This window comes from Leptodactylus fuscus, chromosome 2 (assembly GCF_031893055.1).
Source record: "Leptodactylus fuscus isolate aLepFus1 chromosome 2, aLepFus1.hap2, whole genome shotgun sequence".
Taxonomy (NCBI): Eukaryota; Metazoa; Chordata; class Amphibia; order Anura; family Leptodactylidae; genus Leptodactylus; species Leptodactylus fuscus.
Genome location: NC_134266.1, coordinates 84,627,382 through 84,699,470, shown reverse-complemented (window position 1 = coordinate 84,699,470; position 72,089 = coordinate 84,627,382). Strand labels below are relative to the sequence as shown.

The following is a 72,089-nucleotide window of genomic DNA, read 5'->3' as shown; positions in this document are numbered from 1 at the left end:
AACATAGTTCATGGTCATTAGCTGTGGAATCTATCTGAGGGAGTGTGGGGCTATATACATAGACATCTCTCTTTATTTATGGATAGGAGATAGTAAAAGAGCCAATACTCTGAACTCCCCCCTTCTGTCTGTGTATCTGGTTTCATGGCCAATTTTTTAATAAGGGCACGTTTTGAAGCAACGCTGGTAGGAACACCTGATGTAATAATATCAGTAATGTGTTTTCCATACAAATACTATTTGTTGCAATAGTGACCCTCAGAATATTTTGTTCTGTTTAGCTTTTTGTGAGTGGTTGATCAACTATAGGTCTTTTTAACCAGTTCTGAATAAAGAATATATTTTAAGGAGTCCAGTATAGGAATACTCACCTATTTTCTTTTTTTTGTATTTGGATTTTGGCATGCAACACTATTTATTCTTTTGTTGGTTTTTAGCTACGCATTATAGGGCATGAAACAGGGATTTTCTCATGACCGCGCCAGAGGGCTTTGTTAGACCTACGGATGTCCCTTGAAATTCCCAGCCTAGGCAATCACTATATCTTTCTGTACCCTTGATGTTGCATGCTGGGAAGTGATTCATTTCATTAGTTAACTATACATTATATTATATTGTATGTCTCAAGTATAACAAACGTATTGGGAGAGTGACAGATGATAGATGTATAGCACAGGCGGGCAGATAGATGCAATAAGAACTCAAGAGATAACATTTTATTCATGGATTGTATTTTGCTCATTACCAGAACATATTGCATGCATAATCTCTTATTGAAATTTTAAGGTGAGCTCCTTAGGGGCACAAAACAATTAAAGTAGAAAATAACATATAATATCATGTGCCCTAAGGAATTTACTGGAATCAACAAGAATTAAGGTAGCCTCAAGAATGCAAAACAGTAGCGACAGCTATGCAGTTATAGTATATTGCATCGATTGCTTTGTTAGATCGAAGTGTTTGACAGGCTCTTGAGATTTCATATGTGATCCCTCATAGATTATCCTCAGTTACTGTATAAGAAGAATTTTACATCCCAACAATGCAATGTATATAATTTATACCGGCTATTCTATAAATCTATGAGACAACATGGTTATGGGTACGTTTCCCAGTGCAATTGCTCTATATTTCTCACTAACACCAGCGACAGCATATTTTAAATCATGTAATATTGTTGAAAATATTAAAAGTCGGAATGATAAAATTATGAATACCATTGGGCAAAAACCTATTATTTTCCCATAAATTATGCAACAGTAAACACAAAACAGAATTTTGTACACGATGCTTGAAATACACAGTTGGTTCATTTTTACTATTTCAAATGCAATTTTTCTGTTAATAGTTAAAACCCTTTTATGGTAAATAAACCCCAGTGTATTGTACATGGTAAGAGACATACATAGGCTTCAAGAAAGTCACACATGCGTCACCTTTCTACCATTTGATAAGTATTTGGGCCAAACCCAATTACTCTTCTTGTCATTCTGCATGTGCTTTTTTCTTGACTGTGTGAAATCTATAATGGTTTATATCAATTTTATACAAGTCAGCCAAAATAAGATGGGTTCCTGGCAGTATCTGTATCCTGACCTCCAAGGATGAGTGATATGTGACCACTACAGCCAATTACTGACTGCAGCAAACACCACTGAGGTCACAAGCACAGCTGCAGCGTTGACTTCTCTGTGCTGAAACAACACATTTCAGGGGCATTGTATGTTTTATGATTGTTGTATAGTTGCATCAAAAAGGCCATCCCTGTAGGGGAAATGATAAGGATCAGACGTACATGTTCAGATGCGGCTTTTGGATAAGGAATTAGATAACACTTACCACAGACTGAAACATAGAGGTTACCCAGCCTGGTCTTTGGATAGAGCTAAAACCGTGGTTCTTCTAAGCTCTGGTTGCTGAATTACGTGTTTGTGGTGCTAGTACATTTTTTTATGTAAACTATGGGCCCCATATAGGTACATTTTTCTATCAACATGTCTTTGGAATATGGAAGGAAACTCACACAAACACAGGGAGAACATACAAACTCCTGGCAGATGTTAGCCTTGGCAGGATTTGAACCCAGGACTCCAGATCTGCAAGGCTGCAGTGCTAACCACTGAGCCACCATGTTACTGTAGAATACATTACTACACTAGGAGCCATATAAAATGAGTGTGGTTCTGAACCCAAGCGCTTTGCTTTTAATAAATACAAAGACAAATGACCCACCTACTCTAAGACCTTGAGAACAAGCATAGACTTTGTCCATTATTGTACAGCGCTGCAGAATATGTTGGCGCTATATAAATAAAATTTATTATAATTATTTATAACAGAGATTGCAGTTTATAAGGTTCGGTATTCATTTACTGAAAACAAACATTGCAGTAATAACATAGATTATGGATCCATCTATGGAATGTAATAAAGAAAAATCCATCATGAGAAAAAATAGCAGTGACCTCAGTTTTCCTTTAATTCTCCACTACTTACCTATAAGCTCACCCTCATTCTTTAAATAGCATTGCATTACATGATGCGCCAAGCCCCACTTATAGCTGTGACATATTATCTCTGTTAATTACTTATTGGTCTACTACTTTCAAATGAGAAATGTCACGGGATCTTCTTAAGCTTCATTGGCAGCTTAAGAAGATCCCGTCGCGCAATTTTTCACTCTGGTTGACAAACCTAAATATTGTCAGTAGTTCCACACTTGCATTTGTCTTTATAATCTTACAGAAACAAATATATATAATGATTAAATTCTGTAAAAGGACCCGACTAAAGATAGAATGAGATTTAGAGGAGTTGTTCAGGATGATTTGAAGAAAAGGCACCCTTTTCTTTTTCTTCAGAAACTGCACCACTTTTGTATTCATGGGGAGTGTCTGGTATTGCAGTTTGTCCCACACAAACATGGTATAAGGATCATTGACAGCGCTGCCGATTTATCGCATTAAAGACTAGAGTAATGCATGGCAAACGATAAACTGGACTCTTCATTATAGCGCCAAGGATAGAAGGAACTTATGGTTTTTTCCAACCTTTTTTCATGACTCTTCAACCACTTTGATTCACCGTTATTTACTACTAGCCTCTGCCCGTGACTTTATCGGCGTGTTGTTGGCATCGATGATCCGCTTATATTCAGCAAATTGCTGACTTTGATGGTTCGCTTGCTCCAGCGTTTTAGCAGCTCTCAAGCTGGCCTGCCGCTGAACTTGTTCCTTGTACCGTGTCTGTGATTTTTCCGGCATCGCAGCAGATCTCTGGGACGCCATATAATGAGTGTGTTGTTGGCATCAATGATCCCCCTCTTGAGGAGAACTCTGTTGACTTATGGTTACCTTAATAGCTCTCATTGTCTTAGAATTTTGCAACAAATTAGATTTTCTTTTTCTGGGCATGCTTAAAATTGGCAAACTGCCAATTTGGATTAAAGGTGTATTCCCATCCAGTGTGTCAGCACACTGCCTAGAGCAGATCAGTTAATATGCAAATGCATGTACACAATGGGCTCATGGTTAGCTGTGTGTTTACAAAAAGAGATAACAGACCTGGCTTTATCAGCCTGCTGCAAGAGCAGTTTAATACAGTATCTGAACATAAATTCATAACAGTCGTGAAAGCCATGTCACTTACTGGGATAAAAAGTAGTCTATGGGTTAATCAAGGTTACAAACTATCTATGTGCCAAATTTCATCCAAATCCGTTCATCCGTTTTTGTGTGATCAAGGAACCAACATCCAAACTTTCACACTTATAATATTAGTAGGATTAATAAATGTAGTTCATCTGTAGAGATGAGTCCTTTACAACAGAATCTAGCGGGGGGGGGTGGACCTTGTGGGACATACGTGCAGCACTTTTACTAAAATACATGCTGGAGGGGGAAGACCTGGGGCTTCCTCCTCTATAAGACATCTTCTTTCAACTGTACTTGAGTTCTCAGAATACAGATATACTTCAGCACAGAAGTGACAGCTCCACCATTCAGGCTTCTCCTAGTGATGTCTGCTGCTCAGTAGATACCTGCTGTATCAAGCTGTAGATACATGGATGAAAACTGCAAAGTGATCTGGGGAACATGGTTGAGTACATATTTCTTTTTTATTTATAAGACACACAAGTTAGGGGGGACGCCATTTTACTGTGTGCAGAGGCCACCAGGGACACAATTATACTGTGTGTAGAGGTTGCTGAGCGCCATTATACTATGTGTAGGATCTACTTGGGATACAATTATACTGTGTGTAGAGGTTGCTTGGCGCCATTATACTGTGTGTAGGATCTACTTGGGATACAATTATACTGTGTGTAGGTACTACTGGGGATAATTATATTTTGCACAGGGACCGCTGGACACAATGATATTTTATGAAGGGGCTACTGGGGACAATTATACCATATGGAGAGGCCACTGGCCACTATTATACCATGTGGAGATGCCACTAAGGGCTGCTATACTACATGGATGGACCACTAAGGATCACTGTTGTCTGTAGGGGCCACTGGGCAGCATTATGCAATGCACAGGGGCTACTGCAAAGCATTTGTGGAGTACTGAGTCTCAAAAGGTTGGGAAACACTGATATAATATACAGGTTCTTTGGGGTTAACAACCTCTGGGAATTAGGGAGTGTTAACTTAAATATTGAAAGCCAAATGTTATTGTTTGTATAATAAAAAGTTATACCATTTTTCAAGATATTTTCTACATAAATTCCAGTTGTCTAGATCTCTATTTGCTGTCATTCACTCTGCTTACTCCTAATCAATAAAAATTGGTCCATGGTCATGTGATATATAGTTCTTGGTCATGTGATATACAGTTCTTGGTCATGTAATAGACACACTGGTGTACAGGTTGTTACCAGGCAGATGTCTGAGTATAGTGACTATTACTAGCTGTATACCTATGTGTATATCATATGAACATGGACTGATTTATTTTTAAGCAGAATGAAACATAGCAAGTACCATGAGGATTTGGCACTGAAAATGTATTGAAAAATAGTGAAACATTTTATTATACCAACAATAACATTTGTCTCTAAATATCGGTCTGAAACTGGACAACCCCTTCAATACAGCTGTCTCAGACATTATTGATTTAACCCTCCTATTGACTGCCCCAAGCTGGATTCTTTCAGATGGCAAAGGCCATTGCGGTTTATGATGCCCAGGGCTCGTCTATCAGATTAATTGCAGGGAGAGCTGCTAATTAGTAGTGCGTGTCTCCCAGGAGCTTCTTCTATCCAGAGTGGGGGGTCCAGGCTCCGATTGGTCCCACTTCATTTTGAGTAAGGGAATTAACCTTTCTTCTCCCAATATCCATTGAGAATATATATTTTTCAGTGTGGTATCTGATCTTACCTCTTGCAAGTTGCTGTGCAGGAGAAGTAAGGGTTAATCCTCTGTAGCATCTCAATTCCTCACCATGTCCCTCATGATATGCAATAACTGTGTACATTTCTTTGCCTGTCTTTAACCCTTTACTCCCTCTCTGAGCAGTATACATGATCATAGGGATCCCTTAAAACCTTAGAAAGATCCTTAACCCCTCAAATGCTCAATGGTCAATGCTGACAACTTGCCCCACACGATACAAGGTCTCATACAGCGCCACTGACTAACCAACACAAATATTTATGACTGTTGCAACACATAGAGGAAAACATTTTTATTGGTTCTAAGAACTAAAATGAGGTATGTCATTATAGGGTTAAAATGCACTTAAGCCACCTGGGTTATGTGCTAAGTATATTTACCTGATGGCGGTATTGTGCAATTACAGCCTTATCATGTTCACTTCTATGGAATAAGGTTGTAATAACATCATATTGGATGGTATAAAAAAGACTGTGTTCCATGTGCTGGACCCTCACTTATCTTTTATTATATTTTTGAGGATATATGATCAATAAATTAAAACTGGACAACCCCTTTAATTAGGGGACACTATTAGTAAGGGCACACAGGAAGTATTATTACTAAAGGGGCACAATTAAGGGGCACTGTTAATTTAAGGGGGCACTCAGGAGATATAATTGATTGGGGAAGCTTACAGGAGCATAATTAATTTAAAGATACACACCAGCGTGTTATTCATTTCTATGGGATTTTATAATATAGTTGGGGGAGCAGCAAGTTGAGAACTTTGTGTTAGTAAGAACAATGTGGATCAGGTGCCTGGAAAAATAAGGAGGCATAGATGTCTCTGTCATACTTTACAGTGACAAGTAATTTGAACGATTATAGTTAGAGACATCATCTGTAACTAACTATATTTTCCATGTGCTATGTTAACTACAGTTGTCTGCAGTGTCCTGTCTAGACCCAATATCTACCACTATATGTTTACTGTATAATGATAATATCAGTATACCTGGGTAGGGGGCAGTGGTATAATAACCAGAGCCAGAGGGGTAAAAAGCCCCTAGACAGATAGAGATGACTGGAGCCCTGCAGCATCATGACAGTGATCAGGGAAAGCCTGATCCTCCAACCACTATTTCCTTAGGGCTAGTTCACACAGGGAGCGGGTTGGCGGATTTTGGCCCTGAATGTGATGTGGGAAGCCACGTCACAATAGGGCCAAAATGCGCCTGCCACAACGGTCGCGGCTTCCCGCTCTGGAGTAAGCCCAAATGAATGGGTCTAGACCGGGGGTGCTGCCGCGAGGCGGATGCCAGGGCTGAATCAGCCGCAAAATGCGCCTGAAGAAAGGGCAGATCGCTGCTGACTGCTGTCCCAATGCTAGCACTGAATTGCTCTGCTGGCCCAATAACGGAATAGTACCCAAACAAATAAAAAACATATTATCTATTTATCTATATATTATCTATCTCCTATCTATCTATCTATCTATCTATCTATCTATCTATCTATCTATCTATCTATGTATTTATCTATCTCCTATCTATCTATCTCCTATATATGTATTTATCTATCTCCTATCTATCTATCTATCTATCTATCTATCTATCTATCTATCTATGTATTTATCTATCTATCTATCTATCTCCTATCTATGTATTTATCTATCTCCTATCTATCTATCTATCTATCTATCTATCTATCTATCTATCTATCTCCTATCTATGTATTTATCTATCTCCTATCTATCTATCTATCTATCTATCTATCTATGTATTTATCTATCTCCTATCTATCTACAGTCCTATGAAAAAGTTTTGGCACCCCTATTAATCTTAATCATTTTTAGTTCTAAATATTTTGGTGTTTGCAACAGCCATTTCAATTTGATATACCTAATAACTGATGGACACAGTAATATTTCAGGATTGAAATGAGGTTTTTTGTACTAACAGAAAATGTGCAATATGCATTAAACCAAAATTTGACTGGTGCAAAAGTTTGGGCACCTCAACAGAAAAGTGACATTAATATTTAGTATATCCTCCTTTTGCAGAGATAACATCCTCTAGTCGCTTCCTGTAGCTTTTAATCAGTTCCTGGATCCTGGATGAAGGGATTTTGGACCATTCCTCTTTACAAAACAATTCAAGTTCAGTTAAGTTTGATGGTCGCCGAGCATGGACAGCCCGCTCTCAAATCATCCCACAGATGTTCAATGATATTCAGGTCTGAGGACTGGGATGGCCCTTCCAGAACATTGTAATTGTTCCTCTGCATGAATGCCTGAGTCGATTTGGAGCGGTGTTTTGGATCATTGTCTTGCTGAAATATCCATCCCCGGCGTAATTTCAACTTCGTCACTGATTCTTGAACATTATTCTCAAGAATCTGCTGATACTGAGTGGAATTCATGCGACCCTCAACTTTAACAAGATTCCCGGTGCCGGCAGTGGCCACACAGCCCCAAAGCATGATGGAACCCCCACCAAATTTTACAGTGGGTAGCAAGTGTTTTTCTTGGGATGCTGTTTTTTTTTTGGACGCCATGCATAACACCTTTTTGTATGACCAAACAACTCAATCTTTGTTTCAGTAGTCCACAGGACCTTCTTCCAAAATGAAGCTGGCTTGTCCAAATGTGCTTTTGCATCCCTCAGGCAACTCTATTTGTGGCGTACGTGCAGAAACGGCTTCTTTCTCATCACTCTCCCATACAGCTTCTCCTAGTGCAAAGTGCGCTGTATTATTGACCGATGTACAGTGACACCATCTGCAGCAAGATGATGCTGCAGCTCTTTGGAGGTGGTCTGTGGATTGTCCTTGACTGTTCTCACCATTCTTCTTCTCTGCCTTTCTGATATTTTTCTTGGCCTGCCACTTTTGCGCTTAACAAGAACTGTCTCTGTGGTCTTCCATTTCCTTACTATGTTCCTCACAGTGGAAACTGACAGGTTAAAACTCTGAGACAACCTTTTGTATCCTTCCCCTGAACAACTATGTTGAACAATCTTTGTTTTCAGATCATTTGAGAGCGGGTTGTCCATGCTCAGCGACCATCAAACTTAACTGAACTTGAATTGTTTTGTAAAGAGGAATGGTCCAAAATACCTTCATCCAGGATCCAGGAACTGATGAAAAGCTACAGGAAGCGACTAGAGGCTGTTATCTTTGCAAAAGGAGGATGTACTAAATATTAATGTCACTTTTCTGTTGAGGTGCCCATACTTTTGCACCGGACAAATTTTGGTTTAATGCATATTGCACATTTTCTGTTAGTACAATAAACCTCATTTCAATCCTGAAATATTACTGTGTCCATCTGTTATTAGATATATCAAACTGAAATGGCTGCTGCAAACACCAAAATATTTAGAACTAAAAATGATTAAGATTAATAGGGATGCCCAAACTTTTTCATAGGACTGTATCTATCTATCTATCTATCTATCTATCTATCTATCTATCTATCTATCTATCGATCTATTATCTTATCTATAATCAGGGCTGTTTTAACACATTGGTGGGCACACTTGAAAAGCTTCAAAAGTGGATCCCACAAGACCCAAAAATGGATGACTGTAACAAATGTTTTTTTCTGTTAAAGTGTATAAAAATTGTTCTGGTATCACAACGGAATAGTACCTTTGTTTGTTTTTCATTACATTGAATACACATTATATAAACTAATTTTATTTTTATTTGTCTTTTTTTTTTAGAAGAAGAAATTGCATAGAATTGTAAAGTGTTTTCTATTTTTATGAAACGATTTTACTTTAGATTTTACATAGGGTTATAACACCAGGACACAAATCCAGAGAAAAGTACCTGGGATATGTGGTCTGGCCTCCAGATTCAATGGTTACAGACAGGTCAGACGAGTGTTGCCATGACAACTGTATGACATTTTGCTCTTTGTTTGCATGTGTGCTTTTTTTTGCTATTAGATATCTAAGGGTAACTGACCGAATGGATTAACTTGTCTGCTCTCAGAGAAGCCTGGCATCTTACAATAGGTTCATTCTGAGGTAGTATATTAAGCACAAAAGACTAAACTGCATTTTTATAGCATCATACACGTTTTAGAAATGTATATGTAAACAGGGCCGGGCCATTTTAACACATTAGTGGGCCTCATTAGTGGACCCCCCCCTCCCCCACATAATGAACAGGGGCCCCCCAGGTCTTAGCCTGGGGGACGCATGGTGTCATGGCCCACATTCATTTAAGGGTCAATTTAACCCTTTACCGACATCCGCCGTAATAGTACAGCGCATGCCGGTTGTGTAACTATGCTTTACGCCGTAGACAGGGGTGAACCTGCCCCTTTCGCCGCCCGAGGCGAACTACAGAACCCCCCCCCCCCCCGCCGGGAGGAGGGGTGGAGCAGAGGGGGCGTGGCAAAGTGCAGGGGGCGGGGCTTAGCACCGTTCGTCGGCAGAGAGCAGGCACGGAGACGACCTGCTCTCTGCCTGAGCGTGAGGGGAGGCCGCTGGAGCAGCGCTGCTCCAGTGGCCTCCCCAAACCACCGCTCGGTGCTAAGCCAGTCCAGGACAGCTTGTCCTGGACTGGCTTAAGTAGCCAAAAATTCCGCCCTCCCTGAGGCCCTGGCATAGCTCGCTTCAGGTCGCCTCATGGGAGGTGCGGCGCTGGCTGTAGACAACCGGCGCTAATGTCTCTGATCGGTCCGGGGACCGATCGGATGCATTAACTCCTCCGGCGCCGCGGCCGCAGGCTCCACTTTCCCGACGGCCCATGGGCGCCACCATTTTCTTTGTGATCGCCAGCACTTGTGAAGGCTCCCCAGCTTGTCATTACATTACTTCTATTACAGGCTATGCTACATAGCCTGAAATAGAAGTGCCGGTATTTTGCAATGCAAAAAAGTTACGGCTGTCAGAATACGGCGACTTTTAGAAAATAAAATTTTTTAAGGGGTTAAAATGTAAATAAAACCATATAAATTTGGTATCCCCGCAATCGTATCTAAACACAGAATACAGAGGACATGTCATTTTGGCAGCACAGTGAACGCCGTAAAACCGAAGCCCGTAAGAAAGTCGCAGAAATGCATTTTTCCTTCAAATCCCCCATTCTGAATTTTTTTCCAGCTTCCCAGTACATTATACAGAAAATTAATGGTGGCATCATGAAGAAAAAATTTGTCCTGCAAAGATTAACACCCCATATGGGGAGTCAAAAACAAAAAACGAAAATCAAAAAATGCCATCGACGGGAAGGGGTTAATTTTTAATTAACATTTTTGAGGTAGTTTGTGGATTTTGGTTGTGTTTTCTGCCCCCTTCCCTCCCCCTCCCCCTTGTTTCCTCAGGTAACTGTTGGTACTTACCGAAGTCTCCCCTTTGAAGCTGGTCACTGTTGGTTTCTCCTGATGTTCCAGAAGATTCTATTTACAGGCAGAATTCTCCCAGGGCAACAGATGATTGGATGAAGACAGCTAAATGGCGGGGAATTCAAATATATAAGGAGGAGGGTCAGACGCCATGGTCAAATAGTTTTTTGAAGAGCTATTGGAACCTGAGCTCCCTCCCTCCCACCCTCCCATAAAGAAGAAAAAGACTTTTATTGTCGCAATGTTTATATTAGAGGGAAATGCTCACACAGCTAATGCTGGGTGGATTAGATTATTTGCAGTTTATGTTTTCGGTTATGGTCATTTGATTGATTATTTTATTATTGATTGATTGATTAATTGATTCAGTTATTTATTCTTTAATTGGTTTATTGATTCATTTATTAATTAATTGGTGTAACCCTTAAAGGGGTTGTCCCATCACAAGGATCCTATCTATACTGCTTGTTAATGTGGATGTAAGACTTTTCCTAAATACACTGCTTCAGCAAAACTACTTTGTTTGTCCACTATCTTACTTTATTCAATTCTTTGTGGCCACAGCCTTGACTTATCTGCTCAAAAGTCAAGTGATGTATCTACCTGCTCTCAGGGGGGAGGGAGGAGGGGCTAAGTGCAGGGAGCGAGCCTGTGTATCTAGCTATTCCTGTGTCTACACCACGTGACCTAGCTTCCTGCTCTCAGATAGGGGAGAGGAGCTGCTTTCATTTCTTCTGTTCTCCCAGTTATCAGGCTAGCTAATTCAATTGTGTTCATTATGGCAGAGACAGGCAGTCTCTGTATGTAACACAGAATGGAGTTGCTGCTGCCTGTACTTCATAGTCCAATATGGGTGGGCGGAGCTACGCACAAATTTGGGGGCGGAGCTAAACGGCAGGTTGCATGTGAAACCCCGCCCACCAAATGAAGAAAGAAGATTTTACAGCAGTAAAGACTGGTGAGTATGCGACGTGGGAATACCCCTTTAATAATAAACATCGGGGCCTATTTTATCCACATAAAGTCGTTGTTGTGTATTTATTTAGTTATTAAATTAGTAACAACGGTGCCCCCTCAGTGACCATTTAATCTATATATTACATTAAAAAAGTTATAGTCACCTAACCATGTTACCTCAGCATTTCCTGCAGGGTCTAACAATAGTCATGTCTCTTGCTCAGTGCTTATCGCTCCACCTAGCACCGAAGACTAAGGCCTGGTTCACATCTGTGTTCAGTATTCCATTCAGGGATTCTGCTTGGGGACCCCCAAATGGAATACCAAATGCATTGACAAGTGGTGAGCTTATGAAAGCACACGGACCCCATAGATTATAATGGGGTCCGTGTGTTTTCCGTGCAGTGTCCGCACAAGTTGTGCCAGGAGGAAAATAGTTCATGAATTACTTTTCTCTCCACATGTTCCAGGCGGACACCGCGCAGAAAAGACATGGACCCCATTATACTCCATGGGGTCCGTGTGCTTTCATAAGCTCACCTCTTGTCAATGCGTTCGGTATTCCGTTCGAGGGGTCCCTAAGTGGACTTCCCGAATGGAATACCGAATGCAGATGTGAACCAGGCCTAAATTGTGGAACACAGAGATGATTGTAAACATCCTAATTCTAAACATTTAATCCAAGAAATATGGAATCCGATGGCTCTTTATGTTATTTCCTTTCCTGAATTACCGTATATACTCGAGTATAAGCCGACCCGAATATAAGCCGACCCCCCTAATTTTACCACAAAAAACTGGGAGAACTTATTGACTCGAGTATAAGCCTAGGGGGAAATGCAGCAGCTACTGGAAAATTTCAAAAATTAAAATGGCCGAGTTCTTGGGTGCAGTAAGTGCTGGGAAAGGGGAGGGGGTGTTTTGGTTGTCTGTCTGCCCCTTCCCTGAGCTTGAGGACTGGGTTTTTTACCCCCACTTGGAATTCAGCCTGGCTGAATATAGGGGATCTGCAGTGCTCCTATTAACCCCTTCCCGACGGAATAGAAGCACTGCAGATCCCCTATATTCAGTAGACCGGGCACTGTCAGACACAGGGATACCTAATGTGTATGTGTGTCACAGTCATTTTCTACTTTGAGGGCAGGTTCACACCAGCGCCCAATCTCAGTTATGCAGGTTTCCGTTTCCTGCCCGAGAAACATTCATGGGTTTGAAAAGTGTCCGCCGGTGAGCGTCTTCTGCTCTCCGCAGCTAAACCGTTTTTGTTTTTTTTCAGTGGGACATGCAGGACTTTGTGTCCAGTAAAAAACAAAAAACAAAACGGTTTCGCCATGGGCAGCAGAAGACGGCTCACCCACAGACACTGAATGTCGGTTTCTGTCTTCTGCTGACAGAAAACAGAAACCTGCATAACTGAGATCAGGTGCTGGTGTGAACCCGCTGTGAACTTTTATTTATTTTATTTTTTATTATATATTTTTAAAACTTTTTTTTAGCCCCCCTGGGGGACTTGAACCTGCAGTCATTTGATTGCAAGTTCCATAGACGGCAATACAAGTGTATTGCCGTCTATGGGAGATTCTCTACATTACTATTACGACTGGTCATAGACCAGCCGTAATAGTAATATAGCGATGACAGGCCTGGGCCAGGCCAGGCCTTCATTAGGCTCCCGGCTGTCGTCGGAACAGGTCGGCTACTGCGAGCTCGCTGCGCAGGAGCCGGCCTGCAACTTTAAAGGTATGGGGCCGGTGGGGACCGGCCCCGGGGGCTAATTTTGAACTAGGAGAGGGGAGGGCATCTCCGAAAGGCACCTCCGCTGTAACGCTTACAGGAGAGATGCCAAGGCTTATGCCTACAATCAGAGATCGCAGGCATAAGCTTCAGCATCTCTGCTGTAAGGGTGCATGCACACTACGTAACGCCGGGCGTGTATGAGAGCCGTACACACCGGCATTACAGCAGGGCTGCGGAACACTTCCCATTCACTTCAATGGGAGCGCTCGTAAACGCCGCTGTTACGAGCGCTCCCATTGAAGTGAATGGGAAGTGTTCGGCAGTCTGCCGTAATGCCGGCGTGTACGGCTCTCATACACGCCCGGCGTTACTCAGTGTGCATGCACCCTAAGCATTACAGCGGAGGTGCTGGTTTCTATGGCGACCGCTCTGCAGAGCGGCGCCATTACGTTTACAGCCCGGCATCCGGACCCGGCATCCAGACACCGCGGCGGGTGCCGGGGCCCACAGCATCGCCACGCTCCTGCCAGGAGCGCGGCGATGCTGTACATTAAAATCTGCAGAAGTACTTACGGTACTTCTGCTATCCTGGCCTGCTAGCAGAAAATTACCGTAATGACCTGAATATAAGCCGAGGAGCACTTTTTCAGCACAAAAACTGTGCTGAAAAACTTGGCTTATACTCGAGTATATACGGTACATCAATTCTGTGTAATTGTATTTATAGCCAATTGTTTATGTGTCATATATTATTGTATCTATCAGTGTTTCTTGACATTTCATAAATATTTATTACCAGAGATGAGCGAGTAGGTATTCGAACGAATACTACAATATTCAAAATATTCGTACTCGATCGAATACTACTAGCTATTCGCAGTAAATATTCGATTCAGAACCACTGTTGATTGGCCGAATGCTATACAATGTATAGCACTTGGCAAATCAACGCTGGTTCTGCAGCAGGCTCGTCCTTGCTAGTCAGGAGAGCTGGCAGCTTGCTGTTACAAGGGAGCTGACTTTTTCTCATAGGGATGAATTGACCAGCTTTGATTAGCCAGTGTACAGCATTTGGCCAATCAACGCTGGTTCTGCCGGAGGCTCGTCTGTGAGGAGGCGGAGTCTAAGATCGGACCACAGAAGTCTCCATTGTGGTCCGATTTTAGACTCCGCCTCCTCACAGACGAGCCTCCGGCAGAACCAGCGTTGATTGGCCGAATGCTGTACACTGGCCAATCAACGCTGGTCAATTCATTCCTATGAGAAAAAGTAAGCTCCCTCGTAACCACAAGCTGCCAGCTCTCCTGACTAGCAAGGACGAGCCTGCTGCAGAACCAGAGTTGATTTGCCGCAGGCTCGTCTTTGCTAGTCAGGAGAGCTGGCAGCTTGCTGTTACGAGGGAGCTTACTTTTTATCAGCACAACTGCAAGCGCTGTGCAGTTAAAGCACACGGACCCCATAGTCTATAATGGGTCCGTGCACTTTAACTGCACAGCGCTCCTCCTAAACACTCTCCTCCTGCTACTCGTGGACTTGGTGACTCTCCTTTAGTCGAATAGTGGTTTCCCCTGAAACGAACATTTTTTTCCCATAGACTATAAATGGGATTCAATATTCGATCGAGTAGTTGAATATTGAGGCTCTACTCGAAACGAATATTGAATCTCGAATATTTCACTGTTCGCTCTCTCTATTTATTACTTATAAGATTCTTTAGAAGTGTAACATGGTAAAAATATGAAAAACAAAGTATTATCCCCCCTACAAATCATCTAATTGTTGATGTTCACCTCCATTCTGTGAAACTATCTGGTCATGTATAAAACTTTCTAACTTCTTCACAATCTTGCAATTTCTATAATGGGAAAATTGCAGGATTATGTTAGTTAAAGGCTTACCCTTTGAACAGTAGACATCAATACCAGGGAAATCTTCGGCACTATGTTTTTCTGCTCTGGATAGTGTCAAACAAGGCAGATTTCAGCTATAAACCATAGTCTCTCTAATAACCATGCAAGGAAGCCCTAAATCCTGCAGCCTACAAGATCATTGTGTGACTGGAATGCCACATGATGTTCTTTGTAGATGGAAGAAGAAAAGAAGAAAATCATCAAATGATGACACATTGGCTGTGTTACATTTTACAAGTCCTGACCAAGGAATTTTATATTAAAAAAGAAATAGAACTTCAAGGACATATTTCCTTGTTCTGGATATCATCCAATTATGGAAGGGTCAACCAGGATTTAACCCTCAGGACCCAGCACTCCAGAGGACGTATCAATCTTTTGGGACAACAAATAGCCATGTGAAGGGACAATTTCCCAGTATGTGCCATAATATACAAATCAAGATACTTTGGCATTATTATTATTATTATTATTATTATTATTATTATTTGAACACATGTTAAATTATATCTATACTTATTCATGTCATGGGATCTTTACACTTAAAGGAGTTTTCCCATCTGACTGTTTCAACAGTCTGCCTGCTGTCTCTTCTTTTCTCTTCCTGTATTCCCCCCCTCCCCATCCTCACCATTGCTGAACAGGACACTGAATTATCACAATACTTATGCAGATCAGATAATATGCAGATTCTTGTAGAGATCGGACTTAGTGTTATCTGTGTGTTTACAGAGAGTGATAACAGACTGCAGTTAGCTGAACTGATTGTCCTGTAGACAGAGCTGTAGATAACAGTGAAAGCACTGAGTGACATTACTTGTCCTACATGCCTGTGGTTATGATAACACTGGGAGGAATAAGTTCACATAGCAGCCAAACAAAGTAGCATTTCAAAAGCAATATATTTAGGAAAAGTCTGCAATTTACTTAAACTACCAGTATAGATAGGATCCTTGAGATGGGGCAACCGCATTAAGCCACAGATTGTGACTATCCCTTTATTGCACACACTCATCATCTGGTAGCATTCCCATATATTCTGAAAAACTCAACAATCAGTACAATCCCAATAAATTCTGTCATTTGACATCATGTAATAGATTTGACCGCTCAGGCGTGTGGTTTAGAACATGTGTAGAACACTGTGCTAAAATTAGATCTTGCACTAGAGACTTATACTGTTTTTTATCACTTGCTGGAAACAGAGAGCCAATAGATTAAGTTCTAATGCTACAAGAATCCTGATATTCTATGTGTAATCCCCCTACCATCAAGAATGTTAAGCTAAATTTCTTCTTTGGGCACAGTAACACTCCTTGTTATTATTTCACAAGCAATTTGGAGTGAGCTGGGCTTATTGTATATCATTGGTAGAAATTTTTCCCTCAGGGAAATTTACGGGAACACAAACCCAGGCTGTCGACATTCAAACTATTTCCAAGAAAAATTGAACAGCAGGGATTTGTGTTAAATGCAATATAGTCTTACAGCATTCTGGACAGAAAAGATATACAACAGCGCCATCTAGAGCGTTTCATTCAAAATGCCAGTTTGTTTAATATAGATTTAAAGGGACGGTTTTCTTCTTTTCAATAGTTTTTTTTTTTTTAAAGGATAACAAACACAACAGAATATCTGTACTTGATGTTAACTGTAATACGTCTTATTGAATATTATAAGCAAAGAGGTTGAATGCAGCTCTGGTCTTTGAAAATACTAACAGAAAGTCTACAAAAACATTTATATAAAATGTTAGCAGGAGATCCTTTAAAGGGGATTTGCCATGGAAGACATTTATGATATATCTACAGGATATGCCATAAATGTCTGACAGATGCAAGTCCCACCTCTGGGATCTGCACTTCTCTCTAAAATAAGCAAATTCCCTCCAGCCATCATGCATCTCTACTTGCCTTGCTGCGACCTCGGTAAGAAGACTTTTAGCTATGGTAATGCTTTATGGAAACAGTGTAAGCTCTGAGCTATGCTGTTTCTGTAATTCCCATAGAAGAGAATGTGAGTTATGGAAACAACAAAGCTCGCTGTTTTATGCTGTTTCTGTAAATTCCATTCACCTATATAGGAGTTATGGAAGGAGCAAAGTTCATAGCTACACTGTTTCCATAAAGCCTGGCAATAGTTTCACAGCAAGGTCACGGTCAGTTGTGAGGGGGAGGGCTCATTTTAGAGATAAGTGTAGGTCTCAGAAGTAGGACCAACATCTATCAAACATAATAATAATTATAATTATTATTATTATTACCATACTGACTTTGTCCACTTGCCTTTTTCCAATTATACATCATGTTTTTTGCCGTAAGCAATGCTTCTGCACCAAGAAAATGTGGCTCATCACTCCAAGCCAACTTCCTCTATTGCTCCATAGTCCAGCAGTGATTCTCATATGCTCTTGTAGTAGCTTTCAGTGATGGTAAACAGTTGTCAGCAAGGGTATTCTGGGACTGTGCAGCCCCTTACAATACACAGTAAGCTGTAATACACTGTCTTGGCACTTTTCTGTTATGGCCAGCAGTAGATGCACTAGCCTTTGCTCCCCATATGCATTACATTCTTGTCAATTGTCCCTCTAAGGACCACTTTTGTACTAACCACTGCATACCGAGAACATCGCAAAAGACCTGGTGATTTGAAGACACTCTGATCCAGTTGTCTGATCATCACAAGTTGATTTTAGCAAAGTTGCAGAGACCCTTACATTCACCTATTTTTCTGCTACTAATACATGAATTCCAAGAATTAATGTATTACTTTGTAAATTAGCACCTTGGCAGGTGTCATTGCCATTAGATAATATTCTTCACTTTACTGTCTCACCCCACTTCCTCCAGACTTGATCGTAGGGGCTGAGAATTAGATGTCAAAGGAAGCCCCCTTCCTCTCATAGGTCAGTCAGAGATGTCCTGCAGGTGCTAGATCAGACACAGATCCCTTGCCATGACTGTGTCGTTCATGTACTTGTACATGTACAGGACATTACTCTTTTCTCTAGGAATTGCCCCTAACTCTGGACAAAGTGAAATAAGTCACTTAAGCAATGGGGAACAGAGCTGGTTGGCAGTTAGGGGAGATTATCTATAGCGGAGATTGAAGTCCCAGCAGAAGAAAAAACATCCCTAAAGCCTTTCAGCCAATCTGTATAAGAAAAAAAAACACTGATTTTCATGAAAATAGAGTTGCAATGCAGAATAAGAAAGGCATTTTTGGAAAATGTAGAAGCACTACAAGGTATTGTGATTCATTTGATACCAATTTTCCTACTGACAGATTCCCTTTAAGCAGAAGATTTGTTTGACCTGTGGCTCCATTCAGAGTCTTATTAGTAAATTGGGGGAAATCTGAAATAACCGAGATACCACTTTAACCTGGGAATTACAAATTCTTCACAAAATATTGCTTTTGTTTATGGCAGCCTGTCAGTGGCCAGCAGACCAGACCAGACACACATGGCAGACAGTAGGCTGTTGGTGCAATCATGGGGGATCAGAAACTTCTGCAATTCATTCCATGAACTGTGAGATATATCCGATTCCTGTGGCAAAAAAAATCATAAATCCTTATCATATGGAGTTTCACAATGCAGAAAACTGCCAGATGTTCAAATTCTGGACTGTGGAAACTAGAAAAAATATGTTCAAAAAATCTGGCACATAGGACTTCTTTTTTGTACATTACAAAATCTGTCAACTGTTTCATAGGGGGTCATCAGCAGATGGATTATATTTTGTATTGTCTGATGACTGGATAGATAGATAGATAGATAGATAGATAGATAGATAGATAGATAGATAGATAGATAGATAGATAGATAGATAGATTTATAAACATATTGCGACATTGAAAAAGAGTTAAAGCTCTGGCATATAAACATCAAAGACAGTTTAGCCCTTTAACCCTTTAGGTTTGAAATTAATTCAGTCTGTCTACTCAATATCTCTCTCACTCTGTAGGAACTTTCAGACTCATTTGTTACCCCTGGGGATCTCAGACACATGATCGATAAACCATGCCTTGTAATTCATATGAAGCGTGGCCACTTTTCACAAAGAGTCACACACCACAGGTGACATTTTCAACCATTTTACCTGTAGAAATTGCTTGCTCTAAAGGTTTATTGTGCTTTTGTGTACGGAATATTGTAGATTTCTCCTCTAAAATGTAATTAGTTGTAAGGTTACAATAATGATAGAAAAACTTTGGCCACAAGTTGCAACTTTTTTAATTAAAATTTTATACCTCAAAAAGTCTGCTAACACATTACTTTTTCTTCCTTTTTGCTTCTCTGGAGTATTTCCAGGCACCTTCCTCTATCAGAAGGCTGCAATATATGTCACTGTATAGATATACGTCATCATATGTCACTCATTTATTACCATTGATAAAAAAAAACAACATTTTGTGTACTGTATCTAACTTTTCTGTACCGAGGAAGGGGGATACAATAAAAATTATTGACATGCATACTAGTCCAGTGCATGCCAAAATGACACTTTAGCATAATTTTTGTGCATGGGACCTTAGGACTACATCTGGTATATGCTCTAGGAACTTTCCTGGGACTAGCATCTATTATAAGGACACAATCTTAAAGGGGTACCTTAAAGGGGTCATCCAGGGATTTTATTTTTTACTGAGGTCGGTGAAAAAAAAAAAATAGTTATCTGCTCCTGATGCTCCTCCTAGCACAGTTTAGTCCTGCTGCTTCATTGTTTTCTTTCAGCGCAAAGTCCCTGCCAGAAATGACTGCTGAGGCCAAAAAACTGAGAACGCCTTTGGAAGAAAAGCTACTCCCAAGACAACTTCCTCAGGTTTATAAAGGCTGCACTCATATATTCAAGAACGCACTCACCTCTTCAAAGCAGGTCTATTTCACCACACTCATGTCTTCCCTATCCCACAGCCCAAACAGCTATTCACTACCTTCATCTCCCTTCTCCATCCTCCTGTGCCCCCTCCCATGTTATTTATATCAGCAGCTGACGAATTTGCCTCTTATTTTAAAAGTAAAATTGAAAACTGAGACATAACAGGAATAACATACAAAAAGTTTATTTAGCTATAAATATTAATCATGAATATAAAATAAACTTATCTGTATGAAAACATTGCTTTTCATTGTTTGCTGCTCTATTAGACATGTTTTTTTGGAAGGCATTTTTGACTTCTTACTTTTTGACGTGATGGTTTCTTGTTTTTCTTCTTATATTGCTCTCACCATCTACAAGCAGCCAAGTTGTTATTTTCCATTGTCTCTTTTAACAGACCTAACTTATCTGAAAAGGCGAAATCCAACCTCCTTCTTTTTTTCATGCTGACACTTGTGTCCCTTCAATGAACTTTTGCATGTTGTAATGGGAGACAATAGAGCATTGTATATGCAATGTTCTTCTAGGCCCAAGTGAACTTAGTAAGTAGCAAACACTGAGATCAAGGTGATCTATGACTTATTTTCCAGAATAGGACACCTCCTTATAACTTACACCATACTTCTAACTAATTTATGAGAGAACTGTCACCTCAAGCCTAGGTGGTAAATGCTGTAGGCTTAGAAGCAAATCTCTGTCATCTGCATCACACTCACCTTTCTGTCTTATTCCACATAGATCTAGTTTTATCAAATCGATGAACATTTATCAAAGGTTTTATTTGGATATTCACAGCAATGTGTTGTGCATGTTCTTCATAGACAGCACATTGATTGATTTCAATTATCACATGAAGATGTCAGCTTTTTTCTATGGACGGAAAAAAAAACAAAGACAAACAATTTTTGTCCATTTTGCCCATTTTTGTTGGTTCTCGTTGAATCACAGACAGCACATGGGCTGTCCATTTTTCACAAATCAAAGACCATATAAACTATAGCAAATTGATTTAAAATGGTTAACAGAAGTGAAAAAATACATCTGTCATAGACAAAACAAAGTCAATAGGATCATGTACTATTCATTCGGAACACACACCCAAACATTCATGGATAAGAGACATTTGAATACGCCCGTAGGCTGGAGCCCCACATTGCTGAAAAGCTGCTTTTTCAGATTTTGCTGCTTTTTTTTGAGCCAAACATGTGAGTGGCTACAAAAGGAATGGGAAATATATAGGAAATTCTTATACTTCTCACTAGAGATGAGCGAACAGTAAAATGTTCGAGATTCGATATTCGTTTCGAGTAGCCACTCAATGTTCGACTACTCGAATCGAATATCGAACCCTATTATAGTCTATGGGGGGAAAATGCTCGTTTCAGGGGTAGGCAACATTCGATCGAGTGAGGGTCGGGCTGGATCCTCCGAGAAGTCTTCTCCGTGCAGCATCCCCGCGGCATCTTCCGGCTCTGAATTCACTCTGCCAGGCATTGGGCTTGGGCAGAGCCGACTGCGCATGCCCGCACTACAACCGGGCATGCACAGTCAGCTCTGCCCAGGCCTGATGCCTGGCAGAGTGAATGAAGAGCCGGAAGACGCCGCAGGGAAGCTGCACGGAGAAGACTTCTAAAGGTAGGAGAAGAACCAGCGTTGATTGGCCGACTGTATAGCATTCGGCCAATCAATGCTGGTTCTGCATCGAACTTTTCCATTCAAATAGCGAGTGGTACGTGATCGAGTACGAGTATTTCGAATACCGTAGTATTCGATCGAATACCTACTCAATCGAATACTACTCACTCATCTCTACTTCTCACTAATTCTCAATCGACTCCTGGCTTTGGCTCAAAAAAAACACAACACAAAAAGCTGTATTTCTGCAACGTGGAGCCTCAGCTTAACACTTCTATTTCTGGATGGCAGTTAGTTATTGATAAAATAGTGGCTAGCATTGGATAGCACTGAATATACTACTCTGTACTGGCTTCTTATGGTCGATCACAGATATTTCAGAAATTCTCTCTAGTTTATAAAATAACTTCTCTACAATTTCAGGAATTCACATATAAAATACAGCACATTCTGGGAATCCGAAGGTTTGGTGCCTCAGCTGTAGATACATGAATATGACTTACATAAATGTGAATATGTTACAGATTGTTGCAATAGTTGATAGCCATCTCAAAACACTGAGAAGTATGCCAAAAACTGGGGTGTTTATATAGGACATGAGACTCAAAAGCAAAATTAAAAATAAGGCTGCTTTCAGCTATGCTACCATCGCCTGGTTCCAAATGCTATCTTTGCGGCATGAGTACATTTTATAGCTTTCTGTTGCTTAATATTGCAACACCAGTTTATATTCCTGCACAGGTTTTCCGTGTTTTTAAATAAGAGGACACAACCATAGTGGAACTTATCGGCTTACTTATTCCATGGGCCTGAAAGTAGCATCATATAAATACTTGGCATTTGGGGGTTATTGAACTGGATAGGGATATAGCTGTGCTCCTATTACTCCCATCACTGTTATTTCTGGTGCTCGATGGCAGCCATATCAGCTGATCTGTGCAGGGCCTGGGTGTCTTACCCTCACAGATCAGATGCGGTATTTTGGGCTGGAAAACCCCTTTAAGCTGGTGTGTAGCTAAAGTTAAATGCATTCATTTAATACATACCCCGAAAGCTACATACAATACATTCACTTTCAAGATAGAATTTCAAGTGTATCCATTTCCACAACCAAAATATTAATTTTATGGAGAAAAATCTCCTGGCAAATATCAGTCAGAATTTGATGCTGTTTTCCAAGTGACTGGTCATGATATCCTGCAGCAAGCGCAGTTTACACAACCACACAACAGACCTTCCTGCTGGCGTAAACTTTCAACTCAACATTTGTTTCTCATTTGAGCAATGTTAAATCTCAGAAAAGTGAAGTGTCATGTTAAAGGGGTATAACACTGAAAAATATATGTATATGGGTATTTACCTATCCAGCTATCTATCTCTATATAAGCAGATTGCTACATTGATTCAAACATTCTTAAAAAATGTGAGGATCTTTTTATTTTTCACAATTATATTATAAATGCTACGAATGTATTGCTACAAAGTACTTCATGGTACTCCAGTGATGATTGAGCTTAGAAAATATTAAGATGTATAAATTTGTAATTTTTTTACATTAGTCAACCCTATGATATGTTGCTTCTATCTAGCATTCATGTTTGTGGCTACAACATTGACTCAGAGACTGCCTATGTCCTATAAAGATACTTAGATACTAATAAAATCCAAGCTCCAGACCAGACACCTACATAAATGAAGACGTTTTACAAATCAAGAAACGATTTGCAAACCACAGATCCATTGAACATATAATATTAAGATTCTAAAACAAACCCTTTCATGTGATAACCTACATTTCCCAAACAACCCACCAAGTATATGCAGGAAAACCATATGAAATAAAAATAAATCCTACATATTCCCCCCCAAATCACTATTTTATATACTTTATTTGATTGCAGGCAGGCACTTTGTGACTACTAGACATGGGTCAGAAGGGGTATTATGTCTCATTAACATGTTGCCTCAAAGAGGCAAATCCAAATTAATCCAAATAGTTAAGGTGGGTGGATAACATCACAGTCCCCTCACTTCCTAAGGGCTCGTTCACAGGTGAACAAAGGGGCGGATTTTGACAGCGGATTTCGCTTCAAAATCCGCCCCTTTACAATGGTGGTCTATGCAGACGGCCGGGCTTCTTTTTCCGCTAGCGGCGGGCTGCTGCTAGCGGAGAAAAGAAGCAACATGTCCTATCTTCAGGCGGAAACCGCGGCGCACTGGACCGTGGCTTCCACCTAGCGGCAGCACCCTCCTATGTCGGCTCATTCATTTGAGCCAGCTACGGAGAGGAAAGCCGCGACCGCGATGGTCGCGGCAGGTGGGTTTTGACCAGAGAGAGACGCAGCGTAGGAGTCAAATAATATTGATGCAAAATAAACAATTGAATCAACTTATTATTAGCTGAGGGAGAAACGTAGAGAGGAGATTTCAAAATATCCTGAAATGTCTCATCCGTCAGCTCTGGGATATTGGTGCTCCAGCGCATCGGGGCCGGGGTCTCAGCCAAAGACACTTTAGCATGGAGCAGATATTCGTAAAGGGCAGAAATCAGACCCTGCGGGCCCTGAGAACGTAGCACACCAATCAACGGATATTGAGAAATGGCACTCGGCTGGATAGGAAACAGAGAGCAGAGAGCGTGACGAATCTGGAGAAAACGAAAGAACTGGTGACGGGGAATCTCACGTGAGGTAGAAAGGGAATCAAAAGTAACAAAGACCCCCTGTACATATAAGTCCGAAAGGAAGAGTACACCATACCGGGACCAAGACCGGGCATCGGGCATGTTGGCCATCTTTAATAACGCACGGATGTCACATGACATTTCATGCCCTCCCTCCATCTGCCCCCAGTTTCATGTCCTCCCTCCATCTGCCCCCAGTTTCATGCACCCCTCATCTCTACCGCCATTTTCATGTCCTCCCCTCCTTCTCTGCCCCTAGGTTACTGTTGCTCCTCAATTGCTCCACACCACACATACATACACACTCACACACAGACACACACACACTCTCCATTCTGCATCTCACATCCCCCTCCCCTTCAGTACAATACAATACAATACAATACACAGAGCGCCCCCCTGACTACTATTAGACAGTCATTAGTAACAGCAATTGCAGGCAAGTCTGAATACAAACAATGTGTAGAGTACTGATCCATCTACTGACACTGACCTCCCCCTAATACACAGATATCAGGACACTGTCCTCTCCCCTCCTCCACAACACACATACATACACGCTGACACACAGACACACACCCACACTCTCCATCTCACATTAATCCCTCCCCCTCAGTACCTAGCAGCACATCTCTCCTTCTCTTCTTCGCTTGCAGGACTGTACGGGCTAAAAAGACACGCCCACCTAGTCATGTGATGGCTGACGTCACACAAGGTCCTTCATCCAGGGGTGAGCCTGCTCCTTTTGCCGCCCGAGGCTAACTGCAGAAAGCCGCCCCCCCCCCCCCCCGCCGGGAGGAGGGGGCGGATCGGGGGCGTGGTCGAGTGAAGGGGCGGAGAGTAGGCCCGGAGACTGCCTGTTCTCTGCCTGAGCGTGAGGGGAGGCTGCTGGAGCAGCGCTGCTCCAGTGGCCTCCCCAAACTGCCGCTCGGTGATAAGCCAGTCCAGGACAGCTTGTCCTGGACTGGCTTAGGTTAGCAAAAATGCCGCCCTCCCTGAGGCCCTGGCATAGTGCCGCCTGAAGCGCTCGCTTCAGGTCGCCTCATGGGAGGTGCGGCACTGCCTTCATCCACAGGTCCTGCAAGCTTTCCCCCGATCTTATCGCAGTCACAACAGTTTGTCTGTAATAAGATTGGGGGTAGCTGTCACCGGGCCCCTAATGTCCCGGCCCTGTGACAGCTGCCTCTGCTGCTATAGTGGTAGTTATGCCACTGCATATATACTCATACGTATCACATTAATCCTATAAACTCATATGTATCACATTAATCCTATATACTCATATGTGTCACATTAAACAGTAAATTATTTTTCCCCATAATATAATAGCGAATATGTGAAACACAGTTAACTCCCCCATAGGAAATTATTCTTCCTTTGCAGCTGTCAAAAAGAAGAAAATTACAAACAATGGTGTGGACATCTGATGAACAGGCTTACTATTCTCACATGGGTTTGAGAAGTTAAATAACACCATATGTATGGAGATCTTTGAAGATTAAAGAAGTCTTTCTAATCACTGACTAATAAGGCTGTATTTATACTCACACTTCTGGAAAATTTTTAGTGTAGACTATACACACATATAGAAAAAATGCAAACTATATATCCTATTAATATTATAAATGTGAAAGTTTGTGAGTTTGTGGGTTTGTGTGTTTGGATGTTTGCATGTTCGGATGTTTGTTCCTCAATCACGGAAAAACCGCTCCACCGATTTGGCTGAAATTTTCCACAAACATAGTTAATACACCCGATTAAACAATAGGCTACTTTTCGTCACAATAGCACACATACGTTTGTGCCAGGACCCCCACAAAACCCAAACTCACACCACCATCTCTGCAATCTCACACACTTTGGACCATAGCAAGCCACAAAATTCCTATTGCCCTCTACAGCCTAGCCCCTAACCCCACACAATCACATATACATATACTTTACCACTTTGCCCCTCACCTTAACAATACTCCAGGAGGCTCTCTTTAACGCTCCAGAGCAGCCATGTTTGCCGACCCCCACCGCTCTGACAATCCCTGACACCGCCCACCCATGTCAATACCCCTAGGCGGTCTAATAAATGCAAAAAAAAAGTTAAAAAAAAGTAAAAAAAATATAAAAATAAAAATAAAAAGGATTAAAAATTCTAATCACCCCCCTTTCCCTAGAACACATATAAAAGTAGTTTAAAACTGTGAAACACATACATGTTAGGTATCCCCGCGTCCAAAATCGCCCGCTCTACAAAGCTATACAAATATTTTTCCTGTTTGGTAAACGCCGTAGCGGAAAAAATGGTCAAAAGTGCCAAACCGCCATTTTTTCACTGTTTTGATTCTGATAAAAATTTGAATAAAAAGTGATCAAAGCAATAACATTTCCCGAAAATGGTAGAATTACAAAGTACACCCGGTCTTGCAAAAAAAGACGCCCTATACATCCCCGTACACGCACGTATAAAAAAGTTACGGCTGTCGGAATATGGCGACTTTTCTAAAAATAATTTTTTAACACAGTTTTGGATTTTTTTTTAAGGGGTCAAAATGTAAATAAAACCATATAAATTTGGTATCCCCCGAATCGTAACGAAACACAGAATACAGGGGACATGTCATTTTGGTTGCACAGTGAATGCCGTAAAACCAAAGCTCATAAGAAAGTCGCAGAAATGCATTTTTTCTTCAAATCCACCCCATTCTGCATTTTTTCCCTGCTTCCCAGTACATTATATAGAATAAATAATGGTGGCATCATGAAGAAAAATTTGTCCCAGCAAAAATTAAGACCTCATATGACTCTGGGAGTGGAGAAATAAAAAAGTTATGGGGTTTAGAAGGAGGGGAGTCAAAAACGAAAATCAAAAAATGCCATCGGCGGTAAAGGGTTAACTTCAAATACTTCTGTCCCAAATATATACCCACTTCTACAATCACCGCAGACGAAGTCACGGGTAACAGCTTATATATATATATATATATATATATATATATATATATATATATCCTATTAATATTATAAATGTGAAATGTTTGTGAGTTTGTGACTTTGGATGTTCGGATGTTTGGCGGTCAATCACGCAAAAACCGCTCCACCGATTTGGCTGAAATTTTCCACAAACATAGTCACTACACTCGATTGCGCAATAGGCTACTTTTTGTCACAATAGCGCACATACGTTTTTCCCAGGACCCCCACAAAATCCAAACTCACATCACTATCTCTGCAATCTCACACACTTTGGACCCCGATTTGGCTGAAATTTTCCACAAACATAGTCCCTACACTCGATTGCGCAATAGGCTACTTTTCGTCACAATAGCACACATACGTTTTTCCCAGGACCCCCACAAAACCCAAACTCACATCACTATCTCTGCAATCTCACACACTTTGGACCATAGCAAGCCACAAAATTCATATTACCCCCTACAGCAGAGGTCAGCAACCCCTGGCATACATGCCAAGAGTGGCACTCCTGCCATATTTCACTGGCACGCCAGCAGCACAGGACCTGCAAGAGTTAAATGAAGTCCGAGTCTCTTCAGTGCTGTGCTAGAGCTCAAGCATAATTACACTCCCCTTTGCGAGGTGTGCAGGAAACCCAGGGGGTGGAGCTTAATCGCTCAAGTCTCTGCCTGCTATAGTGATAGCTCCTGCCGAAGCTGCTAGCAAACTGAAATTAAGAAACACACAGCTCCCTTCCTTTACTTCCTATTCTCATTAATGTCAGGCATTTGGGGTTATTAGTTTAGTGTTAGTAACTCCATGTGCCTCACATTAATAGGAATAAACCCCATCATGTCCCTCATATTAACCCCTGTGTGCCTCATATAGAGGTTACTAATATGTGAGACATATGGAGGTACTAATAAAAGACCTCAGTAATGACGATACTTAATTATTACCTCCAAGTCTCTCACATATCAGTAACTAGAGATGAGCGAGTACTGTTGAGATCAGCCGATCCGAACAGCACGCTCCATAGAAATGAATGGATGCACCTGGTACTTCCGCTTGGACGTAGCCGACGCGCTTAACCCCCCGTGTGCCGGCTACGTCCATTCATTTCTATGCGAGCGTGCTGTTCGGATCGGCTGATCCCAAAAGTACTCGCTCATCTCTATCAGTAACTCTTACACAGGGGTTAATGTGAGGGACATTATGGGGTTAATTGCTATTAATAAGAGGCACATGGAGTTACTAAACTGTCATGCACAGGGCCAGACTTTTTGTGGCTTGCTCAAGAGTATCCTGTGCCCAAAACTTACATGTACTGGCGCAAAATAACAACTCATACAATGTCGTATATCGAAGTATATTAACCTGAAATACCTCTGTCCCAAAGACACTATGTACAGTTTATACCAACACCGTATAGTGGCTGAAATACAAATTACATTCAACACAAAAGTCTCACGTATTCTCAGAATTACAGAAAAACCAAGATACACAGTTACATTTCATATCCCATCCCTTATACACAGTACGAAAACCTTACCCGCGCCTGTATATACCCACTTCTACAATCACCGCAGACGAAGTCGCGGGTACCAGCTAGTATATCATATAGTATAAATGAAGCTCATAAATAATTCTTTCAGTTTACATGGATCATTTTGGTATTCAGTAGAGATGAGCGAACACTATTCGAAACAGCCGTTTCGAATAGCAACCTCCCATAGAAATGAATGGAAGCGGTCGGCACGCAGACTTTGCCAGCGGTCGGCTGCTTAACCCCCCGTGTGCTGGCCACGTCCATTCATTTCTAAATAATGTAAGTTTACTGGACATATAAAAGATAGTATTATAGCTGCCATACCATACACTATATGTTACTTTTGTAAGCTGATGGCTATTCAGGTAATGGAGGGGGTGTACATCTCACCCAGACTACTCAGGTGGGTGAGATGAGAAAACTCCAGGAATGTTTGTTCTCAGCAGACAACTTTCGTCTGCTGAGCATTTTGGTAAATGCTCAGTACTGGGCTGGATTTTTAGGAATGATAGACTCTCAAGCATATGCTTAAAAAGGTGGTAGAAAAAGATGGTCGTGACTGGGATTGCCTGTTGCCATACCTGATGTTCTCTATTAAAGAGGTTCCACAAGCGTCTACAGGTTTTTCCCCTTTTGAATTAGTCTATGGTAGACACCCCAGGGGCTTACTAGATATAGCCAAAGAAACCTGGGAAACGGAGGCTTCCCCATACTGTAGTGTCAGAGCATGTAGCTCAAATGCAGGACCGCATTTCAACAGTCATGCCAATTGTAAAAGAACATTTGCAAAGAGCACAAGAGGCCCAAAGCAGAATTTACAATTGTTCTGCCAGAGTCCGAGAATTTAATGCAGGGGACAGAGTCCTTATTTTGATGTCTATTGTGGAGAGCAAGTTCTTAGCGAAATGGCAAGGCCCATATGAAATTGTAGAAAAAGTAGGGTCAGTCAACTATAAGGTTCACCAACCAGGGAAATGGAAGCCTTTTCAAATCTACCACGTGAATTCGATTAAGCCCTGGAACCAGAGGGAATCCTTGGTGGCCTCAAATGCAGAGGTGGGTGATTCGTTGCCACCAATCCCTCCAGTCCGTGTGAATGAGACCCTCTCAGTGCCCCAACAACAAGAGGCAAAAGAGTTCCTGCAGAAAAATAGACGCAAGTTCTCTGATCTACCAGGTTGTACACACCTAATAGAGCACCATGTAGTGACAGAACCTGGGAGGAAAGTAAACCTCAAACCCTACAGAATACCAAAGGCACGTAGGGAGGTGGTGTCAGCTGAGGTTAAACATATGCTGGAGTTAGGTGTAGAGATGAGCGAGTACTGTTCGGATCAGCCAATCCGAACAGCACGCACGCATTGAAATGAATGGACGTAGCCAGCACGTAGGGGGTTAAGCGGCCGGCGTCAAAGCAGAAGTACCAGGTGCATCCATTCATTTCAATGCGTGCGTGCTGTTCGGATCGGCTAATCCGAACAGTACTCACTCATCTCTAGTTAGGTGTAATTGAGAAATCCAAAAGTGAGTGGTCTAACCCAATTGTATTGATACCAAAGCCCAATGGTACTTGGCAGTTCTGCAATGATTTTAGAAAATTGAAAGAGATTTCCAAGTTTGACGCTTATCCCGTGCCCAGGGTTGATGAGCTGATTGAGAAGTTGGGTAATGCCAGGTACATAACCACACTGGACCTTACAAAAAGTTACTGGCAAATACCATTGTCTAAGGAAGCCAAAGAGAAAACTGCCTTTTTTGTTCCAGTACAAGGTTATGCCATTTGGTTTACATGGAGCTCCTGTTACCTTTCAGAGGTTGATGGACCAGATCTTGCGGCCACATCGTGACTACGCAGCAGCTTACCTGGACGATCTGGTCATTCATAGCCCAGACTGGGGAAGTCACCTCTGTAAGGTGCAGGCAGTACTGGACTCCATAAGTGAGGCAGGCCTTACTATCAACCCTGAGAAATGTGCTTTAGGGCTGGAGGAAGCCAAGTACCTGGGCTATGTCATTGGCAAAGGGGTAATAAAGCCCCAAATCAATAAAGTGGAGGCAATACAGAACTGGCCAAGACCGCTAACCAAGAAGCAAGTCAGGGCATTTCTTGGCATTGCGGGCTACTATCGGAGGTTTGTGCCAAACTTTGCCTCTATTGCAGCTCCTCTCACTGACCTGATGAAAGTTGGGAAGTCAATGATGATCCACTGAACATCACAGGCAGAGGAGGCGTTCCAGGGGTTAAAGCAAGCTCTATGCCAGCAGCCAGTGCTGATAGCCCCTGACTTTAGGAAGGAGTTCCTGGTGCAGGCAGATGCCTCAAATGCAGGTCTAGGAGCAGTGCTGTCCCAGGTTGTAAATGGTGAGAAGCATCCACTAATGTACCTGAGAAGGAAACTGTCCCCCGCTGAGAAAAAATACGCCATTGTAGAGAGGGAATGTTTGGCCATTAAGTGGGCACTGGATGCTCTGAGGTACTACCTCCTTGGGAGAAAGTTTAAATTGATCACTGACCATGCTCCCCTTACATGGATGAAAATCAATAAGGACAGAAATGCTAGGGTTACCAGATGGGTCCTGTCTCTGCAAAATTTTGTGTTTGATGTAGAACACAGGCCAGGGAAATTATTGGGAACACTGATGCCCTGTCAAGGGTGCATTGTGTGATGGCCACAAACGCCCAGCCCTCTGGTCTGGAGAAGAGGTGTGGGAGGTATGTAAGCCGATGGCTGGTCAGGTAATGAAGAGTGTGTACATCTCACCCAGACTACTCAGGTGGGTGAGATGAGAAAACTCCAGGAATATTTGTTCTCGGCAGACAACTTTCGTCTGCTGAGCATTTTGGTAAATGCTCAGTACTGCGCTGGATTTTTAGGAATGACAGGTAGGATTGGTAGTGGGACCTGTCATTCCACCCCCCTCCAGTCCACACTTTGGAGATGTTCCGGCAGCGACTCAGCTGCAGAGAGTCTCCTCGTCAAGGAGGCTTAAGAAGCCAGCTCCAGCAGCAACACTTTGGCAGAGCTTGGCTGGAGAGCTGACAGAGAGGCCATATTTTTGGGAGCTGTGTCCTGAATGATTCTACTGGCTTTTGGATTTCTGTTATCCTAGGTGAGGTAACCTATTCTATGTTCAGTTAGAGCCTAGCTGGGCAGGTATTTATTTTTGTATTGTTTCCTTTTGTTGCTGCACTACTTTTTTGAGTGAAAATAAACTCTACCTTTGTTTTGGACTAAAAGAAACTGGACTTGTGTGTCTATGCCATCCCACCTAGCAACCCCAGACCCTGACACCTTATTGGTCCGTTAGCATAACATGTGGGAGAAGGTGACAGGCAGAGTGCTGGAGTCATGGTATATCTCCTCCCAGATTCCTGACATATGTGTGGTCCAGGGCAGGTCTGGAATAGGTTTCAGTCCCAGGTTTGGATCATAGGCTCATTACTGGGCCATAAAAGGCTGCAGACCCTACACTTCAGGGCAGATTCTGGGAGTGAGAGGAGGCGTCTAGGTCTGCCCTGACACTGAGAGCCCAGTGTTATGGGGACAGTGTTGTTTTGGTTGATTCTTGTGGTTGGGAGTAAGTTAGTATTTTCTGTTTAGTTAGAGCTCAGATGAGCAGGTTTTGTTTTGCCTTTTTCTTTGAAGTTAAGGCTATATTTTACTTTGCTTATTCTTTGCTTTCAGTAAAGGTTTATTTATTTTGCAGTTTTTCTTAACCCCTTCCCGCCGACAGCATTTTTTTATTTTCGTTTTTCATTTTTTAACTCCCCTCCTTCCAAACCCCATAATTTTTTATTTTTCCACTGTCAGAGCCATATGAGGTCTTAATGTTTGCGAGACAAATTGTTCTTCATGACACTACCATTAATTGTTCTGTACAATGTACTGGGAAGCTGGAAAAAAATCAGAATGAGGTGGATTTGAAGAAAAAGTGCAATTGTGCGACTTTCTTAGGGCTTGTTCACATCTGTGCCCGTACTCCGTTCTGCAGGTTTCCGTTTCCTGCACAAAACAGGGGCAGGAGACGGAAACCTGCCGGCATGTTTCAAGCCCATTCATTTGAATGGGCTTGAAAAGTCTCCAGGCGTGTGCACTGGTGAGCGTTTTATGCTCTCTGCCGCGAAACCGTTTTTCTTAAACCGGACACAGAGTCAGACATGCAGTATTCTGTGTCCGGTTTAAAAAAAACCCCAGCTTCGCTGTGGAGCGCATAAAACGCTCACCGGCGCTCACGGCTGGACTCGGCATGACAGGTTTCCGTCTTCTGCATGCAGAAGACAGAAACCTGAAAACGGAGATCAAACGCTGGTGTGAACCCAGCGTTATGAGATGTGTTTTTGTGGCATTTACTGTACAGCCAAAATGACATATCATCTGTATCCTGTTATGGTATGATTCTGGGGATACCAAATTTATATGGTTTTATTTACATTTTAACCCTTTAATAAAAATCCTAAACTGTGGCAAAACAAATTTTTTTTCTAAAAGTTGCCATTAGTTACAAGCGAATACCGTTCAATCGAGTAGGTATTTGATCGAATATTACAGTATTCAAAATATTCATACTCGATCGAATACCACGCGGTAAACGCAGTAAAAATTTGATTCTCCTCCCACCTTCCCTGGCGCTGTTTTTACACCAAAAACTATGCAGGGGAGGTGGGACAGGAACTAGGACAATGTAGGATATGAAAAAAAAACGTATACAGTCATTGGCTGGCGAAATCAGGTGACCTCCACTTTATAAGACTAGTGGGTGTCAGAGTTAGTTCAGATGCGACTGTGCGATTGACAGGGATAGACATGCTGCTTGGGTTAGCTAGGAATTAACATTTTTTAGGAAGGAATATTATACCAAGAGCTCTTATTAGAGCTAAACTTACATCTACCACTGCTTGAAGATTGTTCATATACCACCTACCTGTATATACACTCTTTTTGCAAGTAATTTTCCCAAAAGCCCTCGTTAGGGCTCCAATTCCCTACCACCTTTTCCCCCAATCTACCTTTCCTATCTCCTGTTCTCTAACTGTTGTAAGCTAGGTGTATAAGTATGCTTGTATACATATAACATACATAAGTTTGTGCGCCCAATATACCTTTCCCATCTCCTGTTCTCTAACTGTTGTAAGCTAGGTGTATACTTGCTATACAGTACGGTTGTATACATATAACATACATAGGTTTGTGCGCCCAATATACCTTTCCCATCTCCTGTTCTCTAACTGTTGTAAGCTAGGTGTATAAGTATGCTTGTATACATATAACATACATAAGTTTGTGCGCACAATATACCTTTCCCATCTCCTGTTCTCTAACTGTTGTAAGCTAGGTGTATAAGTATGCTTGTATACATATAACATACATAAGTTTGTGTGCACAATATACCTTTCCCATCTCCTGTTCTCTCACTGTTGTAAGCTAGGTGTATACTTGCTTTACAGTACGCTTGTATACATATAACATTTATAGGTTCATGTGCCCTAAATACCTTTCCCATCTCCTGTTCTCTAACTGTTGTAAGCTAGGTGTATAAGTATGCTTGTATACATATAACATACATAAGTTTGTGCGCCCAATATACCTTTCCCATCTCCTGTTCTCTAACTGTTGTAAGCTAGGTGTATACTTGCTTTACAGTACGCTTGTATACATATAACATTTATAGGTTTATGCGCCCTAAATACCTTTCCCATCTCCTGTTCTCTAACTGTTGAAAGCTAAGTGTATACTTGCTATACAGTACGCTTGTATACATATAACAAACAGAGGTATTTGGGCGCTATATACCTTGCCCATCTCCAGTTATATACGTGTACTAGAAATGCGTATACTATCGCAAAGGGACGAGGGCGGGGGCGTGGAAATGCAGCTGGGGGCCAAGGCCGCGGTCAAGCTACTGCAGATCCAATGCCTACTGGTGAGGGGCAGCTAGCATTGCTCTCATCCACAATCCCTGGCTTGATGGCAATGTTAAGCAGGGTGCAGGGTACAACGCAGACCAGGCCCGAGCACCAGGAACAGGTGTTACAATGGCTAGCGGATAATGCTTCCAGCTGCATTTCCACCAGCCAGTCAACCACTACCTCCAGTCGTGTCCCTACCCAAGAGTCTGCCCCTCCTTCCTCCCAACATGTCCAATCTTCCCAGCAGAGTCATCCCGCCCTTGCCCCCTCCCAGGAGCTGTTTTTGGGTCCTTTTTCACTCTTTGACTCTGTTCAACCACTTCCTGAATCCCAGGAGCTAACAGACGAATTTGTGTGTCCTGATGCCCAAACACTGGAGCTTTCACCATCTCCTGCCGATTTTGTGGTTGTGGACCCGCAACCAGCATTTTCCGTCCTCAGTGATGATGACGAGACACAGTTGCCATCAGGGCAGGCTGTTGGTATGTACAGTGTGCAGGAGGAGGAGCAGAGTGAGGAATGGGAAGAGGAGGTGGTGGACGACGAGGCAACCGACCCGACCTGGACAGGGGTGATGTCTAGCAGGGAAAGCAGTGTAGATGTGGAGGCAAGCGCAGCACCAAAAAAAGGTGGTTAGAGGCAGAGGCATGTCCAGAGGCATAGAACAGTTGCTTCAGAGAAGCCAGGCCAGAGCCAGCAAAGGCCCAAGATGTCCCCTGTCCTAACCACTTGCGAGAAACTCCCCCATCGTGGCCACGTTCCTCGATGGTGTGGAGATTTTTCAACGTATGTGCGGAGGACAAACTGAGTGCGGTTTTCACACTATGCAACTCAAAAATGAGTAGGGGTTCTGAGAAGAGCAACCTGATCACCTCAGGCATGCGCAGTCATTTGGAAGGCAAGCACTGGACTCAGTGGGAGAGAGTAAACACAGGACAATCATCGTCCGGCGTTGCCGCGACTGCCTCTTACACTGTTTCCAGTGCTGGTGCTGCAGTCCTGACCACCAGCCAGGACACCTCCACATCTGCCTCTGCCACTTTGGAGACTTCACCCTCATCCTCCCCTTTTCCTGCCTCTGCTCCTTCGCCTGCAGCATCCTGCGCCTCTTCCCAGCAACTCTCCATCTCCCAGGCATTTGATTGCAGGCAAAAGTATAGCGCAAGCCACTCACATGCCCAAGCCTTAAACAGCCACATCTCAAAACTGCTGGCCCTGGAGATGTTGCCGTTTAGGCTTGTGGAGACTCAGGCCTTCTGTGACCTGATGGCAGCTGCAGCACCTTGCTATGCTGTCCCTAGCCGTCACTACTTCTCCTGCTGTGCCGTCCTCACCTTGCATCAGCACGTGTCCCATAACATCAAGCGGGCCCTAAGTTCCGCGCTTTGCACTAAGGTCCACTTGACAAGCACATGCAGACAGGAATGCTACATCTCACTCACAGCAAAATGGGTGAATGTAGTGGAGGCTGGGATCAGGTCTCAAACTGGGGCGGCCTACCTTCTCTCCCTGCCCAAGATTCCTGGCAGGAGGAAGAGGAGGAAATGGAGAGTGACCCTTCTGGTGGGGGCAGCAAAGTCATGCCAATTAACACTCTGGCACACATGGCTGACTTCATGTTGGGCTGCTTTTCCAGTGACAAACGTATTGTAAACATCATGGAGAGCAACCAATACTGGATTTTTGCAATCCTCGACCCCCCCAGTATAAAAATAACATCTCGTCTTTCATTCCGGTAGAGGCGAGGACCAATCTCATAAATGATTGCCACAAGCAACTGGTGCAGAATATGATGGAAATGTTTCTATCAACCCTCGCTGGCAGCAGAGAGGAGAGTTCCTCCAAGAGGCTAACAAATGCCATCCGGTCCACACCCACCAGGGGCACACTCTCCTAGGTGTGGGACACATTAATGGCACCCCCTCGGCAAACTACCGCCACTGAGGGGCCTAGTGTCACCAGGAGGGAAAAGTATAGGCACCTGTTGCGTGAGTACCTGGCCGACCACAGCCCTATCCTCTCTGATCCCTCTGTGCCCTACACGTATTGGGTGTCGAAGTTGGACCTGTGGTTGAAACTGGCGCTTTACGACTTGGAGGTGCTGTCCTAGGGGTTTTGAACCCCAGGGGGGTCTAATCACTAATGCAATGCTAATGCATTGCAATGCATTGCAAAAATCCCACTCTTCTATTGCAGCCTGCATAGAGTAGCCTGCAAAAGAATCCATTGAATGACAGGTCGGGGAGCCGAAACAACGCTCCCCGCTGTCATTACAAAGCGATCCTAGACCCTGGAAAATGGCACCTCAGTCAACTTTGACCGAGGCACCGGAAGGGTTAATGCCCCCGATCGGTGCAGGCATTAGCGCTGGGTGTCTACTATATAAAATAGTAGACACCCGGTGGCTGTGGCAGTCGCCTGACTGCCGGGAGGACGCAAAAGTTAAACGGCATCTGCCATACTAGTACGGCGGATGTCAGAAGCGGTTAAATACACAATATTTGTGTCCCTGTCTCTGACTGGTTAGGTCTGCACCACTGCTTCTACCGAGCTACCTTCCCCACACATGTCATATTATATAGTAATAGTATTTGAAGGGGTTAGTTGCTTGCTACAGCGTATATGCTGAATCTCTTAATAGGTAAATAGGTCCAGATTTCATATATGTATTGTACATTAGCTCTTTTTTTCAGATATGGATCTCCAATCCCATGTTTTGTTTTCTTAAAATCATTTAGTCAAATGGTAAAATTCTGTTTTGTCTACTGATCACATGAAAAAAAGGCTATAATGAGAATACAGCCAGACCTAAACAAAGCCTTTGGTTGTGACACGTTACACTAGCAAAGATCTCAGTGTCGCCCTGCTGCTTTGTATCTTATGAAACTAAATTCAGTTACTGTGTGACTCATAAATTGCTGTAATCCATCATTGTGCTGTGGTCACGATTGGTATCTGGTTTTATTAGATGCAGGCACTGTGATCTTTGGCTGCACAACATGTGTCACAGCCAAAGTTGCCATATAGCCCTAACCTAAGAATTTATATAATTCCTACTGAAACTAGCAATAAATCAGTATGTAGCGAACTCTACGTAATGATGTCAAAAATATTTCTTTTTTCTAACATACTGTTTTCTACTGAACTGATCATAGGGAATTTCCATAATGTACGTGTAAAGTCTCTCAATTGTAGAAATGTATGATATGCATTTACTTAAATGGTCATTTACCTTTCAGATAACAGCCTCATTTCATAAAGAATGTTTCTCTGGACCAAAATATAATGTATTTCAATAAAAAAAAATTGTCTGCATAAGAAAACCTCTCAAAAGTTCCTGCCACGAGTTGTTTCCCTTCTAGCTAATTTACTGATCAGTCTTTTGTTACTAAGGAAGTCCATTCATAGATAGATTAAATTAAAGGGGTATTCCCACGTCGCATACTCACCATTCTTCACTGCTGTAAAATCTTCTTTCTTCCTGGTTTCTTGTATCATTTGGTGGGCGGGGGTTCACATGCAACCTGCCATTTAGTCCCGCCCCCAAATTAATGTGCAGCTCCGCCCACCCATATTAGACTATGAAGTACAGGCAGGAGTAACTCCATTCTGTGTTACATACAGAGACTGCCTGTCTCTGCCATAATGAACACAATTGAATTAGCTAGCCTGATAACTGGGAGAAAAGGAGAAATGAAAGCAGCTCCTCTCCCCTATCTGAGAGCAGGGAGTTAGGTCACATGGTGCAGACACAGGATTAGCTAGATACACAGGCTCGCTCCCCTGCACTTAGCCCCTCCTCCCCCCTGAGAGCAGGCAGATACAGGTCACTTGACTTTTGAGCAGATAAGTCAGGGCTGTGTCAACAATGAATTGAATAAAGTAAGATAGTGGACAAACAAAGCAGTTTTGCTGAAGCAATGTATTTAGGAAAAGTCTTAAATCCACATTAACAAGCAGTATAGATAGGATCCTTGTGATGGGACAACCCCTTTAAGCATGGCTTACCTCAATGAGATGCAGGGGCAGTCCTTTTCTCTCTTCACACAGTGAGTGGCGAGGGGAGGGGTTTATTCTCTTCAAACCCTGCACAGTGAGGTCTGCAAACTGTTGCTGTGTGCAAAAGACTGAGGATTCTGCAAGTCTCACTGTTTACAATGTAAGAAAAGTATTATATGTACTTCTGGTTGCTTGTCTGAGTACAGCAAGTAAATTTACTAACTGTGACCATAGATTGTTCCTGGATCTGAATATTTGTTTGCAATTGTGTAGTTACTCATGGCAGAATATTACCAGAAATAGATGAGGGAGGGGCAGACTGCTTTATTGTACACGTCCTCTTCTTGAGACACAAATGCAACGTGTGCTTCAGCCATAATTTGATTATTAGCAGCAGAGAAGTATGATAGGATATCATGAATGAAGGCTTATACAGTCATAGAACAGACTGCCTACCAAGACCCTTCACATATTTCAACTCAGGCACTCTTTAAATCGGGTTATAAAGCCTCAATAGCTGAAGTCTTGAACAGGTACAAGACCTCAGTAAAATTCTCAAATATACCAGAACTTTCCCCACTTCTTTTTAACCTAGCAACACTTTATAAAAATACAAAAAAAGTCTCATTGCAACCTCAAGATCTCAATCTTATGTTCTCATCCTGAGTCATAGTGAATACAGCACTACTCCTTGACCCCATACTACCTACATAGTGGTGCCATTTTGCAGCTATTGTAGCTGCCCTACAAACAAGGACGCCAGAGCATTGTCCAAGGGTATGTGTATCTTAGAGGCAAACCATGAGGCATGTATGGATCCCTTGGAAACAGAGGGCACATTCCAGGGTTACCCTTTGCTAGATGTTGGTAAGAAACATATCAAGGACACTCTTAAGATATCAAGAGGTTAAAAATTGTAACGTAAAATGTAAACATGTAAAATGATCATGTAAAGGGAGCATTGACCAAACAAACTTATGGTCCTTGTATCTCAGTAGTAAAATTTTGCAGCATACTGGATGGCCCAGTTTGATTTTTTTTTTTTTCTATGAAACGTAATCTTTTCTGTGTATAACCCTGGCAGTGTCCATGGTCCTGTAAGATAGTAAAACACCCCATGGGTAAATTCATAGTCTTAAGAATAGTTGCAAGACACTATTCCAGAGGTGATCCTCCATAGATTTACAGATGCTGTGTTGGTCTTTCCCACAGGCCTTTATCTAACCATTTGCCAGAGTAACAACATATTAAGCGATTTCCAAAGTGCGTCTGTGTAATATATAGGATAATCAACCACACATTAGGGCTGGTCTTATATACATGTAAATTAATACAAAAAGCAGCAATTACATACACTGTACAAAATAAAGTACATTAAGTTTAGCAAATAAAATGTTAATAATGTCACTATATGGAATAATGAGCAGTATAATTACTGCCATAGTCACCATATTAGAGATTAATCGCTTTCAGAGAGATTAAAGCAGTAAAAAGGCCCAGGCTAATAAAATGAAAAGATAAGAGTGGAAGCCCAGATTTCTAATAAAGCACTACTGGGAAAAAGGAGAACAATTAGTATAGAAACAACGGAGTAAATTATTTTGTCTGTTGGTTTCGTGAATTGGCCAGTCCGACGTGTTGCACTCTCTTTCCTGAGGACTCCTGCAGAAATCATATGGACCCCATTATAGTCTTTGGGGTCTGTGTGGTTTCGTTGCTAACAGCCTTTTAATGCGTTCGGTATTCCATTCGAGGGGTCACCAAGTGGTCTCCCCGAATGGAATATCAAACACAGATGTGAACCAGGCCTAAGTCCATAGAGAATTGTATTTCCATTCGAGTTCTGTAGTAAGTCCTCAATGCTCCACGTCCCTTCTCTTGTGTGATTGAAGTATAGAGCTTGTTTCGGTTAAAGGAAACCTGAATAGTGACTTGTACAATTGCACTTATGTTCCTGATAAATGCAAAGAGGCTTTATCTAGCAGAAAAGATGTGGTAGATTTTATCACAGAGGTGAAAACCTTTTTTAACAATACTATGGTGCATCCATGTGGATTATTATTTTGGGTTTATGTAATTTGGGTAAACTGGAGTTATTTGGTCTTGTTTAATTGGAAACTTCTGTACATTTTAGCGTATTGTGACCAATGATTGAGTTTTCTGGCTTTTGATTGAGATTAGAGATGAGCGAACACTAAAATGTCCGAGGTTCGAAATCCGATTCGAACAGCCGCACACTGTTCCGCTGTTCGAACGGATTTCGAACCCCATTATAGTCTATGGGGGAAATGCTCGTTTCAGGGCTACGCAAAATTCTATAAAATTATACTTACCAAGTCCACAAGTGACGGTCGGGCTGAAGTCTTCTCCTGGCGCAGTGCCCCCGCGGCGTCTTCCGGCTGGAATTCACTCAGCCTAGGCATCGGGGCCTAGGCAGAGCCGACTGCGCATGCGCGGTCGGCTCTGCCCGGCCTGACACCTGAGCAGAGCCGACTGCGCATGCGAGGGCATGCCCGCGCATGCGCAATCGGCTCTGCCTAGGCCAGATGCCTAGGCAGAGTGAATTCCAGCCGGAAGACGCCGCAGGGACGCTGCACGGAGAAGACTTCTAAAGGTAAGAGAAGAACCAGCGTTGATTGGCAGAATGTATAGCATTCTGCCAATCAACGCTGGTTCTGCATCGAACCTTAAACTTCGAACAGCTAGTAGTGTTCGATCGAGTACGAGTATCTCGAATACCGTAGTATTCGATCGAACACCTACTCGATCGAACACTACTAGCTCATCTCTAATTGAGATTTATACCAAGTTGCTATAATATTTCCGCAATATATTTTTTCTTTGTCATACCATTATGGCCAAACCCTTGTTGGCTGGTTCCACTATTATGTCCTTATTTCTTCTCACATTCCAAAATATGCTGAAAAAATATAAGATAAGAAAATTTGATAGGTAAGAGTGATAACAGTGACTTAAGAACGTGATATTCCAGTCATACAATAAGACCACGGCTACAGTCATAATACCGATATAGCATTGAATCAGTTTATTAATAAGCCAGTGAAAGCAAACCAGATAAGAGCAGAATGAATACTTGGTTTTGAACACATTGTATATTTAGAAGGATTTTTTACACTCAAGCTGTAAACACATACATAGAGGACTGAACTGCAAAGTTTTCATTTAGCAGCATGACTTCTTTCACACATCACATAAACCAGCACTTCACAGCTTTTATAGGTCACAATAGAAATAAACCTACAATTAGGAGCAATGACAGAAGCAAATGATCCAGCAAAGGTCATCAGAGCATATGAGAATGTGAGGATAGAGGAGCGTACAAAGATGTATATTCATCAATATCGAGGTATAACATATCTTCTACACTATACAGCATATAGCTAGATTTTACAGAGACAAAGTATTTGCATGTAATATTTATTGGTATAAAAGAATTAATCCTTTTCTAGAGAAGCTACAAATAATGAAGGGAAAAACTACCCAACTCTATAAAAATGGCTGACATCTGTTTGAAACATGTTCATCCATTCCATTTCCTAAGAATTATCTTATAAATATATTGTATAACACATTTGATATTTTCTACTGATCCCAAATTATATACTATACTTTAATCCAGATGTACATTTACGCAACATAAAGTATGAGGCTAAAAAAATGCCCTTTTTTTTGCAGAAACAGCACCACTCATGTCTGTGTGCTTTGCTATGGTAGAATTCACTTAAAGCAAAAGTACATACTATGTGTAAGTTTAGTGCTGTTTCTGCTAAGAAAACAACCATGGTAAATTTCATTTAACTCCATTAAAGAAAGTCTACATGGGTTTCCACTTTGATCAAGTCATGCTTTTCACTCAAACATGTCACCTTCATTGAGAAAAAGGAGTTCTGTATTGTATTGAAATAAAAAGCCCAGATGTTTGTGTGCCTGTATCGGGAGCTATCGGGTGATATTTGATAAACTCATTGAGTGCTAATTCATGCAAAGTTTCCTTGCAATGAGCATTTCTGTGACTTTTGTGGCCGCCACAACCCTTTTTATCTAACCCTTGACATGAACCTGGATATTATTATTTTTTATGCAATTGTTCAAGAAAACCTCAAACACATTGTTAAATATACCCAAATCTGCAAAGGTAGTTTTATATATAGATTGATGTCTGTTACATATTATTTACTAGAACCTGGAGAACCCCTTTAAATGCTGTTCTTATGTTCACACACAGCAGATTGCTGCAGATATTCCTGGAACTAAAAAAAAACTCCTTTCTGTTTGTGAGTTGTAGTACCCAGACTGAACTTGGCTGTGTGCATAGGAGTCACTGCATCATAGTCAGATTGTGCTCCATTGGGCTCCCAAATGGCCCGATCACTACAGAAATGAACTGATAGTGTTATGTTTGTTCATTACTGTAGTGATCGCTGTCCAGGCGCTCACTGCAGGAAAACTGACTATGATGCAGTGACTCCAATGCACACAGCCAAGTTCAGACTGGGAAATACAGCCCACAAACACGTACCATTTTCCATGGATGGGACTTGGTTGTGTGAAAGGTCCCAAAGACTGAATGGAAACCTTCTGCAACAAGTGGATATGCCCTTAGTAGGAAAAAAAGAGGTCTATGTCAAGAATTGTTCAACTACAAATAGCTTGGCCCTTTATCTTCTACATGAACGGCCTTTACATACATAGGAGAAAAGCCAAACAAACATGCAGATTTCAAGAGAAGGACGTATCAGGCATGTTGAAGGTTTTCATATCCATGCTTATTCTGTTTCCACTTTGAAAACACACATGCTCAAGGCATTGGAAGCAATTGCTATCAGGCAAAGAAGTGTTCAGCAGACAGGTGTATAAGGTGTATGAGCATGTTGTGCTTCTAGTTTACTGGAGAAACCATATCACAATCTACATCTGTTACATATCTCTCTAGATAATCCTTTGTGACCAAGAAAAACCTTCATTATATTCCTGTTATATTCTGTGCACAATTTGCAGTGATAAAGCTCATATAGTCATTCTATGTTTCGTTCTAGAAATTTACACTTGCTATGAGCTGTTGTAGATTTGCGCTACTAGTTGCACCAATTTCTGTGATAAGTATTAATACATTTGTCAGACCAGTGCTGCCCCGGCCCCTTCTTTTTCAAAAGATTCAGAGATGAGAAAGGTAAGAAATTTGACTGCAAATATGGTGTGCACAAAGCAGTTAACAAATTCACCCTGTATGTCTGTGCCTGGGATTTGAAGCCTTGTTTCACCACTATAATGAGACAACATTAGATAGAACACGTTATCACTATTACTAAAGTTGGTTACAAAATAAGTAAAATTTACTAATCAAAGCATGTAGCATATAGTGATAAAGTATAAATTAGGGGGCATTCACACTTGCGCCACTGTCCACTTGCGATTCTACTGAAAAGCCATGAAAAACAGTTTGGGGACGGCTTGCCGGTGGTCAGTTTAAAAACCCATACAACCCGTATGCAGCCTCTCCAACGCGAAATGGTTTTTTTGCACAGACACAAAGTCCTGCACATCTGGCTTTGTGTCTGTGCAAAAATTAATGGGTTTTTAAACTGACCATCAGTAAGCCGTTCCCAAGATGTTTTTCCTGCAATTTCGGTGGAATCTCGGCAGACGGACAGCTGTGCAAGTGTGATTGCCCCCTTATATCCACTATTAGTACACTTCCATATGTTTGGCAAGATGACAATGTTTTTGCCCAACTTTTAGTAATTTCTATAAATTTTAGTTATTGTCTATAAATTTACCACCTTGACAAACACATATATGTGTACCAATACTGAGTTGACTTTATGCTTTATCACATCAGCTTGCTATGTGTTGTGCCTAATAAATTGTATCTATTATACTTCCTACATATATGATGGGATTGGAGAATCCTTCAAGAATCCCTTCCATCTTCTATTCATTCTTCAACAGGCAAAAAATACTCAATGGCTACATACAGAGCAATAAGCACTGATATTAACCCCAGATCATTATTATATTCAATAAATCATTATTTTTTTTTTGGCATAAAAATATGTTATTACACGGATAGTTGAAAGGGTCATATTTCTGAGTGACTAATGATTTTGATGCAGTACTTAGGAATACAAATAATTTTGTTAGAGAAAGCAGACAGGAAAACAGAAATGAGACATCCCAAAATATTCAGTATTATCGCAGTAAGGCATTCTAATGCCATGTATTTAGTATTATGTATATGACCCTTTAAAAGGACAATAGATACATAAAATAATATGATCTCCATTCGTTCTAATACAGTTCTTCCTTAGGCTTCATGGTGAGTTTATATAAGATCTGATATCCATCATCCCAAGCATAGATCTGTTTTTCCTTGGGGTTGTACTTCATGCTGGAATGAGATCCATAGCGTTTTGGAAAGTAAACCACAGGGACATGTTCACTGGATATGGTGCCACTGACATCATAGATACACTGAATACGAGAGCGACTTGGAAGCTTAGTGTTATACACTACATACAGAGTGCCACACACCACAAAAGCACTTTCTGCATTTTCTATTGGACAAGGAGTATCCCACATCTGCTCAATGCCAAGGTTGCTTGGGTCTAGTTTGGCTAGGCATATGTTTTTTTCATTCTCCCTGGTAGCATAGATGATCCAGAGACCTTCTTCATCTGCTGCTATGTCTATGTAGTTGAATTTGGATAGTCCATATACTGGTACCTGATCTTCAATGGGCAGAACAGCGCTGTCAACAACAGTTTTGGCAGTCAAATTGAATTTTATAACCTGAAATTCCTCATCTTGCCGTATATAATATAAATTACCTCCATAAACAATATGTCCAGTACCAATCCATGGATAAGGAAGTTTAATTCGAGGCACTTTGCGTGTTGAAGATGAAAGAGTGAACTCTTTCATACGGGAAAACACATAAACTGTATCGTTGGCAGCTCCATCAAAAACATAGACTTTTTCGGAATTTCCAACTGGGTCTTTTGTCCAAAGGCCAGTATTGCTCCCAAAGCGCTTCAATATTTTCATGGCATTCACTTGAGTAATAGTATCGCTGCAATCTACATAAGTAAAGGGATTATAAGACACAAAAACATAATGCGTCATAATGTAAAATCAAATTAAAATACTAGGCAGCAAGCATTCCTAAAGAGTGACTGCAGGATTGGACTACATATAGGGTTTGTTTGTAGTCTGTAACCATGGAAATGCAGAGAAAGGTAAACAAGTTAGATTTTTTTTTTATTTATACTGGTGTGAACACTAACTGGAATCAATGAAATTCTTCTATATATGGTCAATGTCAAAAGCACATACACATATTCCAGTCATTAAGTGTTGGGGCATATCACTAGAACCTCTGGGGTCCTCACCAGTCCTGAAAATTAGTATGGCTGGGACCACAACAGTAAAGAGCACATAGAACTGCTTCAGGCTTCATCCTCAGATTTAGCAATTGGAGCCCTACAAATCAGAGGAATCACCTATGTAAAAAAGGCAACACGCTCTTTAAGTGCCCCTTCTGTAGTGAAAATGATGTATCAACCCTGTGCTGAAGACTATACAGGTAGTCCTCGGGTTACGGCGTTTCGTGGTTACGACTAGAGAGGAGCTAAAAAGTAAAGCTCCCTCGTAACAGAAAGCTGCCAGCATTCCCGACTAGCAAGGACGAGCCTGCGGCAAATCAACGCTGGTTCTGCAGCAGGCTCATCCTTGCTGCACGGAAGAGAGCTGGCAGCTTGCTGTTATGAGGGAGCTGACTTTTTCTCATAGGAATGAATTGACCAGCGTTGATTGGCCAGTGTACGCATTCGGCCAATCAAGGCTGGTTCTGCCGGAGGCTCATCTGTGAGGAGGCGGTGTCTAAGATCGGACCACAGCAGTCTCCATTGTGGTCTGATCTTAGACTCCGCCTCCTCACAGACGAGCCTTCGGCAGAACCAGCGTTGATTGGCTGAATGCTGTACACTGGCCAATCAACGCTGGTCAATGCTTTCCTATGAGAAAAAGTAAACTCACGCATAAACGCAAGCTTCCATCTCTCCCTGTACAGTACGTGATTTACTGTGCAGCGGCTCGGAACCGAGGAAGACTGTTGAAATTCCTTACGACATCGAAGTAAGAATATGCTGGTGTAAGCCTTAAGATATTTCACTGTATATGGTACAGTCTTCCTCGGTTCCGAGCCACTGCACACTAAATCACGTTGATCCGTTCCTACGTGGCGTCGTATGGTATGTTTCCGACTTACGTCGAAATTCAGTTTACGCTGCCGCGTAAGAAAGGATCCACGTCGTAAGTCGAGGACTACCTGTATGGTGAATTGCACAGAATGTCTCAGCAATACAAATGTCATCTTGTGAATGTTTATATATGAGGGTGAGTCAAAAATATTCTTCACTCTGGGTTTAGAATTTATTTTAATCCACAAGACAAATATATCATTTTTCAAAACAATCTCCCTTTTTTTCAATGCACTTTGTCCATCTGTCAACCAGCTTTTGTAGTCTCTCATCAAAAAAATATTTTAGGCTGAGCAGCAAGACACAAGATGCACCGCTGTCATCAGATGTGAATCTTTGTCCTTGTAGGGCTTCTTTTAGATAATCCACTGTCACTCGTCTATCCAACAGAATCAGTTCACACACATGCTCATTGTCGTCATCAGTCATTGACCTGTATCCAGTTCCTTCTTTATGACTGATCCTTGTACAACCTTTCGGGAACTTCTCTAACCAGTCATAAATACTTCTTTGTAATAAAACACTTTCTCCATACTATATACTAAGTTTTCTATAAATATCAGTACCAGGCGCACTCTCAGACCCCAGAAACAAATCATCACACAGTTCTTTTGTGAAGATCACAAGTTGGACAGCCATTTTTCTCACATTACAGTCACAAATGTTCTATCGGAACGCATTCAAACCTGAGGAGCGGTGACTGGGGAGACACTGACCTGATAAGAAAGTGTGACCAATGGACGTTTTCTTATAACTGGAGTGTGGATCATTTTAACTTAAAATGTGATAACTATTGTGGAACATATTATATATATGTATATATTTGTGTTGTTGTTATGGTGTCTGTTTATCCAGCAGGTCTGGCAGCAAGCAAGTGTATGCTGTGCTTTATATTAATGTTGCTGTATTATTCTTATAAAGTGCAGTATCAGTGTTTGGTCAAAAAAGGGTGCAACACAGATTTATTGTAATACACTGCTACATAGAGAAGTGAATACGAGGAGGTTATGTGGAAAGAAAATACATTTGTGGCTTCATAATTTTCTGGCAAATGATCTGCTGAGAAATATTTAGGGCCTGGACTGTTATATTTCAGCAAGATAATGTGTCCTGTAAAAAAAGGTTCCGAAATCTTTTCAAAAACATGACAAAGTTCAGGGTGCTGAGTTGGACTATAAATTTCCCAGATCTCATGTGGCATGGGCTAAAAAAACAAGACTGATCCATGGAGTAGTCATTGCACAACTTATAGGACTTAAAGAGGACCTTTTACCTCCTGGGGAACGTGTGGTCTAATACACCGCTAGAAAGCTGACATAGTGCGCTGAATTCAGCACAATTGTCTTTCCCGTCCTGTGACCCCGCTGAAGAGCTATCAGTGCCGTTACCATAGCTCTTCAGTGTCAGAAGGGCTGAGCAGTAAGGAACAACCCCTCTCACTGTACAGTGTAATAGACGCTACCGTGAGGACAGACTGTCAGAAATGCTCTTCTGACACTGAAAAGCTATGGTACCGGCACCAATGGCTCTTCAGCAGGGGCACAGAACAGGAAATCCGATGCACTGTCGGCTTTCTAGCGGTGTATTTCACCGCATGTGCCCGATGACGTGAAAGGTCCTCTTTAAAGGATCCGCTGTTAACATCTTGGCGCCAGATACCACAGTACACCTTCTGAGCCCTTGTGGAGGCCATGGCTTGATGGGTCATGGCTGTTTGGCAACCTTTAGGGTCAGTGCACACAGAGTTTTTTGGCGCCGATTTTTACGCTGAATCCTCCTCAAAAAAGCCTCCCAATAGAACTCTATTGGAAGACTTTTTTGTAGGCTGATTTTGAGGTGGATTCAGCGTCAAAATCAGCACCAAAAAACTGTGGGCACTTACCCTCAGAGAACCTACACAATATTAGGTTTCAATGTTATGACTGTTCGGTATACAGTCCTATGAAAAAGTTTGGGCACCCCTATTAATCTTAATCATTTTTAGTTCTAAAAATTTTGGTGTTTGCAACAGCCATTTCAGTTTGATATATCTAATAACTGATGGACACAGTAATATTTCAGGATTGAAATGAGGTTTATTGTACTAACAGAAAATGTGCAATATGCATTAAACCAAAATTTGACTAGTGCAAAAGTATGGGCACCCTTATCATTTTATTGATTTGAATACTCCTAACTACTTTTTACTGACTTACTGAAGCACAAAATTGGTTTTGTAACCTCACTGAGCTTTGAACTTCATAACCAGGTGTATACAATCATGAGAAAAGATATTTAAGGTGGCCAATTGAAAGTTGTTCTCCTATTTGAATCTCATTTGAAGAGCGGCATCATGGGCTACTCAAAACAACTCTCAAATGATCTGAAAACAAAGATTGTTCAACATAGTTGTTCAGGGGAAGGATACAAAAAGTTGTCTCAGAGATTTAATCTGTCAGTTTCCACTGTGAGGAACATAGTAAGGAAATGGAAGACCACAGGGACAGTTCTTGTTAAGCCCAGAAGTGGCAGGCCAAGAAAAATATCAGAAAGGCAGAGAAGAAGAATGGTGAGAACAGTCAAGGACAATCCACAGACCACCTCCAAAGAGCTGCAGCATCATCTTGCTGCAGATGGTGTCACTGTGCATCAGTCAACAATAGAGCGCACTTTGTACAATCAGAAGATGTATGAGAGAGTGATGAGAAAGAAGCTGTTTCTGCAAACACGCCACAAACAGAGTCACCTGAGGTATGCAAATGCACATTTGGACAAGCCAGCTTCATTTTGGAAGAAGGTCCTGTGGACTGATGAAACAAAGATTGAGTTGTTTGGTCATACAAAAAGGCGTTATGCATGGCATCCAAAAAAAAACAGCATTACACGAAAAACACTTGCTACCCACTGTAAAATTTGGTGGAGGTTCCATCATACTTTGGGGCTGTGTGGCCAATGCCGGCACCAGGAATCTTGTTAAAGTTGAGGGTCGCATGGATTCCACTCAGTATCAGCAGATTCTTGAGAATAATGTTCAAGAATCAGTGACGAAGTTGAAGTTACGCCGGGGATGGATATTTCAGCAAGACAATGATCCGAAACACCACTCCAAATCGACTCTGCATTCATGCAGAGGAACAATTACAATGTTCTGGAATGGCCATCCCAGTCCCCAGACCTGAATATCATTGAACATCTGTAGGATGATTTGAAGCAGGCTGTCCATGCTCGGCGACCATCAAACTTAACTGAACTTGAATTGTTTTGTAAAGAGGAATGGTCCAAAATACCTTCATCCAGGATCCAGGAACTGATTAAGAGCTACAGGAAGCGACTAGAGGCTGTTATCTTTGCAAAAGGAGGATCTACTAAATATTAATGTCACTTTTCTGTTGAGGTGCCCATACTTTTGCACCGGTCAAATTTTGGTTTGATGCATATTGCACATTTTCTGTTAGTACAATAAACCTCATTTCAATCCTGAAATATTACTGTGTCCATCAGTTATTAGATATATCAAACTGAAATGGCTGCTGCAAACATCAAAATATTTAGAACTAAAAATGATTAAGATTAATAGGGGTTTCCAAACTTTTTCATAGGACTGTATATTCTAGTACAATTCTAAGCTGTTAAAACATGTTAGTTTATCAGTGGTTGATAGCCTGCATCTGCAGGAAGAAGTTTCTGTAATTCTGTAAGTCAAGTTCTGACATCATAGTATTGTATTTATACAAATATTATTTACAGAAACTTCAATGGAAATTTACCATTGATTTGTATTAGAAAGAAAACTTCCAAATAATGAACTTTCCTCTCAAATATGAGGCAAGATTTGCTTTGAAGATACAGAAGGAGACTTTTATGAAAAATTAAATGGGGTTAATGGAACCCACTTACATGACTTCCGGGTGATAGGAGGACTTAGCATCACATCTGGTTCCACAATTTCCGCATTCTCCGCCTTGGTACAACCTATTACAACATGAGAGGTAGGTTCCACTAACCCCTGTGAAATTACAGTATACATGCAGTAATATCCATATGCTAATATACGTAAGAGTAGATTTTTATTGTATCTTGTAGGTGAGATGTATAAAAAAAAAAAAATCTGTGTTTTAATCCCCAATTATTTCAATAACCCCCTAATGATCTGCACCATACATGTATTACACAGACCAAAGTCATTTAATGTTCAGTACCATATGTACATCTTCAGTACCGTTATGTAAGGTATGTTTAATCCCTTAGATGTTCTGATTAATGTCAGCATCTAAGGTGTTGTTTAGTGTTCTGGACCTGCTCAATGGCTACCAGTCCTATAATCAGAGAAGATGATGTATTGCTGTGGCAACCCTGTGTCTGCCATCTTTATTGCAACATGCAGGTGGTGGACACGATATCGACAACTAAGTAGGGTTAAGAAGGATTCTATACTTAAGATTGGAAAAGGACAAAAAACTTTTTGAACAGTTGATAGAATTACAAACTGATATAGAAGCCACCTCTCACTACTGGTTTTCACACTACTGGCCAATATGAAGGATGTCTCCCTCTTCCCATAATGAGACCTGGGGCTGTTTCCTTTTGCTAAAAGCAAATATCCCCTCACCTTCAGGTATACCATTGCATTTTCCACATCTTGCACTTAATGCGAGTTCCTCGTGGTTCTTTTGTCCATTTTCTCCTCAGTTGGTTTCTTCACTAGCACTGGTGTCCTGTGAATCTTGATGCTCTGCACACCAACTGTGCATGCCATCCTAGACCCTAGGGTTTACCATCCTAGACCCTAAACCCCCACACTTGACACACTGTCCATGTCAGTAAGACCAACACCTTCTTGTATTCTGACATTTAGCTACACACCATGTAATCTCTTTCCTACCCTCTGAGTTAAGGCTTGTCACACCAACAGCCTTAATGCCCAATTCATATGCTCATACATATCTATCTGCTGGCCAACAATGCCACCAGGGGTGTAACTGTTTTCCTACCTGAACTTTCTTCCATGACTTTACTTGCAGGAGAGCTCTGCATGGGTCTCCCAGCATTCATAGACTTAACCTCAATTAGGACCACTCAGATCTATCTTATCTCACCATGAACCACTCTCACTGGGTAAATGCTGGACTGAGCTCAGGATCCAAAGGCCTACTCTCAAAAATGCAAGGCTGCAACAAATTGCGATGCACCACTCGAGCAGGCCCTGCTCCTTTTTCTGATTAACTCTTGAAAACAGGTATATGTAAGTTGTGTTGTGAGTCCTGGAGATATCCTGGTTAGGAAGCTGTACTGGAACCACCACCTTGGTGATGTTCTTCAGAAGCCAGTGGTAGTAGTCCTAAGAAGGATAACTTTTTTCTACTACTGGTTACTGTTGTACTATCAACACTTTAGAGCCTATGGCTTGAAGGAGATGGCACATCTTAAGTTTCACTTTCAATACATCCTCTTCTAGTTGGATCACAATTCAGTCCATGTGCTTCAAAGACATGGATTAAAAGATTATTAAAGTTGTCCAGATAAATTGGCAAACATTCATTATTCAGTTCCTCCAAGCATAACTTCACCAGTCACTGGACTATCACTTCAGCACTGATGAAGGCAGTTTTTTCCCAGTCCTTCTCAGCTACAGGCACCTGCCAGTACCCATTGGTGAATTCCAACATATAGGCCCCAATAAGGATGTCCATTAAGCTTTGGAACCTAGTAAAGGGATATGTATCCCATGTAGTGTAGGCATTAAGGCACCAGCAATCTATGCAGAACCGCAAGGACTCGTCCTTCATTTTAATCAGCACAATGGGAGACACTCACTAGCTTTATCAGGCCAGATGACCTGGTTATACTGCATTTGCTTAATAAGCATTTTCACTTCCAGGTCAAAGCCAGTGAAATCTGATGGCATCACTTCCAGATGGCTGGGCATCCTTGCATTTCTGGATGCTGAAACCCTCACTGAATCCATTTTCGCTGGTAAGTTAGAGAATTCCACAGCACACAACAGAACTTTAATATCCTCTGTAGGTCATGCTGTGGGGGCACTTGGTAAGGCCTATCTCCAAAACCTGGGGCCCAGCTCTGGCACCATTAGTCCATCTAGCTCTTTCAGCAAGTTTATGCCTCATTACCAAAACATTGTGATCCATCATTTCCTCTACCACCATCACACCCTTCTTTTTCAGGATTCTATGTTGTCACTTATAACCAGTGGTGTGACTACCGCGGAAGCAGCTGCCACAGGGCCCGGGACATTAGGGGGCCTGGTGACAGCTGCTACCGCCACGTTTTTTTCATTTTTCTTAATAGGCCGTTACCAGTTGGAGTTATTCCAGTCGGTAACGGGCCCTATTTACTTACCGATCCTGGCTGGGCCAAGATCGGTAAGTGACACCGCGGGCCCCACAAAGACTATTATTATACTCGGGGGTCTTTGCAGACCCCTGAGTATAATGATCAGAGGCCCGGGAGACATAAGAAACATAAAACACTGTGTAACATAACTCTCCAGGCTCAGGGCAGGCTTCGGCCTAGTTGTCTGATGTCTCTGACATCACATGAGCCCAGCCTGCGTCCTGGGTCATGTGACGTCTGATGTCATTGAAGAAGGCTGACAGTGGAGGACTGCAGCGGAGACAGGGGACAGGTAACAGTGTTTTTTATGTTTTTATTCCCCTGGGTCTCCAATTATTATACTCTGGGGTCTGAAAAGACCCCAGAGTATAATAATTGTTTATGGGTGTCCACAGTGGGACATAATACTGTGTGTGCAGGGGCCACTATTGGGGATAATACTGTGTGCAGGGGCCACTATGGGGGATAATACTGTGTGCAGGGGCCACTATGGGACATAATACTGTGTGCAGGGGCCACTATGGGACATAATACTGTGTGCAGGGGCCACTATGGGACATAATACTGTGTGCAGGGGCCACTATGGGACATAATACTGTGTGCAGGGGCCACTATGGGGCATAATACTGTGTGCAGGTGCCACTATGGGGCATAACAGAGTGCGCAGGAATACAGAGGAAGGGGTCAGTCGAGGTCATCGGTGTCGGTCGCAGGGGGCCCCATGTCAAAAGTTTGCCACGGGGCCCCGCCATTCCTAGTTACGCCACTGCTTATAACTCCAATTTTCTGGATGGAAAAGTTGTTGCTCCTTTAAATTCAGCCATATAGTGTGCTCCAGTCGCACAGTCCGTACAAGCAGTGCCTTGAATATGGGTTGGGCGAGGATGGTGACTTGAGACCCGATGTAAATCAAACAAAGTAGCTCATCCACTGTTTCCACATTGAGACAATTAGTAACGACACCTGCAATTTGCCTATTTTTTGCAGGCTGCTGTAGTTTAAATATTCACCATAAGGTACAACTTCCCAGAGGGAACAATCTTGGCCTAGTGTCCTAAATGGCGGCATGCCTAACATACTTAACTCATAAATCCTGGCAGGAACAAGCTTACTTTTCCCCCATCCCTTGGGCGTCAGGCCACTCAGAACTCCTAAACATTTCTTCAATAGGGGTCAGCCGTACTTCAACTCATCCCCAGTGGGGGCTCCTTTGCAAGGCTTGCCAGGGCTTTGACTTGCTCCTCCCTTTCTCAAGAAATCACATCCCTGAGTACCTACTGTAAGGACTTCTGTAATGTTATCTCCAGATTTTTCCTCAGATAATTCAATGTCCAGTTTTTGGAAGCTCATAAGAAATGATCCCATGGGGCCACACGGTGGCTCAGTGGTTAGCACTGCAGCCTTGCAGCGCTGGGTCCTGGTGTTCAAATCCTACCAAGAGCAAAAAACCATCCCATATTCCAAAAAGACATACTGATAGGGGGGAAAAAATGTGCATATGGGGCTCACAATCTACATTAAAAAAAAAAAAAAAAAAAAAAAGAAAAGAAAATGATCCCGTAGCAGTATCTCTGAGTTTGCCAAATACCCACTGCTTATCCTTGTTCCCTCCAGCAATGCCAAGAAGCCCTTGGAATCCATAAGGTTATTAAGATTAATTAAAAAAAAAAAAAAAAAAACTCAAGCTATGACAGCATCCATTGATTGTGACAGTTTCTTGTGGAGTCACAGTTCTAGCTGGTACTGAGATCAAATTCCCTCTTCCATATAAGGAGACATCAACATTATAAACAGCATATGGTAGGTCGGGGGGCTCTTACAATGGGACCCATAATCTTCTAATTTTCTGACATTACTATGACCAGTTTTGCTAGACCAATAGCTGAGGTGCTTCATTTTGGATGAATAGTTTTGTGCACTAGTGTCCCAGAGTATGTAATAGTATTATTAGAATTTAGTACCAGGGTCAAAGGCACAAGTCTCATCAAATTATTATATCTTTAATATTTTTTCCATTTTCTCAGCATCATTCAACTTTATCTATTACACTTAAAGCTACTCATAATGTATATCCCAATAGAAAACAAGCTTCAATCTAAACCTGCAAAACCTAAAATCCTAAACCTATGAAAGCCTAAAAATCTTCTAGCCTTTTTCTGCACTTGCCCAAATCACTTTACCATTAAAAATTGCATAAGTCATAACTGGAACGCTTATAGTGAAAGCTTACAGAAATTCCAAAGCCAAAAATACTCCTTACCATAGACAAAAACAGAACCATAAAGATCCTTACTTGTACTTAATCCTACTGTAGTTAGTCGGAGTGAAAAATGGTTTTTTTCCACTTTATTATTATAAATGTAATTTTTTTTTCTCCTGTTGTTGCCTTTTGCAGGATGTATTATGTACCTGTATTCATCAATGTCTTATGAACTATCATGTTTTATATGGAAAAATGTAAAATGACTAAGAGTATTTTAAAATATATTGTTATGTATTCTATAGTCCAATATAGTTACATTTTTTGTGGCATTGATAAATTAAGAGACTGTCTATAAATGGTAGAGACTGTCGTATCAAATATTAGATTGACTCCTAAAGAATAAGCATGCAGGGTTTAATAGTTGGTGAAGAGAGTAGGAGATAAATGAAGTTTATGAATCAATGGGTAACTATTTGAAGGATAAAACTTCCTTTTTATAGTAAATATATGAAAGCGTTATCACTGAAAATCTATATGGAAAACACTACCTGTTAACTTTTCATATTGTTCCTTCTTCTTCTTTTTTTGGAGGTGAAGCTCTGACAATTTTTCATCTATGTCTACACATGGTGGTGCTGGGTTCTGAGTCTCCAAGTAGTCCACCTCTCTTTCTAGCCTGTCGAGCCGAACATTTGTGTTTTCCATCTCATTCCTTACTGTGTCCCGGTCTTTCTCAAAATTCTCCAGCATCTTTAGGACTTGATTCTTAAAGTCACGGAGTTCTGAGCTGTAGCGACTGCTGTGATCATGCCATTGAGCGATTCTTTCCTACAGACATAAAAGATATTAGTTAAAGATATGTATACATATAACAGAGGTGGCAATATATCTGTATGTGACTGACAACAACATGATTAAAGCATTAAGCTAAAAACCTAATGGAATTATTCAGAATGGGCTTGTCACTTTACTGAAAGCCTTTGACATTAACATTTTTACATCTTATTTTTATTTTTCTTGTTTTGTGAAAATCCATGTTTTCAGGTAAGCTTAAAGGGATTCTACCATTATACTACCTTTTTTTCTAATGAACACGTCGGAATAGCCTTAAGAAAGGCTATTCATCTCCTACCTTTAGACGTGGTCTCCGCCACGCCGTTCCGTAGAAATACCGGTTTTAACCAGTATGCAATTGATCTCTCCGCAGCAATGAGGGCGGGCCCCAGCGCTGAAAGGCATTGCTGCCCGAGAGCTCTTTCCTGCGCCGCCTCCTTCTTCTGCAGCAACTCCGCCTCTTCTGGCTTCTCTTGCTCTTGTAGTTCTATACAGGAGCATAGAGAGGCCACCCCAAAATGGCCACCGGCTCCTGTATTGAACTGCAAGAGCGGCTACCCAAAAATGGCCGCCGGCCGGCCAGAAGAGGCGAGTTGCTGCAGAAGAAGGAGGCGGCACAGGAAAGAGCTCTCGGGCAGCAATGGGGATGCGCTCACCGGCCTTTCAGCGCTGGGGCCCACCCTCATTGCTGTGGAGAGCTCATTTGCATACCGGTTAAAACCTGTATTTCTACGGAACGGAACGGCGGAGACCACGTCTAAAGGTAGGAGACGAATAGCCTATTCCGACGTGTTCATTAGAAAAAAAGGTAGTTTAATGGTAGAATCCCTTTAAATAAGTTTAGTTCTTGTACATCTGAAATAATCCATATACTTCCCTTGTTATGTGTGGTTAGACTTAGCTTAGTGGAGAGTTTGTGTGTTTTAGCACATCTGTTTTGTGTTCAATTTGCAACCTGAAAGGATGGAGAGTGCAAGCTAATGTCAGGGTTTGTGTATAACCAAGGTTGTGAAGTATACCAGCTCTCATTGAAGAGACCCAGCTGTGTTTGGAGACTTACTCACAGACAGTTTTCCAGAAATTATTTTATATCATCAAAACTGAAAACTGAATCTCTCCAAGATGTAGATATACTTGTAAGGAGGGGAAGCTTAGCCTCCTTCATTTGGCAACCTTAGATGGCCAAATACTTTAGATGACTTTAGATGGCCATATAGTGTCCTTAGCCAAGACATGTTTGAAATCTCTGTATTGCGGTATTTGACAATGTTTATTTAACTGTTAACTTGTTTATGTGGATGTAAGATAGAGAGATTTTTTCTAAGAAAAAAATACTGATAACCTTTCCAAAGGATGGGTCATCAATATCAGATTGGTGAGTGTCCGACATGCAGCCGCTGTTATCAGAAGCAAATATACAGAAAATGAAGCTGAACCAAATTACTGCAGCTTAGCTCCCATTCAAGTGAATGAGAATTGATATGCAGTAACCCATCTTCACCACTGCAGACAGAACAGAGTTGTCTACTTCCTGCCGACTTCTCTATGTCTCGGCTGATGAGAACAGCTGTCCAGGTGTCACACCGCCACAATATTAATTACCTATCCTTAAGAAATGATTAATATTTTTAGCCCTAAAAACCTTTTTAAGTTTGCTCTTCTATTGCTAGTGTCAATACCCCCTCAACCCTGTCTAAGCCTCTCACCTTTGCCAGGTCAGTCCTCTCTGCGCCAAGCTGATGAGGTGCAAGAACATCGAAAAAGCTGTCCTTGGCTGAGGGACTACCTGGTAAAATCCCAACATCATTGCAAACAAAAGCCTCTGAGAAGGTCGGCATGATGTTAAAGGGAGCGCCCTCTATTGGTTTGCTTGACTGAGGCTCTTTCTTCCTAATAACATCATGGAAGATAGACTTGCACATTCTCAGTGAGTTCCCTCTATTGGTGTGCATGCCTGAGGCACTGGCTTCCTAATTACTTCATGGAAATCAGATTAGCATATTCTTTCCATAGTGTAAACAAGTGAGAGGACAGGAAGTGAAGGTTACCCTCCTTAGCTAAAGGGGTTTTCCCATCTCCTTATTACAGCAGTTTGCATGCTGTCTCTTCTTCTCACTTCCTGTATTTCTCCCTCCCCCCTTCTCTCCACTGAATGGGACACTGAGGTATCACAATAGTTATGCAGATCAGATAATATAGAGATTCTTGTACAGAATCGACTCAGTGTTATCTGTGTGTTTACATAGAGAGATTCTCAGACTCAGCTTTATCAGCAAAACTGCAATTAGCTGCGCTGATTGTCTTGCCGACAATGAGTAAGTGACGTCACTTGTCCTATCTCACAGGTCCGTGGTTATAGCAATACTGTGTAACAATGGGAGGAATGTTCACATAGCAGCCAAACAAAGCAGCATTTCTAAGGCAATATATTTAGGAAAAGTCTTCACTTTACATAAGTTACTGTAGATAGCCATGTACTGTGTAGCTCAGCGCCGCACCTCCCATGAGGCGACCTGAAGCGACCGCTTCAGGCGGCGCTATGCCAGGGCCCCGGGGAGGGCGGCATTTTTCCTCCTAAGCCAGTCCAGGACAAGCTGTACTGGCCTGGCTTAGCATCACCGAGCGGTGGATTGGGGAGGCCGCTGAAGCAGCGCTGCTCCAGCGGCCTCCCCTCACGCTCAGGCAGAGAGCAGGTCCTCTCCGTGAATGCTCTCTGCCTGCTAACGCCGCTCCGCCACACCCCGTTTGCTCCGCTCCGCCCCTTCACTCTGCCCCACCCCCTTCACTCCGCCCCCTCCTCTCGGGGGGGCGGCTTTCTGTCATCCGCCTCGGGCGGCAAGACAGGCAAGTTCACCCCTGGTGTAGCTGCCATAAACAGGTTAGCAACCCCTGTGTAGCAATATATAACAGTGTGTATTTGGTGTTATGTCTGTGTTTTTGACTTAAGTTGGCCAGTCACTAGGTTCCACCCACATAGTCCTGGGAATCTGTTACTGCATCATGAGAAAATAGATGCCTAAGAAGGAAACATCTCCTATGAGAACAGGAATAATGCCCATCAATTCATGGAAACTCCAGATGGCTGAAGTCTCTTGTGGAGGTTGTGACAAAGTTGAGTAAGCAGTACTTACAATCATACATTAAAGTATTGGTCCTGGTATGTATATGTCTGGTGGTTTTTCATATTACACAACTACACTACACAACCACTCTGTTTCAGGGTAGACCCTTGTCAATACAGAGCAGGGTACTGCAGTTAGTGTACAAGATGCATTTGATGCAGCTCTGAGGTGTACTTGGTCTAATTAAAGAAATCTTGCTTAGTATGGAGGCTTACAGGCTACTCTGGGGGATAATGTTTAGTAAGGCTCAATACACCACCAGTGTTTCTTCAAAGACAACCATTAGCAACCCCTCAAAACTGCATCAAAACTATCCTACCCATCCAAGCAGAAATCTCTGATTTGACTGATATGTTTTCTTCCTCTTGGAGGAGAGCCATTTTGTATAAACAATTTAGGGAATTGATTAGTTAGGGCATGTTAACCTAAGCACAACTGTTAATACTTGGAGAGCTATAATATTTTTTTCATAGCAGATCTTTGCTTCAAGATGAATCATAAAACTAGTGACTTCTTACAAATTGTTATGTACATATAATTACAGTGTCTCTCGGAGTATGATTTTGCTCTCTGAAGATGAACCACCGCTGTGTAGACATTAGGTTTTTTAGAGATGTTTTCTTCTGATGAACATACTGATCTTTGATGTGGTCGCACACATATTTGATCTCTGAAAGTAATTAAAGGGCAAGAAAGTGGAGAGAAAGGTCACATGCTCAGCCTGTTGCGTGGAACTATCAAAGGCACCATAGCATAAGTAACTCTTGATGTACATGATAAATTAAAACAACTGTAATATTAGGTTAAAGCTAAAATTTATAGCAAAACCAAATACAAAAACATGGAAGACCATATCTTTTATATATTATTGATCAGTATTAGAGGGGTTTCCAAGTAGATTAGAAAACATGGGGAGGGGTAAAACAAAAAAAGAAGTGATACAATGGCAACACTTAATACTTTGCAGGTACCCAATATGTGACATCTGAAGCTGCTTGACATTTGGACAGCGATTAGAACTGGGGACTTAATATCAGAGAGCAAAATTATACAAGTGAGGTTGCCCAACGTAATATCTTTACCATTTTATATTGCTAGGCATTGTCTGATACTGAATAAATTGATCTTGCATTACTTCTATATATGAATTGTGTATATGTGGTATTTATTGATTAACTTATGTCTTTTGGACAATATGAATTTTGACTAGGTAATGCGGAGTTTACCTTGGAACTTATTTGGTTCGGTTACAGGGTTGTGGCCACTCACTATTTCTTTTATGTGGTCTACAAGTTGTTTTAAATACTGGTCATATATAAAATATATTATATTGTTAGAGGATGTGCGTTTTCTTCATGCTACTTTGGTTTGTTGCACGGAATGAGGATACATGTACATGATGATGATCACGTGGGCTCAGAAGAAGAGCCTGGGCGATCACCACGGCAGTCCAGTTGTAACTGACAGCCAGGCTCCTGCACCGATCCTGGCTGTTTACCTCTTAACATGCCACGGCAAATAGGAACCGTGGCATCTTACATGCCTGTAAGTGAAACTGAAACCACTTATGGCCCCCATAGTCTGATCATGAAATGCTGATGGGTAGCTATGGAAACTGATGGTCTAGTAAAGTCCCCCATGGCTGCTATCAAAAACTTTCTATTAGGAGCTTCTAGAGGCATGTCCTAATGGAACACCTGCTACAATTCGGTAATAGACAGGCACTAATGAATCCCATCCACACTTTGCAGAAAAATATGCACAGAGGAAGCGCTGCGATTTCCAAAATCGTTGTGATTTTGGAAATCGCAGCATGTCAGTTATACCTACAGAAACACTGGCAGTTTCCCTATAGGATGGCAAAAGGAAAGAGGAATGAGACCCAAGAGAGGGCAAAAAGAGACAACAAGTTTTCTGTAGGCAATACATAGCCAAGATCAAGAAAATGTAGTAAATAGTAGTCCAGGACACTTTGAATGTATTAAATTTGACAAACTTGACTCTTAACAAGATTGTTTATCTTTATTGTCACAAGGTTTACATATTTGTCTACCAGAGGCGGTTGATGTAGTGCAGTTTGAGAGTGACCTTTATTAGGTGGTCCAAAAAATGACCCTGACCAAGCATTTTGAAAAGATGAGTAAGCAGGAGTCTAGTACATTATAGTGCACAGCGCACAAGGATTTATGGGACTGCGTTAAGTCAGGTAACCTGGGCTGGAAGAAGCGTGTTGACGCGAAACAACTGTTGCCTACTGACTTAGACTGGAAGGAAGTCTTGCTATAAGCGTAGAATAAAGACATTCACAATGGGAGAGGGATTGAGATCCCTGCTATGCAATGGCCACTTTATTGGTGGATAGAATAAACCTTTATAAAATTGGTGTCTTAATCTTAAAATAGGTCTTGTATCTCAGACCTGTTAGGGTCCAACTGTTGGGTCCCCTGCAGATGTTTTTATGTGACCACAGCTCTCAGCATTGGCATTCTCATCAGGAATTGCAGTACTCTCTTGCTGTCTCTTTCATGGTGGTAGTTATAAGCTACTAGAAGAAAGACCCGGCTTCACAATGGTATATTTAATTATTTGTTTGTGTAGTGGCCTCATAAGAAATGGCACTGGTTTATTTTGTGTGTGGTTTAAATATGTTTCAATTTTTTAAGAATGCTGACATCCAGTATGGCAGTCCAGCATAGGTACAGTCTATTTATGGCCGTGTTGTTATGGAAACCTGGTAAATGAAATGTGAAGTTATATTGGCTGATACACATCATACAACTGAATATTTAAGGACCAGCAAACTGCTATTGACTAATACAAGTACTAAATAGCTTGCTTGCTATGCAGACCTGGTGTAAAGCTGTTTGTATGTCAAGATTGAAGAACCTGCAAGTTTTCATTGGTCCATAACCATCATGAGATGATGTGTATCTCAGTTTGGATATCAGTGAAAAACCTGTGAATGGTTGTTATGGAAACCTGGAGTAAAGCTGTGTGTATGTGACCTTGTGTAACGTATGATCCACAGCAACCTGCATTTTTAAAGCTGACCTACAGCAGTGAAGCCAAATGAATGGGTTGTTATGGAAACCTAGAGTACAGCTATGTGCATAAGCTTCTATTGCCTGATAAAGGCTGTGTATGGCAATTGAAATATGAGTGAAAGACTTGCAGGCTTCTATTGGATAATGTTGTTAATTTTTTGGGAATACTGTATCTCATGAATTGTACGTCCTAGAGAGATGAGACCCGGTCTAAAATCTTCCCGGACACCTGATGTATCTGTGTGCCAAATTTGGTGAAGATTGGTCCAGTCGCTTGTTCGTCCATAGAGAACAGACAGATAGATGGACAGACAGACAGAAATTCATTTTTATATATGTAAGAGTACACTCATAACTGTCACTATCAAAGAAACAGCAAGTGAGTACTTCAGCATCTAGAATGCAAACAATGCTGCAGTCACATAAAAACAGCAGATATACGGTAGTCCTGAAGTCAGAACCCTGACCACCTAGAGTTGAAGACTTGTTTTGAAGCTAGACCATTAATTTTATGAAAGTACATAACCACTTCAATTTTAGCAACCAAGCAAATAAAATTGTGGGATACATCAAGAAAAGCTCATGATAAGGATATCGTTTGGCCCCTATAGAGATCATTAGACAGACTATATTTGGAATAATGTGTATAATTTTGGGTACTATAAATATAGGAAGGACATAACTGTAATAAAGCAGCTGTTGAGGAGCGTGACCAAAGTAATTTAGGGGATGAGTGCATTTGACTACAATGACAGGTTATCAAACCGGGGGTTATTCAGTTTTGAAAAAAAGATGGTATAGGATAACCTAATTACAGTTTACATGGGACAGTACCAAGATCCTTGTAATAATTTCTTTATACATAGGCCTGTAACCATGAGAAGGGTCATCCTCTACATATAGAGGAAAGAAGGTCTCACCATAGTCATAGATAGTCAGCAACAGGATACTGAGATGGCTGATAACTTGTACAAATTCAAGCTGGGCCTGGATGCCTTTATTGAAAGTACCAATATCACAAAATATAGGAACTAGAATTTTGGGATGGGGCATGGTTCCAGGGCTTTATTCTAATTGGCATAGTTGAAGTCAGGGAGGAATTCTTCCTCTAATATGGGTCAATTGTTAATAGCCTCCCGGGTGGGGGGGGGGAGTCCTCCCTCTAGACCAAAAGAGAAGGATTATGGGTTTGGCTTATTGGACTTGTGCTTTATCCAACTGTTACTGTGAAACATACCTCTGGTAAATCCCAAGGCATACTGTAGGTATGTAGTAAGTCACACCAACCATAGCATACACTTGTCACATACGTCAAAGCTTATAGATAGCTTTTTAAGGCAAATAACTTTTTCCAAACTTGAACTCCAAATCTGCTGGCATCATAATCTATTTATTTATTTTGTAGATTGTGAGCCCCATATAGGATCACAATGTACATTTTTTTCCTATCAGTATGTCTTTGTAGAATGGGAGGAAATCCACGCAAACACGGGAAGAACATACAAACCCCTTGCAGATGTTGTTCCTGGTGGGATTTGAACCCAGGACTCCAGCCCTGCAAGGCTGCAGTGCTAACCACTGAGCCATTGTGTTGCCCCGTCATCGTAATCTATTAGTCTATTAACAGTCATAGTATAGTATAATATACTAGTATAGTATAATTTACTAATTACACTAATAGCAAATTAATAGCTTGATGTGTAAACATTGAGGGACCACTTGTCCACCAACAATGAAACTGATACTGTAAGGGGGCGTTCACACTACCGTCGGTGTCCGACATGTAGTGTCCGCTCCTAGTGTCCGCTCAAAATCTGTCACGGACACTAGGAGCGGACACTAGATGTGTCCGTGACACCTGTCATTCACTTGAATGGGCATCGGGTGCGTTCTTTTGCACTCCGTGCCCGTCCTTCCCTGTCCGCAAGAGAAGATGTCCGACTTCTCAAGCGGACAGAGGAACCCTGCATGCAGGGTTTTTCTGTCCGCTTGAGAAGTCGGACATCTTCTCTTGCGGACAGAGAAGGACGGGCACGGAGTGCAAAAGAACGCACCCGATGCCCATTCAAGTGAATGACAGGTGTCACGGACACATCTAGTGTCCGCTCCTAGTGTCCGTGACAGATTTTGAGCGGACACTAGGAGCGGACACTACAAGTCGGACACCGACGGTAGTGTGAACGCTCCCTAAGTATACTTAGTGCTCATGCACACTGGTCTTATGTTAATCTCTTGTACCTTTACATCACCATAAATCCAGTGAACAAACAGATGAAATTTAGTCGTGTGAATTTAGCCCAAGTGTATTCTGTGGTGAAGGATTTACATATGTGATATAGCTCAACAAGCTTCATATTTGCCAGTATGAAAAAGAAGCATGTTTTATGATTTGTCTAGTTTAGAGGTGTGCGCAGAAGAGAAGTAGACCATGTGACTTGATGTTTTTATACATCTTTGTTATGCTTGGGGTCTATTAAAAGAATTCCTGCTGCATCTTTTCCTGAAAATTGTTGTAAACATTGTAAAGTTTCTAGTTTGTCTGTAAATGGTGCAGATAAACTCGTTTCAAGAAATGATCTGAGACTTATTCACAATGATGACTTTTATAGGTACGTTGACAGCTGCTATGAAGTGTCAGGTGTGAACCATTTGTTTCATGTATTAGGAAAAATATATTTTTGACTCATTTTCACTTCGTATGAATGTCCTCATATTCTGAGAAATGCAATTAACAAATTAAAAATTGACACTTCTTTTCTAGACTGTTTCTTACAGGCTGTTGCAAAAATACATCTCCCAGCATAGTCTTAAAACCTCAGCTGAGCTGTTGTAGCTATGCACAGGTTGACAATAACAGTTCTACACCGAATAAAGTACTACAACAAATATAATAAGACTATAGAAGAAAACTTAGACTTCACAGCTTTATATACACTATGAGATATTTCTATAAAAGAACTATCACCTTCAGTAAGATTTTTTTATAATTCAAAACATCCATTATGTTACTTATAACATCTACTTTGAGTTAACTATAAGATAATATTTCAATGGTGGCCTCACCACACTTACCTCTAAAACCCCCATCCTTGATTGCATGTACTCCAAAAATGCAGTCTGAGCTTGGGAACTAACTACAGTGACAAAAGAAAGAAGGACACAGGCCACAATCCCAGCCATCTTTGGCTTCCTCATTGATCTATAAAGGGTTCTTATTCCAGCAGACTTTCCCGTGCCGTTTGTGAATAGACTTTTGGGCACTGTTGTGTTCTCCTGCACTGGTTCCAGCTCACAACTTTGGAATGCCTGGCTTCTTTTCCTTGTAGGAGGGATTTCTGACACAGCAAAGCTCCATTCTCCTCACATAATTAGATCCAGATGCAAGACAATTGCTAAATACTCTCAGCAACCCCTTCTTTACCAAGTAGATTTTCTAAAGGCCTTTTAAAATAAGTTTCTCTGCTACATGTGCATTATGGATAAGGTTAGGTAAGCATGAAAAAGCTATTTCCCTGGTATTGCAATACCTTAAATGATCAAAAATGGGATTGTAAGTGTAATTAATTGAACTGGGTAATAAGGTTACTAAAATAATAATAACTTCATTTATATAGCACCAACATATTCCGCAGCACTTTACAAATGAAGCAGGGAGACTAATTTTCTAATTTCTATTAACCCGTTAAGATCACAACCCTATTGTTCAAATATGTCAAGTGTCACTTTATGTTGAAATAACGTTGGAACGCTTTCACTTACCCAAGTGTTTTTGAGATTGTTTTTTTGTGACATGCTGGGCAGATTTATTAATACTGTGCACTAGAATTTATATGTCTGTCTTAAGGGTTGGTTCACACTAGCGCTTGTATTCCGTCCGCAAGGAGTCCGCATGGAGACCCCCCTGGACGGAATGCAATCGCAATTGCAAGCAATGTGCTTGCAAAGCACATGGAGCCCATAGACTATAATGGGCTCCGTGTGCTTGCCGCGCACTGCCCGCATGAATGAATTGTGCAGGCAGTGCGCGGCAAGCATACGGAGCCCATTATAGTCTATGGGCTCCGTGTGCTTAACTGCATAGCGTTTGCATTAGCGTTGGTATTCCGTTCGGGGGGTCTTCAGGCGGACTCCTTTCGGGCAGAATATAAGCGCTAGTGTGAACCAACCCTGAGAAAGGTCCAGAGTGGTGCAAGACACACCTGAATTACTATAAGGCTCCGGCCTCTTAATAAATCAGGTGCATGCCCTTGCACCAGAATGGAATTATACATAGTAAGGAACTGGTGTAGATTTCTTGTGTAATTAATGCCTGAAAACTGGTGTGAGTTCTAATAAACATCCTTGCACCAGCCTGTCCCGCTCTGCTAAATTCACAGAAAGTGACAAGCAATGCACATAACAAAGAAACAAAAGATAGGACATGTGCTGAATTGGTACCCATCTTAGACAAAAAAAATGTTGTGGATGGGTTGATAAATTCCTTCCCCTCCACACACACCCATTGATCTTCATGTTAGAGGCCAATTTTGGTCAATGCATTTTGTGCTTATTTATTTAGAAAATCTGAAATTTGGCCAAAATTTATTTTAAAAAAAAAATCACAATTTTCAAAATTTGAAATGCTTTACTTTTGAGACAGAGAGCCATACTACCCAAACTGGTTAATAAATATGATCTACCATAACTCTGCTTTATATTAGTATAATTTTTCAACATCCTTTAATTTTTTTTAAATTGTCAAAAGACTTACAAGTCAAGAAAATTTCCTAAACCCATTATAAGGGACCTAATCAGTTTTGAAGAGCTGTTTAACCCCTATGGGGAAGGTAGCTCGGTAGAAGCAGTAGTGCGGACCCAACCAGTCAGAGACGGGGACACAAATCTTGCAGCAAAGAATGGTTTATTTTAAAAAACAGCAAAATAAATAAACCAGTAATAAACCATAAATCAGGCACACGATAAGAAAAATAAAATACAGCCTTAACTTCAGTCAAAAAGGCAAAACAAAACCTGCTCATCTGAGCACTAACTAAATAGAAAATACTAACTGTACGTGTGGCTTAATACCAGCCACACAAATCAACCAAAATAACACTGTACTGTATCACAAGACTCTCAGTGTCAGGACAGATCCAGATGCCTCCTCTCACTCCCAGGATCTGCTAGGAAATGCAAGCTCTTCAGTCTTTTATGGGTCAGTAATAAGCCCAGGATCTACAACTGGGCTGAGGCCTACAGTCATGGCCAAAAGTTTTGAGAATGATACAAATATTAATTTTTACAAAGTCTACTGCTTCAGTTTTCCTAATGGCAATTTGCATATACTCCAGAATGTTATAAAGAGTGATCAGCTTAACAGCAATCACTTGCAAAGTCAATATTTGCCTAGAAAATGAACCTTATCCCCCAAAACACATTTCAACATCATTGCAGCCCTGCCTTAAAAGGACCAGCTAACATTGTTTCAGTGATTGCTCCATTAACACAGGTGTGGGTGTTGATGAGGACAGGGCTGGAGATCAATCTGTCATGATTAAGTAAGAATGACACCACTGGACACTTTAAAAGGAGGCTGGTGCTTGGCATCATTGTTTCTCTTCTGTTAACCATGGTTATCTCTAAAGAAACACGTGCAGTCATCATTGCACTGCACAAAAATGGCCTAACAGGGAAGAGTATCGCAGCTAGAAAGATTGCACCTCAGTCAACAATCTATCGCATCATCAAGAACTTCAAGGAGAGAGGTTCCATTGTTGGCAAAAAGACTCCAGGGCGCCCAAGAAAGACCAGCAAGCGCCAGGACCATCTCTCAAAAGTGTTTCAGCTGCGGGATCGGGCTACCAGCAGTGCAGAGCTTGCTCAGGAATGGCAGCAGGCAGGTGTGAATGCATCTGCACACACTGTGAGGCGGAGACTCTTGGAGCAAGGCCTGGTCTCAAAGAGGACATCAAAGAAGCCACTTCTCTCCAGAAAAAAACATCAGGGACAGACTGATATTCTGCAAAAGGTACAGGGAGTGGACTGCTGAGGATTGGGGTAAAGTCATTTTCTCTGATAAATCCCCTTTTCGATTGTCTGGGACATCTGGAAAACAGCTTATTCGGAGAAGACGAGGTGAGCGCTACCACCAGTCTTGTCTCATGCCAACTGTAAAGCATCCTGAAACCATTCATGTGTGGGGTTGCTTCTCAGCCAAGGGAATCGGCTCTCTCACAGTCTTGCCTAAAAGCACAGCCATGAATAAAGAATTGTACCAGAATGTCCTCCAAGATCAACTTCTCACAACCATCCAAGAGCAGTTTGGTGATCAACAATGACTTTTCCAGCATGATGGAGCACCTTGCCATAAAGCAAAGGTGATAACTAAACAATTTTGGGTCCATGGCCTGGAAACTGCCCAGATCTTAATCCCATTGAGAACTTGTGGTCAATCATCAAGAGACGGGTGGACAAACAAAAACCTACAAATTCTGACAAAATGCAAGCATTGATTGTGCAAGAATGGACTGCTATCAGTCAGGATTTGATCCAGAAGTTGATTGAGAGCATGCCAGGGAGAATTGCAGAGGTCCTGAAGAAGAAGGGTCAACACTGCAAATATTGACTTGCTGCATTAACTCATTCTAATTGTCAATATAAGCTTTTGTTACTCATAATATGATTGTTATATTTCTGTATGTGATAAAAACATCTGACAAACACACATAAAACAGACATATGTCAGTTATCTGGGGGAGATATACTGTGACTCCACCTGTCACCTTCTCACACCCCAAAGTCATGGTGTCACTAAGGAAGCATGGAGAGGGCTCAGGGATCAATTAATGGTCATAACAGCCAGGAGCTTATTGAATGTTCCCAAGCCAGTCATTGGTGAGGATACATATTGCCGCTGCCATAGGAAGAGTGTAATATCAATGAATAAATTTAACAATATACTGTAATACAGTATACTGCAATTATATATAATGTATATTGTATAGGCAATCAGACTCCCTAGGGTTCAAGTCCCGTTTTTATTTACTTTTTATCTTTAGGCCCCATGGGAAGTTTATCCAGGAATTTATTAATTTGGCGTCAGAAATTGTTTTTCTCTTAATATGGGATAAATTACATTCTACTCATTTTTTTCCTTTTCTCTGGATCATGATTGTAGGACTTAAAGGGGTTGTCCCGTCACAAGGATCCTATCTATAATGCTTGTTAATGTGAATGTAAGACTTTTCCTAAATACACTGCTTCAGCAAAACTGCTTTGTTTGGCAACTATCTTACTTTATTCATTTTTTGTGGCCACAGCCCTGACCTAGCTGCTCCTGAGTCAAGTGATGTGTCTGCCTGCTCTCAGGGGGGAGGGAGGAGGGGCTAAGTGCACAGGAGCGAGCCTGGTGGTGGGGGGGGGGGGGTAGTTTACCCTTTGGGGGAAGGGGCCGCCAATACAGGGTTAGACGTCGGCACAGGTGAAGCCAGCAACATCTCTATGCTTCTGCCCTGCATGAAGCAAGTAGCGGCAGAAGCGATGCTGCTATTCCGGGGGGGGGGGGGGGGGGGGGGCGGAGGAGCGGAATAACAGCATCGCTTCTGCCACTACTTGCTTCATGCAGGGCAGAAGCATAGAGATGTTGCTGGCTTCACCTGTGCCGGCGTCTAGCACTCCCCGGCATCCGCTGTAATAGAGAGGCGTATGCTGGGGACAGTTAGACGCCCTGTCGGGTCTGTATTTGCACTGTGAAGGCTAGACTGGTCTATGAGCGCGCACGCAGGGCTGGCGGCATCTCGCCGCTTGGCTTTGCATATGTGACCCCGCCCACCAATGACGAGACAAAGCCGGAAGACAGAAGAATTCACAGAAACGAAGACCGGTAAGTATGCGACGTGGGAGTACCCCTTTAATGGAACCATGCCTTTATCCAATGTTTTCAACTATGTAACTCTGTAAAGACAAAACATTGTATTTTGGAGCTATAAATAATGCAAACACAGACAACATTGATCTATTTGACTAAGGTATATTCATAATAATTAGTTATATTCATAATTATAATGGTATTCTGCCTAAACCAAACTGGGGATATTTACTGCCATGTTTTGCACTGTGGGAGTTCTGGCAATGTTAATAGGAAAAGACATTGTGCCTATTAATTTCAGTCATTTTCCAACCCCAACTGCAGATGTGAAGGAAATAAAAAAAAATCTGAGGTCATCACAAAAAAAATGTTTCAGTCTAAATTTATAAAGAAGCGATACCTAAGCCATAAAGATAACCACAATACAATAGGAGCTGGCCACAGAACTTTTAATTTTCATATTTATGAGGATTTTCCATAAAGAAACATGCTTACGACTTTCAAAACTCACTGTTGGATTTTGGAAACTTCACAGGAATAGTAAGCTGAAATTAGAGAGTGGGAGAAAATATTAAAAAAAATATTGGTTTCTGTCCAAATCATCCCCATGAATCCCTATGAATAAAAGAAAATAATCGTAAAACCCATCTTTTCCTTTTTTTTTTTTTTTCCTCTGAGTTGTAGAATTCTGAAGCAAATAGAGAAGGCGATGTAGATATTTCTTTATGTATTATTTTTCTAATAGCTTTACCAAAAGTACTGAAAATAATCAGACTTTAGTTGATGATGTGTCAGCTCAGTTTTTGCAGATGTGTTTCAGGATTTTGCAAGAACCCATTGCATATTGATTGAATGAACATTTTGCAAGAAATATAAAATTTGTAGAAGATGGAAATAATGTTAATTTAAACCAGAGGGGCACAACTTGTAGACCTTGAATAGCATGCAACTGGCAATGATTTTCTGTGTAGCCCCCAACACAACAAACCAGCAACGTCTCAAAAAGAAGGGTACAAGTCCAAAGTATACCAGGACCACTTCCCTAATTACATCAGAACAAAATAACAGTCACAAAGCACTGATGAAAAAATATTAAAACATAACATATAATTATGTAACCCTAAAAATACCATTAGGATGAGTACATCCTAGGATATAAGACTCATACAGTACAAATACACATAGCACACAAATCGTAAACCACTATGTTTGGCTTCAGAGGGTTCAGAGTAGGGATATGCTATATCTAATCACTATAATAACTGCATGGAGTATACAGACAAAAAATGGTTTGATCTCATCCACAGTCGCAGGAATAAGAATGTCATGGTGTGTGGGAATCAGGTGCAGGACAGTCCCTAGGCTGACCCTTAGATGCTGTCCCTGTACCCCAAAATTGCTCTCCACAAAAAAGATAGTCCTTATGTGAAGAGGTTCAGCTTGAGACTGCCCTTGTAAGGGCGGAAGCAATTTTGGAGTACAGGG

At 41.6% G+C, this 72,089-nt stretch overlaps 1 protein-coding gene across 2 annotated transcripts; it reads right to left on the bottom strand.

Moving 5' to 3' along the window:
• Positions 1–41,977: 41,977 nt before the first annotated feature.
• On the bottom strand, positions 41,978–66,043 carry OLFML3 (olfactomedin like 3). Of its 2 annotated transcripts, XM_075264080.1 has the most exons (4): positions 65,831–66,043; positions 56,307–56,586; positions 51,102–51,176; positions 41,978–46,043 (listed from the first exon to the last, which is right to left on the bottom strand). In XM_075264080.1, exons 1-4 carry the CDS (start codon positions 65,951–65,953, stop codon positions 45,256–45,258), a joined length of 1,266 nt encoding a protein of 421 aa, XP_075120181.1. In that variant the 5' UTR covers positions 65,954–66,043; the 3' UTR covers positions 41,978–45,255. The 2 variants fall into 2 exon arrangements, with proteins under 2 accessions (XP_075120181.1, XP_075120182.1); XM_075264081.1 differs by lacking the exon at positions 51,102–51,176.
• Positions 66,044–72,089: the final 6,046 nt, after the last annotated feature.

What these genes read in the sequence shown, in the direction of transcription:
- OLFML3 (XM_075264080.1), bottom strand. Translation starts at nt 65,953, where the DNA reads ATGAGGAAGCCAAAGATGGCTGGGATTGTGGCCTGTGTCCTTCTTTCT. An exon ending in CAAGGATGGGGGTTTTAGAG is followed by an intron (nt 56,587 to 65,830) that starts GTAAGTGTGGTG and finishes TTATGTCTGTAG; the next exon opens with GAAAGAATCGCTCAATGGCA. An exon ending in ACAATATGAAAAGTTAACAG is followed by an intron (nt 51,177 to 56,306) that starts GTAGTGTTTTCC and finishes ATGTTGTAATAG; the next exon opens with GTTGTACCAAGGCGGAGAAT.